At 40.4% G+C, this 72,089-nt stretch overlaps 3 protein-coding genes across 3 annotated transcripts; all 3 read left to right on the top strand.

Moving 5' to 3' along the window:
• The first annotated feature begins 8,945 nt into the window (after positions 1-8,945).
• On the top strand, positions 8,946-13,695 carry LOC115797581 (low affinity immunoglobulin gamma Fc region receptor III-like). Its single transcript, XM_030754182.1, has 10 exons — positions 8,946-8,991; positions 9,180-9,224; positions 9,450-9,698; positions 9,780-10,025; positions 10,288-10,434; positions 10,913-10,969; positions 11,281-11,343; positions 11,832-11,897; positions 12,046-12,130; positions 13,497-13,695. The coding sequence occupies exons 1-10, from the start codon at positions 8,961-8,963 to the stop codon at positions 13,507-13,509; spliced, it is 1,002 nt and encodes a 333-aa protein (XP_030610042.1). The 5' UTR covers positions 8,946-8,960; the 3' UTR covers positions 13,510-13,695.
• A 15,130-nt stretch (positions 13,696-28,825) lies between these two features.
• On the top strand, positions 28,826-35,435 carry LOC115797376 (L-amino-acid oxidase-like). Its single transcript, XM_030753941.1, has 7 exons — positions 28,826-28,904; positions 29,932-30,155; positions 30,730-30,842; positions 32,083-32,284; positions 33,020-33,088; positions 33,392-33,528; positions 34,627-35,435. The coding sequence occupies exons 1-7, from the start codon at positions 28,880-28,882 to the stop codon at positions 35,429-35,431; spliced, it is 1,575 nt and encodes a 524-aa protein (XP_030609801.1). The 5' UTR covers positions 28,826-28,879; the 3' UTR covers positions 35,432-35,435.
• Positions 35,436-38,140: 2,705 nt separating this feature from the next.
• LOC115797370 (L-amino-acid oxidase-like) lies at positions 38,141-42,843 on the top strand. Its single transcript, XM_030753935.1, has 7 exons — positions 38,141-38,200; positions 38,953-39,173; positions 40,103-40,215; positions 40,504-40,705; positions 40,792-40,860; positions 41,004-41,140; positions 41,655-42,843. Exons 1-7 carry the CDS (start codon positions 38,170-38,172, stop codon positions 42,454-42,456), a joined length of 1,575 nt encoding a protein of 524 aa, XP_030609795.1. The 5' UTR covers positions 38,141-38,169; the 3' UTR covers positions 42,457-42,843.
• Positions 42,844-72,089: the final 29,246 nt, after the last annotated feature.

The raw sequence follows: 72,089 nt of genomic DNA, 5'->3' as shown, positions 1-72,089 counted from the left end.
CTGAGCAAGCATGAGCTGCCTTAGTTATACATACAGATCCACTGTATCAAACACATCATTTGTGAAGCCCAGAGCATGTTCAGCCATCAGTTCTACACAGAGATGAAAGACATCCTCATCACATGGAAAGTCTTTGAACACACATTCTTCAAGGCAGGCTTCAACTTTCTCCATATTGACATGCTGGAGACAGTCTCTCGCTCCATAGATGTCTGGGAGGGCATACATAAAAGACGGTCGACCATGAGGACTGCGGGAGTTGTGGACTGGGCGTATTCTGTGGTCGTTCCAAGCCAAAGCAACTTCGTTTAATTCCTCCTTGATGACAAAAATACACACAAGTAACATTTTTAATTTAAACATGTACAAAAAACAACTAACTTCTGCATAAATTATGTTAGATTACGTGACACCATTATTGTACCTTTGTAATGCAAACTTTGTTCTAATTTCACTATTTTTAAGATTAAGATTAAGATAGTGTTTATTTGTCACATGCACAGTTATACACAGTACAATGCACAATATGTTAATGTATATACATAGGCACAGTTGTGGCTTAGATCATGATGTATGCATTTTAATTTATTTTTAGCTAAAACTGTATATGTATAATATGGGGATTTGAATTCTTATTTATTTATTAGTTTTGGCCCACTATAAATGATCAATTTCAGAGACACATATAAACCCACATAATGAATTTGTAATATGTGTACCTTGATATTCATTTTAATATATTTATCTGAAAAAAAGAGATCAGATTTAAAACTATAATTTTCATGTGTACTTTAATGTATACAGTATTTCAGCAATATGCCAAAGGCCATGTATGCTGCTAAAACAGTCAGTTACAACAGATATCAGTAGGTAAACTCACCTGTATAATGTGAAGAAAGCAGAACTGGACCAATGATTTGTCCAAGAACGAGTCTGAAAAGTGTCCATCCTCTCTTAGTTTGTCTGACAGGTCGATCCAGTACTGGACACACTGACTTCGTAAGATTAGCCACCATCTTTCAACACGCTGATTTCCTGTACTTGCTCCAAAAGTGACATGATCAGTTTCTGAATCACTGTCTGAAAAATGTAAAAACCTTTGCATCATGCAACATGGACGTTTTCTGTTCCTAAATCTAATCTCACTCGATCAGGGCATCCACCATGTTGAATCACGGCATCCATGTAGTAACCAGCAATCACTCTGGGGTCATTATTTGTCTTGTAAGCTTCAAGCCATATAACGCTCCTTGAGAAGCCGTCAATACATCCACTTATTGCAATTCCAAATGGCTTAAGCTTATCGTATCCGTCGATGTGCCACACATAGTTGGGGCCTCTGCTATGATACACTCGCCTCCGCAGTCATCTACGGGACCTTAAATCCACACCTTCACCGTCGAGTAAACGGAGCAGAAGACGAACTGTTTCTCTGTCAGTCACAATTCCATTCATCCAACACTTCTGGTGCATCCAGCGATATCCATGTGACTGACCTGAGTTTTCCAGTTGCGCTTGTATAAAAGCCGCCACCTCTTCCACCTCAGTTTTGTTCTTCTGCGCCAAAGTCTGTTCTTGTGTAAGATCCTTTCGAGGGTGCGTTTGCTGATAATGATGCCATGTGATTCAGCTAATAACGCAAGGATTTCATCGTTTGTAAATCCTCGCTGAAAGTACTTAGCAATTTGCTCATTCATGATCGGATCTGTACTGGTAGCTTAGCTGTAGCATTGATAACTGGTGTCTTCCGGGTTTTATTTCCGTAACAAGGAAATGACGTACCATCACCACGCATCTTGATTGGCTTTGCTAACTCGAAATTTCGAGTTATTAACTCAAAATTTCGAGTTATTAACTCGAAATTTTGAGTTATTTTCTTGAAATTTCGAGTTATTAACTCAAAATTTCGAGTTAATAACTCAAAATTTTGAGTTATGGATGGCGATTTTTTTTTTTTTAGTGGCGGAAACGAGCTTCCATAGATTAAAGAATCTAAAAACTAAAAAAAAAAAAAAAAAGAATGTAATATTTCTTAGCTGAACAAAGCATGACTGTGCAATTGTGTTAATTTGTAAGTCAAAACAAAGCTCAGTGTTAATGATCATGCCCACATTGTGAGTGGAATTACAGATCAAGCTTGGAGGTGCTCTTGATTCCTTCCCTATTGTCCAAGATGTCTCCTAGCTGTCCAAGATGGCAGCGCGCACAGACGCAGCGGCTCACGGCTGTTCCGTTCAGTGCTCTTTTTTGTACTTTTTGTACTTTTGTAATTTTTGTATTTCATATTTGTTAGTTTTGGTGCATTTGTCTCCGCAAACAACTGCTACACACGCCAGGATCTTGTGGACATTGGCTACCGGCACAAGATATCAGTATCGAGTGATTTTCACTACACTCATAACATCCCACACGACAGCGAGACCGCCGGGTGCTCCGCGGATTGTTATCGGGTCTGGAAGGCGCCGCCGACGGCGGAGGGAGAGGAAGCAGAAGCGGGGCTGCAGGTCCGGCTTTATGCTGAAGCTGAAATGCCAACCACACAGGCCTCCTCTGCCGAGCCTGTATCTCTCCAATGCCAGGTCCATGGTAAATAAAACGGACAACCTAGAGTTAGAGCTGGCTGGAAATGGCTATGTTCGTGACTGCTGTGTAATGATTATCACAGAGACCTGGCTAAACCCGCAGATTCCCGATGCTAGCGTGCAGCTAGCAGGCCGCACTCTGCTACGCGGAGATCGGACCAAGGACTCCGGTAAGAGCAGGGGAGGGGGTCTCTGTATTAACGTGCATGAGGACTGGTGTAACAACGGAACAATCATAGACAAACATTGTTCCCCAGACCTCGAGTACATGTCTGTAAGATGTCGGCCTTTTTTTCTACCCAGAGAGCTAACAGTAGTGATCATCACAGCTGTGTATATAGCTCCCGATGCTAACGTTAGCATGGCGCTGTCTCTCCTGCTGAACGCCATTAACGAACAGCAGCGGGTCCACCCCGACGGTGTTCTTATTATCGTGGGAGACTTTAACAAGGCCAACTTAAAGACTGTACTCCCGAAATTCCACCAACATGTCAAATGTTCTAAAGAGGGGAGAACACTCTTGATTATGTTTATTCCAACATTACGCACGCTTACAGAACCAAACCCCTCCCCCACCTCGGCCAGTCCAACCGTCTTTCCCTGTTGCTCACCCCAGCATACACCCCCCTCAGACGGAGATCCAGGCCTACTGTAAAAACCATTACAACCTGGCCTGAAAATGCACTCTCCGACCTACAGGACTGCTTTGCATACACAGACTGGGACTTATTCGAACACGAGGACCTAGAAACATTCACAGGGACGGTACTGGACTACATTAAGTTCTGTATCGGAAATGTGACTGTCAGCAAAAACATCCGGGTTTTCCCTAACCAGAAACCCTGGATGAACAGCCAGGTCCGTTCACTCCTCAAAACCCGTGATGCTGCCTTCAGGTCAGGCGACAGAGCTCTGTACAGTGCTGCTCGAGCTGACCTGAAAAGAGGAATTAAAAAAGCCAAAACGGACTACAGGAGGAGAATAGAGTCCCATCTGTCCAGCAATAACACACGGGAGGTGTGGCAGGGCATTCAGAACATCACAAACTTCGGAGGCTGTGATGTGACTGCAGGAGACCTGAGTGTGTCACTAGCAGAGGAATTTAACTGTTTTTTTGCTCGCTTTGAGACACCTCAGGACCACCCATCTGCTCCAGTCCTGCCCCCCACCAGGCTGCACCCCACTCACCTCAGGAGCATGAGGTACGGCGCGTGCTCCTGGCAGTGAACCCCAGGAAGGCTGCTGAACCAGACGGAGTACCTGGCAAGGTGATCAGAGCGCGTGCCCACCAGCTCACCCTGATTCTCACCAGGATTTTCAACCTCTCCCTGGCCCAAGCAGTCATCCCCCCCTGCCTAAAAACAGCCACAATCATCCCCGTGCCCAAAAGGTCATCTGTCACCAGCCTAAATGAGTACCGCCCTGTGGCCCTCACACCGGTAATCAGGAAGTGCTTTGAGAGGCTGGTTCTCCAGCACATCAAAGACCATCTGCCCCCCACCTTCGACACCCACCAGTTTCCATATCGTGCAAACAGATCCACAGAGGACGTCATCGCTGTAGCTCTCCACTCTGTGTTGAGCCACTTGGAGCAGCAACAGAGCTACACTCGCATGCTCTTTGTGGATTACAGCTCAGCGTTCAACACAATCATCCCGGACATTCTCACCACCAAACTGCACACCCTGGGCCTCCCCCCTCACAAGTTCCTGGATCAACGACTTCTTAACCAACCGGCCCCAGACTGTGAGACTTGGCCCCCATCTCTCCTCCACCCGCACACTGAGCACTGGCTCCCCACAGGGCTGTGTGCTGAGCCCCCTCCTGTACTGCCTCTACACCCATGACTGCAGTCTGGCCCACAATAACAACCTCATCGTCAAATTTGCTGACGACACCACAGTGGTCGGATTCATCTCAAAGGGAGATGAGGCAACTTACGGAGAGGAGGTCCTGAAGTTGACAGCCTGGTATTCAGAGAACAACCTGCACTGAACACCATGAAAACCAAAGAGATCATCATCGACTTCAGGAAGCACAGGACTGACTCAGCTCCCCTCTACATCAACGGCGAGCGTGTGGAGAGGGTCCATATCTTCAGGTTTCTTGGTGTCCTCATATCTGCTGATCTCTCTTGGTCAGATAACATCACAGCTGTTATCAAGAATGCTCAGCAGCGACTTCACTTCCTGAGGGTCCTCAGGAAGAACAACTTGGACTCAAACCTGCTGCTGACCTTCTACCGCTCATCCATTGAGAGCCTGCTGACCTACTGTATCACAGTATGGTACGGCAGCTGCACTGAGACAGACAGGGTCTGGCTTCAGAGGGTAGTCAAGACAGCAGAATCGTTGGCTGCCCTCTCCCCTCCCTGATGGACATCTACACCTCCCGCTGCATCAGCAGAGCCAGGAACATCATCAAGGACAGCTCACACCCTGGCTTTGACCTGTTTGACCTGCTGCCCTCTGGCAGGCGCTACAGGTATATCAAAGCCAGAACAAACAGACTCAAGAACAGTTTCTTCGCCAGAGCAATCACCACCCTGAACTCTCACACTCACCCACTCTAACTGTGCAACACCCACATCTCTGTACAATATTATATACTGAACAATATCTAACATTCCTATATTGTGTAATATCCAGTATTCATTCACTAGTGCAATATTCATTATCTTCATTATTATATGTATACACTTATTTACTTTTCTTACAATGTACAGATGCACCAATGTATGTATATATTTTTATACATTCTATTTCTTGTATATTTTATACATTGTTTATTTTCTCTATATTTCTTGATTATACTAGATTATAATATTTTTATTTTAGAGAGTTTAATTTTCTGTTGCATGGCACTGAACAGGAGTGGCCCTCCAAATCTCATTGTACATCCTGTATAATGACAATAAAGGCATTCTATTCTATTCTATTGGCCTCTGGATCACGGGGGCATGGTTGCAGCTTCTTGCCCCATTATTGAGTACATTCCATGACAGAGGCGCATACACACACACATTATTGCAAACAGCAAAATTGTGTGTATGTGTGTATATATGTATATGCATATGTATAGATGTGTAAATGTGTGTATATCTACTTTTCTTCGATTATTGTTTTTCCTTTCTCTCCTTTGTTTCTCCTTTCCCCCCTTCTCCCTCTCTCTCTCCATTTTTTTTTTTTTTGTCCCTCTTGTTTTTACCCCTTCCTTGTTACCTGTCAGGCCTTGCATAAATAACTAAATTAAAAAATTAATAAATAAAATAAAAATACAAACATTAAAAGGAATAGCCTATAGAAAGCTTATAGAGCTGTTCTTGTAAAAGCAAATATGTTTGGTACATCAGTGCATTCGGATCATCATTCCGATTGCGAAAACTGCCAGACATGAGAGGCTTTAAAAACAAAAAAACAACCAATAAATAATTTTTCACTCAAAGCAAATTGCTTTCTTTTGTTTATTTGTAAGTAAAGTTTTTTTTTTATAAAGCACAGACATAACATAGCAAAGTGCTGCACAGTATTATGATCATAGTGAATGTATGTATATATCTCTGTATATACAGTATCTCCTCCTTAACCCTTTAGAGGTCAAATGACTATTTTTAGTCATTTACGCACACTTTATATATGACAACCATTCTGCGCCTGAGGTGTTAAGAAGCCTGTGGTCTTGAAGAATGTGGTCATGAAGAATATGTGGTCATGGCCTAACATTAAAAGTTAAAATGAATCTGTTGTAATGTTCTAAAATACTTTCACCACATTTGTGATTTTCTTTTACCTTTCTTGGAATTTTTTTTTTAGCACTTATGGGCAAGGAACCAAATATGGAGCAGGACTGTTCATTTCTTTTTGAGTGAGGAAACCTAAAAATTCAGCATAGGGTCAAATAACTGTATGTACACAGGTCCTCATTTTATTTTTAACATAAGAACATAATTCAATAAGTATAACTAGATACATTATGTTACCTGCATGGTCACTTGCAATATAAATATTTGGCCAGATGATGGAGCTGTTAAATTGATGCTAAATCCATGGTGAGCTGATATTTCTTCAATTTATTTGATAATCAGGAGCAAACATTTTTTTTCTAAACAGGATGAAGGTGCATGAAAAACTGATGGAATGTCATGATCAGGTTTCTAGAAAATGCATTTCAGGTAGGTCGAGATAAGAATACTAGTACTACAACAAGTAGTAACAGCAGTACTGCTGTTTGCAACAGTGATAATTTCATTTTCGCTCTTTAACGCACAAGTTACAGAGCGCATTACAGAATACAATAAAATAGATCCCAATCAAATAGAAGAGTAAACATGACTAACACAAAAACAAATTATATAAACCCTAAGCAAACTGAATGACAGCAAAGATATGGAAGGTAGCTTGTGGTACAGTATCTGACCACATGATGGGACTGTTGTCACCTTCATCAACTCTGCACAACCAAAAACATCCAACTACTAAAATAAAGACTGCTGTTTGCCCGTTGCATCCTGTTTGGATCAAATTTGACCCTTTTGACATTCATGGTATTTGTGACAGCAGCAAAAAAATACCAGAATTGTTATTCTTGGTAGCTTTTTGTCTGAAATTTGATTTGTTTTCCTCAAGTGACCCAAAATTATGGGAACCCCAAAGCAGCCTAGGCCTATAGCAGCATAACTAAGGGATGGTTCAGGGTCACCTGATCCAGCCCTAACTATAAGCTTTATCATAAAGGAAAGTTTTAAGCCTAATCTTAAAAATAGAGAGGGTGTCTGTCTCCCGAATCCAAGCTGGGAGCTGGTTCCACAGAAGAGGGGCCTGAAAGCTGAAGGCTCTGCCTCCCATTCTACTCTTAAGTATCCTACGAACCACAAGTAAGCCAGCAGTCTGAGAGCGAAGTACTCTGTTGGGGTGATATGGGACTATGAGGTCTTTGAGATAAGATGGTGCCTGATTATTCAAGACCTTGTAGGTGAGGAGAAGGATTTTAAATTCCGTTCTAGATTTAACAGGGAGCCAATGAAGAGAAGCCAATATGGGAGAAATCTGCTCTCTCTTTCTAGTCCCTGTCAGTACTCTAGCTGCAGCATTTTGGATCAGCTGAAGGCATTTCAGGGAGCTTCAGCTAACAGCAGTGTTGCATTTGTTAGTGTTCAATATGCAAGTGTGATTTATTGATTCAGTTGTTCTGATCCTCTAGAAGTACAGGTGCTGGTCATAAAATTTGAATATCACGAAAAAGTTGATTTATTTCAGTAGTTCCATTCAAAAAGTGAAACTTATATATTATATTCATTACACACAGACTGATAGATTTCAAATGTTAATTTCTTTCAATTTTGAGGATTATAAATGACAGCTAATGAAAAATCCCCACACACCACTAACCCCTCCCCCACTCACAGATAACATAGCTGGAGCTGATTCGGCTTCAGCTTGAAGCTGACACTAGCATCTCTCTCTCTCTCTCTCTTCTATAGATTATAGATTTTATAGATTTCATAGATTTTTCAATTATCAGGGGAAAAACTCTCAATTTTCTAACTACGGAACCCTGCAAGGGACATGGAAAAAAAAAAAAAAAAAAGAGGCCCTTTTGCTAAATCTCACAAAACCATCCCAGGTCACTTGCAGGATTCTGTAAACCACAGAATATCTGTTATTATTTAAAATAAAGTCATCAGGGACTGTTGGCACTCTGACACTTTCACGGGATCAAATCTGACCCTGGTTTAACTGCTATGAAGATCTCAGCTGCAGTACTGGAAATGAAGGCGAGCTGTTTTGGTCTTGAAACAAAGTAAAAGACAAAATGTTGATTTATAGGCTCACACTGGTCAGAAACCAAAGCAGACACCTTTTCATTAATCTGAATGTGTTGGGTTTATGCCCATTAAACACCAATGACACAATAAACGAATGAATGGATAAAATAATTAATGCAATAATATAGAAATATGCACCACAATTATATGTTGCATTGATCCAAAAGGTAATTTAACGATGCCCACCACAAACCTCCCACAGCATATACAGCATGTGTTTAATTGGAATGTGTTTGAAAGTGTTCCTGCATGTTCTGAAACTTAAAAATTTTGTCTTCTGTTTGTACAAGTTGCATCAAACACATCATCAGTCTGAAGTAGTTCCTTGTTCCACCCACTGACACTGAACTGAAACTCTGAGCCGTAACTTGACCCCAAGATAACTCGGCTGCTCTCAAACTACTTCTATAAAATTAGATGGCTACATTTCATTAAATTGCACTGACGTGTAAAAATATTTTATTAGTATTCAAACTGTTTCAGCAGCAGCAGGAAGTCACACAGGAAGATACGCCTGCTCACAGTGTCCACACTTCAGTGTGCAGTAAGACATCATGGAGTTCAGAGCTCTCTGTGTCAGCATGTGTGAGTACTGCCTCACCTCCATATTAAACCTAAACTATAAAGAGTTTGTTGATGTGGTTCAAATATTTAAAGCATTTGAATGACTTCATGTAGAGGAAGCTTTTTTGCTAGCAGCTGTAGGAGTCAACAGTTATAACGATGCTACTAAAGGATCTTTGTAAAGTGCGGCTCTTTCATTGTCTCTTCAGTGACGGCTGTGATGATCCTGCTGTGTGCACATGATCAGAAAGCTGGTGAGTCCCAGCTACCTGCTCACTGATGTAACCATCAATTACAATGTTGTGATGAAGAAGGAGATGATTTAGAAAAAGTAGGAAGTGGGAAAATGTGTTCATTCCTCTGGGATGTTTGATGGAATTATTTCTATGATTTCTGTTATTTTGCTCTGTTGTTTTTTCATTCTTGGTTTTTCAACAATCAAATTCTAAAGTGAAGTTTTCTCCTTTTCTTTGTCTCAGATGCCGTTTCTCTTCATGTCGTTCCAAACAGATCACAGTTCTTTGAATATGAGTCGGTAACTTTTCACTGTAAAGAGGTCTCTGACTATAATGTTGTACATAAGTATAAATCATGTCGCAAAGGTTATGTGAAAACAGCAACAGGATCCTCCTGCACTATAAGAAATGTTTATCCAGAGGACAGTGGAGAGTACTGGTGTGAGACTGGAGGAGGGAAGAGAAGCAACAGCATCAACATCAGTGTCACTGGTATGTTTCCATTAAGACAGTAACATGCTGTCATAATCAAACACAAGTTTTAATAATACATTTATATCCACTGTTATTCAGCTGGTTCTGTGATCCTGGAGAGTCCTGCTGTTCCTGTGTTGGAGGGAGAAGCTGTGACTCTGCGCTGCAGAAACAAAACAACTTCCTCCAACTTCACAGCTGATTTCTATAAAGATGGACTCCACATCAGCAGCAGCTCCACAGGAAGCATGAGCATCCACAGAGCTTCCAGGCTTCATGAAGGAGTTTATAAATGCAACATTTCAGGAGCTGGAGAATCACCAGAGAGCTGGCTGAATGTTACAGGTGAGAAAAAAGCTAATTTTCACAATAAGTTGTATCTAGTTGTTTGATATAGATGTATGCTGTAGCTGCAGTTTATTGTCTGTAACTTTTTGAAATACTCTGAAATTCCCAAAGTGCAGTCTTAAATCCCTGATTGAAGCAACTGAAACAGGTGTACTAACCTGTGCCTCTTAGAAACTTTTAGTTTGATTTATGACATTCTGAATGTGTCACTTTGATGGAGCTAAAATTAACATTGTGATGTTTCACCTTTTTTCCAAAGTAGATTCAGTAACTGATTCAGGCAGTAATGAAGAGGAAAGTCATCCACCCTCTGATGCCACACCTTGGATTATTGTCACTGCTTTATTGAGTGCTGTGTTGGTGATTTGGGGACTGCATCATTTTGGCAAAGGCTACTGGGACAGAGGTACCTAAAATAACATAATAACACTGCCAATGCAATAAAAGCTTGAAAAAAAAAACACACAGTGGAACACAATCAACATTACTGAAGCACTGTGGGATCGTCTTGACTTAGACTGAAACAAAAGCAGCTACACACAAAAAAAGAGCTCCTTCAAGAAGAAGAGAGAACTATCCTAAAGACTACTTAAATAATCACAAGAAAGCTGCCTGAGAGAGTTCAGACTGTGCTGAAAAATAAATGCAGTCATACCAAATACTGACTTACAGGCTCTGTTTCTGCCTCACAAATAGAAGTGCAAGCATTTCCAGGTTTGCACATCTTTAAATAAATTGCTCCAACCATTTCCCAAACATTAAGGAGTGAAGAGTGGCTCAAAACCTTTGCACATTCCTGTTTGTTTATTTATTGTCTAATGCTCCAAAAAAATCTATTTTGTTGTTGTTCATTGGTGAAGTTCATTTTCCTCCATCCTCTGCAGCACTGCTCTGTCTGTCAGCAAAGATGCAAACTTCAGGATCAGCAGCTGATCAAACAGGTCAGAACACAAACATGTGCCAATATCAACATCAGCTACATTAAACTCACTTCCTCCTTTCTTCAGGAACAATAAAACTCCTTTAAAACCAAACAAGGATGTGACCACTGATGATTGTTATTCTAATATAATATAAAGTAGTTTCTAGTTAGTGATCATGAAACAGACATAAATATTTGGAAAAGTTCATGTAAATTTCTTTGATGTAATATTTATTCAAATATTGTTTGTTTTTTTGTTATTATTGAGAAAGAAAGAAGTTCAGTCTATTTTGCCTCAACACTGTTTTTCTCTGTTTACTGTCTTTATAGAGGCCAATGCAGCAGATGCAGGAAATGAAACACATGCTGCTGTAACAAAAAACAGGAAGACAGGTATTCTGATGTTTAATGTTTAAGTGGAAATGAGTTATTGTTTAGTTCAATCAGATAAAATGTAATCTATGAAGTCAAAAGCAACTGCTTGCACCACTTCTTGTTTGCCTGCTTGTCACGTCTGGCCCGACTCTTCAGTCGATGTGTTATTTATAAATCTGTAGGTGACAGCATGAGCTTCCTGGACTTGCGCTTCAACTAAAAACCACAGCGCTAAACATGAGTTGTAGACCTGTATCTATGGTGAGGGTTGTGAGTTTGCAGCTCAAACTTGTTACACATGGCATGTAGTAAAACGTGTACTGAGTGCAGAATAACCTTTAAGTTGAACCTGCAGTTCTCTCCTGTTTGCAGCGTCTTGAACATATAGTGGAATTTTCTAAAATGTCAATCTAGGCCTGATTAAGAAAAAAAGCAGATGCAGATTTTCATCATTGTTGCTGCTCTGATGAAATCCCCCTTTCACTCCTACTGTATCTCTCCTTTAGATGACGATGGATTGTCGTCTAAACCCATTTACTCCCTCTTAGGCCCGGGTGACACTCAAATAGAAGGTAAGACTCATTTTGACTTACAGCCATTCAAGCAATATGCTGTCCTGATATTAACCAACATCAGAAACATTGTAAACCAGTTTGTAATAATGTATTAAATGGAAATTGTGGCTACCAACCAATTTAATCCCACCTGCTGTTGAAGCAGACCTGGAAAGATCCACCAGCACTCGTGTATCTTCATCAGGTCTCTACCATCTTGTGGCAGAGGATCCCTTCTATTCTACAATACAGTAGGTAAGACTGGAAGCAGTGATGCTTTAGTTGCTCAGATAATATGTAATAGATAGTAAAGATGGACAGTTATTGCACAGTGATGGTACTGGCAGTCTGCTCTCTTCTCTCTGACCTTAAGTACTCCCAGCCTAATTGCTAAGTGAAGTCAGCAAAACCACTCCTGACTCTTTACCGTGGTACTGAAGCTGCATTGTCTACATACTGTAGCCCCAAGACTACATAGTCATGGTACGAGGCAGTGGGTCACAGAACAAAGTGGGAAACTGAAGCAAACTCAGTGCATCACCCTGCTGCTCATCAGAAAGGCCAGAAAAGGGGCAAACAGAGGGCAGCTCAGAGGTGCTCAGCCTGCTCACATTAGAGTGGTGTTTAGCCATCACTCTGATCACCTGATCATTAGGATTCTCTCTATAATAGGTATAATAGTTTTTTCACCTTGCTGCAGGAAGTGCTGACTAAAGCAGGCAATGCAAAGTGCTTTAAAGTGACTGTTGGGAACTATATACACAAAAAATAAATACAGTTAAACAGGAATGAATTTAATCCACAAAGTGTGACTGATTTTGACTGCACACATCATCAATTGTTTGACAACTATGACTCACTGTTTTTGTGAAGCCAAGTCCAAGGCAATGCTTGTTGCTTACATTTTATTTTCTTACAGTTAATGACTGTGAACAGCTTTGTGGCAAAAGAAACACAAAGGGAACTTGTGCAAGTGCTGTTTCACCAGCTCACAGGGGTGTATCAAAGTCAGAGAAGAGGCTGCACTTTGCATCTTTTATGTGGTGACTCAGGGCAGGCGCCTCTATCAGTGTGACATCCTGCTGCAAAGTGGACACCCAGTGCTCATTTAAATAAACTGCAGTACTCTCAGGAAGAGTGTTGGTAAGCTGCAGCAGCAATAACAGCTCCTGCACTGAGACCAAGTCAGTCGCCTTAGATGCTGATTACAGAGGCTTCCCTTCACTCTGGGAAAATCAGTGTTGTTGTGATTACGTGTTCTTTTGTTTGCATGTGTGTGTTACTTCTGAAGCACGGTGTGTAGGTCTCTGGTTCAAATCCATAAAACTAAATCACAGAATGCCCACCAGCTGTAAAAAAACATGCTGTAATAAGCCAGTGGACCTACAGCAGGGGTTTCTGATCGTGTGTTATCATTCTCATGTATGAAGTAATGCTGCAGTGTAATAAACTTGATTCACCAGAGACTCACTTGTCCAGGAACTGATGTATGAAGATCATATTTGTAGCTGTAACATGCACTACAGCAAACTGTTTCTATGCTTTTTAAAATAATAATAATAATAATGTTGTAGTGTTTTATTTATATTTGCTGTGTACTTCCTGTGTGTGTTGCAGGAGAGCTGAATGAAGACCTGCTCACATCTGAGTGAAAACAAGGATGTAACAGAGGTTACTTCAGATGGGTTTGGTGTGCATGAATATAAATTGTTACAGCTTTTGTAGACTCAGCCACCTACAGTTCTACCCACGTGTTTTCAAATGCTGCCACAAGCACATGTCTGTTATTTACAGCTTGAACTTAAACCAACTTGTTCCATCTGCTTTGTCCTTTTGTGTGTTAATTAACCCTGTTCATAAGAAAAGAGCTCATGTGGTTAGTAAAATAGCTCACTGTGGTCAACTGCTAACAAGAATGTCTCAACACCTTTTTTTCTGAAACCAACAACCTGCTGATTACAAACCTTTGGCAGTCACAAGTGAAATATACCTATAAACTGTTATACTGTCTCTAACTGAAATGTGGTCTAGTAGGCTGTAGTCAGACTATGCTGTAGTCAGAGGGAGACTATGCTGTAGTCACGCGAGACTTTGTGAATCTCGGCAGTATCGTATCAGCAAACATTTGCGTGATTAGCCTTTTTTTTTTTTTTTTTTTTCGCCAATTTATAACTAGACAGGCTTAAAACTAAAAAATATAGGAAGTTTCTTAGCCTAACTTAAATTATTTTCAACAATCTGGAGGACGGTGAAGAGGACCTGGATAGTTTGCTGCGGTACATCGACAGGTGTTTTGAGCGAGTTGTCATGGGGAAAACAGACAAGACGCCGACTCCCTCCACCAGCAAAGCAACGCCGTCCACAAAAAGAAGCCGCACAGAAGATTCCCCAGAGGCAACTTCGCCACCCACCACCAATATTGTGGACATTCTGGAGTCCATTAATAACAAATTGTCCAGCTTTGACGCCCGCTTGGCCCTGGTTGAAATCCTCCACAAGGAGTTTCAGGCCCTGCGGGAGTCAGTCGAGTTCAGCCAGCATCAGGTGGAAACACTGGCTGCTGAAAACGCTGTCCTCAGAGAGTCGGTGAATTCCCTCACCGAGGAAACGACCCGGCTCTCAGAAGAAAATAAGAAAATTAAAGAATCGATTATCGAGCTTCAGGCCCGCAGCATGAGAGAAAATCTTGTGTTTTCAGGTATCCCGGAGAAGGCAGAGGAGGACCCGGAGGCTACAGTGAAGGAATTTATCCAAACTCACCTGAAGCTCCCGGAGGACGCCGTGAAGACCATCGCCTTCCATAGAGTCCACCGCCTGGGAGGGAAGCGACCCGGAGCACGCAGACCCAGACCGATCGTGGCCAAATTCGAACACTTCAAAGAAAAAAAGCTGGTGAAGAGCCGCGGCCGGGAGCTGAGAGGGACGGACTTCAGCGTCAACGACCAGTTTCCAAAGGAGATTCTGGAGCGACGCAAGGCCCTATTCCCCATCCGGAAGAAGCTCATGCAGGAAGGCTCCCGGGCTGTCATCGCCGTGGACAAACTGTATGTGAACGGACAGCTTTACCGAGACAAAAACACCACGCCATGGCTCTGCTGATCGATCAGGTGATCTGTGTCCATATTAACGTTCTTTTTTGAGTTTTTTTTTCAACCATCTAAACAGTACCATTAAATAGTCTAAATCTGTCTAAGTAGTACCATTAACGCCGACGAGTCAGCATAGTACCGTGATCGTTTGTTTGTTTGTTTGTTCTGTTTTGTTTTCCCCTCATCTAATTTCATTCTTATGTCACTTAGGTCACTTTTTACACGTCTTTTTTCTTTCTGCACTCAGCAATATGTTTACGTCACTTACAATGCTACAGTTTACTACACTAACATACAGCGCAGATGCACACACACCAACATACAGCGCACATACACACGCACACATCAATATAAAGGGCACACACCAACATACAGAACATATGTACACACACACACACATCCTTAGTGAGCACACAACAGTCCATCAGTTAGTTTAAATATGAGCACACTCAGATTTGTCTCATGGAATGTGCACGGGGCTGGTTCGAGGGAAAAGAGACTAAAAATTTTTAATCGGTTAAAAGACTTAAAAGCAGATGTTGTTTTTCTACAGGAGACACATGTGTCCAAAACATCTGTGCTCACTCTTTCCTCTCCACAGTTCCCTCACACGTACTCAGCCTGCTATAACTCCAAACAAAGAGGTGTAGCTATATTGATTAACAAGAAGATAAACTTTAACATTAGCAACAGTACAATAGACCCTGAAGGTAGATTTATAATACTTAATTTATCTATACAGAATACAGATTTATGTATTGCTAGTATATATGGACCAAATGTTGATGACCCCTCCTTCTTTCATGCTTTGTTCACTTCACTCTCTGATCACTCTGACACCACACTTGTAATAGGAGGAGACTTCAACCTGGTACTTAATGCAGATATTGACAGGCTCAGTACAGCAGTGAATCAGAGGAACTGGCAGTCTGCAGACATTCTTAAACAGTACATGAAGGATTTTGGACTTTGCGATGCTTGGCGTTCACATCACCCTACTTTGAGAGATTATAGTTATTTCTCACCAGTACACAAATCTCATTCCCGCTTAGATTACTTTTTAGTTAGCAGCTCCATAATGATGGATATCACAGACACTCAGATTCACCCTATCACTATTAGCGATCATGCACCGGTGTCTATGTCTCTGACACAGAAAAGAGTCACACCACCAATCAGGAACTGGAGATTTAATACATCATTACTTAAAGAAGAAGATTTTATTAATTATTTCAAAAAGGAATGGTCAGCATACTTAGAATATAATGATATTCCAGGAATATCACCATGTGTTCTTTGGGAAGCAGGAAAGGCAGTAATGCGGGGCAAAATAATATCTTACTGCTCGCATAGGAAAAATAAAGAAAAAGCACTTGTGTTAGAATTAGAACAAAAAATTAAATCTTTAGAAACTGCCTATGCCGCTTCACCACAAGAACATACAATTATCAGCCTGAGGAAACTGAAACTGGAGCTAAATGAAATAATTGATAAAAGGACACAATTTATGTTGCAGAGGCTGCGTTTGGAAAACTTTGAGCATGGAAATAAATCTGGAAAATTCCTGGCCAAGCAATTAAAACTGAATAAAGAAAAAACAGCTATTTTTTCTATTAAAGACTCGACTGGTATTATTACTCATGACCCACAACAAATAAATAACTCTTTCAAAGACTTCTATGAAGCCTTATATTCACCACAGATTAACCCATCTGATACTGAAATTGAAGAATTTCTTAATAATATAAATCTACCAAAACTAAATGACAGCCAGGCTGCAGCTCTGGATTTACCTCTTTCATTGTCTGAACTTAGTGAAGCCCTACAGCATCTCCCAAATAATAAAGCCCCAGGCCCAGATGGTTTTCCAGCCGAGTTTTATAAAGAATTTTGGTCTGAGCTAGCTCCCATTTTTTTCAGAATGGTAACTCAGATTCAGAATGACCACATCTTATCTCCAACCTTAAACTCTGCTAACATTAGCCTGCTTCTTAAACCAGGCAAAGACCCCACATTCCCATCCAGCTACAGGCCAATCTCTCTCATTAATGTAGATCTTAAAATAATTTGCAAAGCCCTTGCCAAAAGATTAGAAAGTATTACTCCATTTATTGTACATCCAGATCAAACAGGCTTTATCAAGGGTCGGCACTCAGCCAATAATACACGTCGACTGATAAATATAATAGACTATTGTTCTATTAACAAATTAGAGACGACAATCGTGTCTTTACATGCAGAGAAGGCATTTGATCGGGTAAATTGGAAATTCTTACTAGCAGTTCTGCAAAAATTTGGATTCGGTTCATCCTTTATAAACTGGATCAGAACACTACACAGCTCTCCGAATGCGCGTGTTAGGACAAATGATCTCATTTCACAAAGTTTCAGTCTGCAGAGGGGCACTAGGCAGGGCTGCCCACTCTCTCCCTCTCTTTTTGTAATTTTCATTGAGCCACTAGCAGCAGCAATCCGTCAAAATGTAAATATTAGAGGGATTCAAACTGAAAATATGGACCATAAACTTAGCCTTTATGCTGATGATGTATTACTTTTCCTTGGGAATTCACAAGGCTTTCTTTTGAAGACTATCACACTGATAGATAAGTTCTCATCTATATCTGATTACTCTATCAATTGGAGTAAATCAACAGTTTTGCCTCTGAATTGTAGTTTCCAGAGAACCTCTAGGGCCCCACTAAAGTCAGGAAATATTAGATATTTAGGCATAAATTTTTCCGCCAGGCTCTCAGACTTGGTACGATTAAATCATATCCCCTTATTAAAAACAATAGAGGATGATCTCACACGTTGGAACAGTTTACCTATATCACTCATGGGGAGAGTTGCTGCCATTAAAATGATGGTTTTACCAAAAATTAATTATCTATTTTCATTGATCCCTAATAAACCTACTCTTCCTTGGTTTAAGTCACTAGATTCAAACATCTCAAAATTTTTATGGAAAAACAAACCGTCAAGAATAAGCTTAAAAACTTTACAAAAGCCAAAACACAGTGGAGGTCTAGAATTACCAAACTTTTATTACTATTTCTTAAGCAGTAGATTGCAGTATATTTCAAAGTGGATCAAATCCAATTCATTAGACAACCCATGGCTGGATCTAGAACAGGCGTTTTGTAGAAAAATAAAAATCTCAGATTTACCTTTCATTAGTTCCAGTATTAAACATCATAACTGCTATAAAGTCCTTAGTATAAATACCTCTCTGACAGCCTGGTGGGAATTTTTAAAAATAACTAAGTCTTCACTCATCCCCTGTAAACTAACACCCATTTGGAACAATCCAGATATTTGTCAGAAAAAGAAAATGCTGAATTTTCCGTTATGGCGTGATAAGGGTATAAATAACTTAGAACATATTATCCAAGATGGAAATTTTATCACGTTCCAAGAACTTATATCAAAATATAGAATTGGCAACGGTAGATTTCTGGAATATCAACAAGTTAAGTCCGTCTTACAGGGAAGATTTAACCTTAATCAATTGAATCTAGAAATGCGTACTTGGGTAACAGAATTTCTTAACCTCTGTACCCCAAAATTGTTATCAAAATTATATAAATTATTAATAAAAACTGATGATTCAGTTTCCCTCCCAATTACAAAATGGGAGCGTGATCTTTCTGTCAACCTGGATCAAAATTTATGGACAGAAATATGTTTAAATATCTTCAAAATGACTAAAAGACCCCAAATACAACTTGTACAATATAAGATTCTCCATAGAACATACTACACTGGACAAAGGATGTTCCAAATGGGCCTTACACACTCAAACATATGCACCCACTGTACAAGCAATTCAGAGGATAATCATCTACACGCTCTGTGGTCTTGTGTACCAGTTCAGAGATTTTGGCAGAGGATTTGTGAAGATCTATCCACATGGTTTAGCTGTCGTATCCCAACTTCCCCCAGACTATGCATCTTAGGTGATGTCAGTGAATTAATTATGGAGTTAAATATATCACACATAGTTCTTACTGCCTTGTGCATCGCTAAGAAGATGATCCTCATGAACTGGAAGACAAAAAATAAACTATGTATTACGCAGTACAGAAATTTATTAGTAGATCATGTTAGTTTAGAGAGAATGTCTGCTTCTTCTAAAAACAAATTGGAGGAATTTGACTCTCTTTGGTTCCCACTGCTCAGCTCCATTACTTAGTGGGGGTGGTGGGCTGCGGGCTCTGCTCCTGATGTGCTTTGTGGGGGGGTGGGGGGGGACTCCGGAGGCCTAGGTAGCTGGTAGCCTCCTGAGACTGGAGTCCTGGGGCGACCTTCTGGTGATGTCTGTGTGCCTGTCCTGGTTGATGGTGGTGGGGGCTTGGATGGTGCTGCCTTCGGTCCTGGGGTGTGGGCGGGGTGTTTGGGGGGGTGGTGCCGGCCCTCGGTCGGTTGGCTGGTCTTCCCTGTATGGCTTGGGGGCTGGGGTCTGGGGCCCCGGCACTGGGGCCGCGCCGGCTCCCGGTGGGCCCCCCCCGGCGCGGGGGGGGCCTCTGCTGTCCCGGCCGCGCCGCCGGGTGGGGTGGGTTGGCCTGACGTCGGGATGTCCGGTCTACGCTTTTGGGGCCCTGGGGTGCCTGCATTGCAGGGGGGTGGGGTGGGGGATGGGGCCACGGTGGGGTGGTTGGGGGGGACTGGGCACTGCATTTCCATGCCCAGGCCAGTATGTCCTGTCGCCTGTTTGTGTCTATTGTTGAGTGAATGGGCATCTAGGGGGAGCGGGCCGCCCTCTGCAGTGGGGGCGAGGGCGCCAACCTCGGGTGCTGCAGTGCTCCGGGATGCTGTCACCGCGGCCCCGGGCTCACCTCCCTCTGCCCTGTGCTGGGGTGTGGGAGGTTGGGGTGCCTATTGAGCCAGCAGACAGCTGCCTCTCTTCTTCCAGGATTCTTCCTGGTCATATGCCCCCCCCCCCCCCCTCCCCCTCCCCATACACAAACACACACACACACACACACACAGAATACACATCACTCACAGATGTAGGATGGAGAGGCCACGTGGAGAGCTGCACCACCACTTGCCTCTCCGTTTTAATTGCACTTTAGTCATTATAACTCACAACACATACACACTTACAACCTGATACACATAGGACCTTTGGGGCAGGCATGTTACTCAGAGGTTGATGAGGTGGGCCGCTGAGGTGGCCCCACTCGGATCCTCGTCACTGTCTGTCTCCAAATTTTATTTGCACTTTAGACATGGAGGGTTTTGGGGGGGCAGTGTGGGCAAGCACTGACGACCAACAGTTGGCTCTTGTGGCATAACTGTCCCCTCAATTTTAACTGCACCCTATACACCTCATTCACTCACAAACATTAACACATAGACCTACAAGTTGGGGAGGAGGAGGGGTGGATGGGTCATCTTACACCCCGATTTCTTGCGTCTCGCCCGGGGTGGGGGTCGGGTGGTTCCTCGGGGACCGGGCTGGTGGCGTCCTGGGGTCGCTGTTGGCCCTGGGGTGGTTTCCACTTGCCCCGCCTTCAGAGGGTGGGTAGCTATGGATGAATGTGTGTCTTGGTGTATTTGTCACCGTCTCCGTGAGTATGGGTGGGTGAGTGAATGTGTATGTATGGCATATCTGTGTGTGGGTAAGTATGTATGGGCATGTATGAGTATCTGTGTATAAATGTGTACACGGGTGTCTGGGTGTGTTTGTATGTATGGCTGGACCTGGGTCTGGGCCTTGTGCCTTGCCTCCTGGCCGCTCCTTGCTGGTTGCCTCCTCCCCCCTACCCCCCTGGGATGGGGGTGCCTTGGGGTTCCTGGGTGGGGCTGGGTGTTCTGGCGTGGGTGCTGGCCTGCCCCTCTTGGCGGTGCGGTGCGGGGCTGCGTTGGCTTCTTCGGCGTGGGGGGGGGCTCTGTGGAGGGTCGGGCGGTCCTTGGGTGCCGTGGGCCCGGGGGCCCTGCCGCCGGCCAGTGCAGGGGGCTGGCCGCTGGGGGGGGGCTGGCTTCTCATCGCCTTGGGTTCCCTGGAGCCCTTGCTCCTCGACTGGGGGGGCTCCGTCTGAGACCACCCTCTCCCGTCTGCTGGGGTAGGTGTGCGGTTGTCTTTGGACTGAGTGGCCGGGGGTCTTCCTGGCTCTTGGTGGGCTGCTGGTGGCCTGGGTTTCCGGGGGCTTTCCGTACCTGCCTCTGGCTTCTGATGGGTGGAGCTGCAGCGTTTTGCCCTCATTGGTAAGTACGTTCCATGACACAGACACAAACATGACACAGACACAAACGCCCACTCAATCACAACTCAACAAAATTGTTGGTGTGTGTAACATGCTTTGTTAGTTTTGTTTTTCACACACAAATTTATTTTTGCAAGTATTGATAGTATTTTTTTATATGTTAAAGTGATGAAGTATCTGATTAATAGACTTGTGCTCTTTCCCCTTTTTTTTTTTGCTCCCTTTCTCTCTCCCCTTTTCTTCTCTTTATTTTCCTCTTCTTCAGCCTGTCAGCTCTGGCTGTTACATAGTATGTGGAAAAATAACTCAGATAAATAAAATAAAGGGTTAAAACATCAACAAGAAGAGCCTATTGAGAACCTATAGAGCTCATCTTGAAATAGCAAATATGTTTGGCACAACAACGCATTCAGATCACAGTTCTGCTTGCAAGATCTACCAGACATGACAGGCTAAAAAAAAAAAAAAAAAAAAAAAAAAAAAGAAATGTGGTCTAGTACAGAGCTGTGATGGTTTCAGCTGTGAAATTAAATTTAAAAATTTTCATATAGTTCCAAATCACAAGAAACAGTCACCTTAAGGTGATTTATATTGTAAAGTAAAAAAAAACATACAACAATAGAGAGAAAACACAACAGTCAAAACGACCCCCTATGAGCAGCACTTGGTGACAGTGGGAAGGAAAAACTCCCTTTAAACAGGAAGAAACCTCCAGCAGAACCAGGCTCAGGGAGGGGGGGTCATCTGCTGTGAGCGGCTGAGGACAAGGGGAGACAGACAGGACAAAAGACATGCTGTGGAACAGAGCATCTCTCTATACATGATTAAATACAGAGTGGTGTATAAACACAGAGTGAAAATTGGAGATTGGCCTATAATTAGCTAAGACAGCTGGGTCAAGTGATGGCTTTTTAAGTAGAGGTTTAATAACAGCCACCTTGAAGGCCTGTGGTACATAACCAACTAATAAAGACAGATTGATTGTATTTAAAATTGAAGCATTAATTAATGGTAGGACTTCTTTGAGCTTTCTTCATATGAATGGTCCAACATTGATGGTTTGGAGGAAGTAAGAATTTAATTGGGAAGAGCAAGTCTAAACAAATACCAGCAGTGCTGAAAGCAGCACAACAGAAAGACCCGGAGTCTGGACCGTGCTGCCCGAGTTGTTCTTTTTTTTGTCAATTAGTGATGAATTTTAAGATGTCCTAGCTTTACGGAGGGCTTTTTTAATAGCGCAACAAACTCTTTTTCCAGGCTAAATGAGCATCTTTTATGTTAATGAGACACCATTCCCTCTCCAGGAGCCTTAGTATCTAATACGCAGTGAGGATGTGAAACTACTGGTGAGATGATCTATCGCTGAGGGAGCAGAGTTTAGGAAGTTGCTCTGCACCGTGTTGGCACTGAAGAGCATAATATTGGAGGCATAATATCCTTAAACTTAGTTACAGCACTTTCACAAAGACTTGTACTGTAATAAAAATCATTCCCCACTAAATAAAGTCAAAGAAAATGAGCTGACTTTCTACATTTGTTTGCTTAGTATCAGGCTGTGTCTGAAAGCAGAAGTCACAAGCTCGGTGCTGGTGAAAACAAAACAAGAGGAACTGAGAGTTAGGTGCTGGGAGGCAGTGGTGAAAAAAAAAAGAGAATACATTCTTAAAAGCTTAGAGCGGGGTTGTAATGAATGGGTGAGTGAAATCTTTGCAGTGGATGTGAAAGATGAGTACGGAACAACTTTTTAGGAAACAGTTCGATTTAAATTTTACCAAACTTCTTCCTAAAAATGAGGTTCAAAAGCCATTTTTTGATGTAGAGAAGGAAAGTAAACAATGTATTAAGTTTCTCTTCTCATCCTTATCTTAATCTGAAAATAGTTTATCTGTTCTACTACTGCCATGTAAGTGCAAGTCTGCTACAAAGAGAGAAATATGAACAGTCCTGCCATACATTCCCTTCTGAGGCCCTGAATACCACCATGAGGGCATACCTGAGGATGATGATGTAAAGATTGAACTGTCTGTTAATTTAAAGATGACTGTGATGCATTATCAGTGTACCAGGTTCCACTAAAGTACAACCACCAGGAGATTTGAGTCACACTTACTTCCAAATTACTTTAAGATTATAAATGTTTTATTACTACAGGAGTCAGTGCACTTTGTCCTGGATTTGCTGCACCTGAAATAAAATATGTCAAACAAATCTAGTGGGTGTAAAAATCTTTAAAGAAAGAGGCTTTACATTCAAATGTGTCTTTAAGGGTGAACTAATGAGAATAATAGCATTCTGTTGATGATCAAAGATCATACTATAGCTAAGGAGAAGCTTTTGTTGTGCTGCCACCTGGCGGTTCCTACCAGCATTGCCACATGAGATGAGCAGAAAAAAAACAAAACAGTGCAACAGGAAAATCTCACATCATCTGCAGACTTATCTTAGAAACTCCACTGTGTCTGGCTGACAAAGTCTCATTAGTCCACAGTTAGTTTTACAGCTGTTACAACAGATTGTCATCTGCAGTAGTTACAGTAAAGATAAGCAATGGGAGATCTGCCTTATAAGAAAAAATAACTTTGCTTTATGATCCATCGCTCAGTTTAAAGAAACCTTAGAACAATATTGGCATGTACTCTCATTCAAAAGCACTACCATAATTAGATTATGTAGAAAATTGTTGCTTGTCAAAATGTTAGGTTGTGTGCATTGAGTGGTGGAGCTTCGGTGGTCTTTTCTGGAGTGGGTTGTCATCAGGCAGAGTTTGTGTGTGAACACCTTGGACACTTTGGTGTGTTCCCTCAGGAAGTTTTGTATTGTAGCAGGGTGAGGCTGCTGCCATTGTGAACGCCATGAGAGCAGTCTGCAGTGTTGAGAAATAATAGGTAAGTTTCAAAGGAGTCACCTCAAAGTGTTTTATATTGTAAAGTAAACCCATAACCCAGCACAAAACTAAATACTGATTTAATGCAGAGTGGTGTATAAACACCGAGTGAGTCAAAGGAGGTGAGTGAAGAAGACACACTCAGTGCTTATGACAAACACCCCCAGCAGCCTAGGCTTATTGCGGCTTAACAAAGGGAGGGTTGACGGTCCCGTGATCTAGCCCTAACTATAAACTCAGTATATGAAATGAAAGTTTTAAGCCTACACTTAAAAATAGAGATGGTGTCTGCCTGCCGAATTCAAACTGAGAGCTGGTTCCACAGAAGCGGGGCCTGAAAGCTGAAGGCTCTGCCTCGCATTCGACTTTAAATACCCCAAAAACCACAAGCACGCCAGCAGCCAAACAGCGAAGTGGGTGATACTATGAGATCTTTAAGATAAGATGGGGCCTGATTGTTCAAGGCCTTGTATATAAGAAGGATTTTAAATTCATTACTGTATTTAACAGGGGGGCAGTGAAGAGACAGCACATTGGGAGAAATGTGCTCTCTCCTTCTAGAGAAAGAGAGCATACAGCTGTGCAGAGTGAGCCTGTAGTTGCTGGTTCTCATGTACCCTTGCAGATGAACGTTTTGTGTCAGCAAAGGTTGTTTTAGATCCTGTTTCTCAGACGCAGGAGACATGGAAATAGTCTGTCTTATGGTGAGATTGGTTCTGTGGTTTTGAGCAAAGACAGAAATTTGAGTTCCCATAAAGCATCTGCACATGACGCACCTAAATATGAAACTAAAAGAGAAAAATATATGAATTCACTACAGATCGGTGATTTTTATCGATCTTTTCTTTGGATAGATTTGTAGTGTATGATAGGAATGCCATAACCTAAAGTTTCCAGGTATGGTTAGTGTAACTCACTTACCTGTCTGTGGTTTCAGTGATGTGGATTACTTGGGTATATACACAGAAATGGACTATTGTTAAGAAAAACCTGGTTAAAGGAACAGGCTGACATTTTAGAGAGTACACTTGGTGTCATTTGCTCTCTACACAAAGAGAGATGAGAATCAAGATGTAGGTCTTTACCTGAAGCCCCAATTTGGGCAAGTCTGCATTGCATTACATGGTGCATTGTTGGTTCACATGTACCCTTACAGATTCAAGTTTCATGTCAGTATGTGGTTGTTTTATATCCTGTTTCTCAGACACGATGCACATACAAATGGCCATTCTCGTGGTGGGTTTTGTTCTGTGGTTTTCTGCAAAGACAGAAACTACTTGAGTTCCCATGAGGCATCTGCACATGACATGCCTGAATATGAATGAAATCTTCGTAGCTAAAGCTTAAAGCAAAAAAGACTGAAAAAATATATGACCCAATGCAGATCAGTGAGTTTTATTGATCTTTGTTGTATAGTTGTATAGTACACAACCATCACTTTATGATTTCCTACGCTAGGATGGACTGCAAGGTAAATCTGCCTTAGGGGTCGAAAACAGTGACACAAGATGGAAGCTCTGAAAGTTTTCTGCTGGGGTTAAAAATTACACTGATTGAAACTAACACATCTATTGATGAAGCCAGATGACACACATCAATTAGTTAAACTGCAGGAATGTCTTAAAGACATTAAGGCCTGGATGACCTCTAATTTCCTGCTTCTAAATTCAGATAAAACTAAAATTCTTGTTCTCGGCCCCACAAATCTTAGAAACATGGTGTCTAACCAGATACTTACTCTGGATGGCATTACTTTGGCCTCCAGTAACACCGTGAGAAATCTTGGAGTCATTTTGGACCAGGATTTGTCCTTCAATGCACATATTAAACAAATATGTAGGACCGCTTTCTTGCATTTACGCATCCATCCATCCATCCATTCGCTTCCGCACATCCTGTTAAGGGTCGCGGGGGGGCTGGAGCCTATCCCAGCTGTCATAGGGCGAGAGGCAGGGTACACCCTGAACAGGTCGCCAGCCTGTTGCAGGGCCAACACGGAGTGACAGACGACCTTTCACACTCACATTCACGCACTCAGTCACACCTATGGGCAATTTAGATTAGCCAATTAACCTAACCCCAGTAAGTGCATGTCTTTGGAATGTGGGAGGAAACCGGAGTACCCGGAGGAAACCCACGCAAGCACGGGGAGAACATGCAAACTCCACACAGAGAGAGGGAGAGGCCTGGGCCAAGGTGGAATTGAACCCAGGCCTTCCAGATGGTATTCTAACTGTGAGGCAGCAGTGCTAACCACTGCGCCACCGTGCTGCCCTGCATTTACGCAATATTTCTAAAATTAGGAACATCCTTTCTCAGAGTGATGCTGAAAAGCTAATTCATGCATTTATTACTTCTAGGGTGGACTATTGTAATTCATTATTATCAGGCTGTCCTAAAAGCTTCCTGAAAAGCCTTCAGCTGATCCAAAATGCTGCAGCTAGTGTACTGACAGGGACTAGAATAATCAGGCCCCATCTTATCTTATTGACCCAGAACCATCCCTTAGTTCATCATGGGGGGGGGGGTCCCCATGTCATTCATTCACCTCTGTTTATTCACCTTTGTTTATATTCCACTCTTCATTTAATCATGAGTTATTATTAATCTCGGGCTCTGTTTTTTCCTGTTTCTCTTTGCTGTTTACATAAAACTGAACTGACTTGAACTGAATTTTTCATCTTCGTAGCACAGTGGGCAGTCCAAGCTGTTGAATTCATTCAGAATTGAATCTGGAACTAAACCCAACCATAGTTTTAATGTCGCAGTCTAACCAAATAGAAACAGAAAGTTCAATGTGTAAAAGAGAAGTGAGGATGAGGGTCATGTGATTGTGCCATCCACAACAACCACACATCCCTCCTAAAGTGAACTTTCATAGGATTTGATTCTTCCTTGCAGAAGTAATTGAAACTTGTGCATTAAAGTATGATGAGAAGGATTTTCTTTGGTCATGTGGATGGATAGAAATCATTTAATCCTCTGTTACCAGTTTCTAAGAAACAAAAATATGTTAATATTGTTTTCATTTTTCTGTGAGTGCTGCTTGTATTTAGCTACTTTTTCATTGTTTCTCTTCATGAATATTCAATAATAATAAATATTCACTTGGCATTCACTTACAGCTTGGTATCATGAAATTGCATCTCAATGGCATGCTACTACCTTACGTTATCACAGTCCATGTTATTACAATTCACTAATTAGTTTTATACTTTCATCTAAGATACAAATACAATTGTTACTAGACGTGACCTCGGTTCTGTGAGAACATGTAAAACTGAGACAGGCTTTGATTGGGTTACTCCACCAATAAGTGACTCTCATACTAACCATAACTATAACCCCTTCTTCCAATGATGTGCTCTCCTGATCATTTAAGAGTTCTAATCTTTGCTTGCTGTGCGGCTCCTGTGAAGTGTGACAGTTGTAAAATATCTTGGTCAGGCTTTTATTGGGCCTGGGTGTCAAAAGTCCAAAACCCATTTCCCATTTCTTGAACACACTCATGTCATGTGTGTTCAAGAGCTCATACAGCTCAGAAAGCCCCAACATCACAATTAGTTAAGAAGAGGGTTTGAGATCCTGTTTGAATATGATATGTGTATGCAGTGGGGACATACTGTAAAACAGGTTACACAACCTCATTGTGGAGGCTAACTTTCTCCCAGGATTAAAAAGCATATCCCCATCAGGTAAATCATTACATTTTAGGGGTGATGCTTGATTAAAAACAACTGTGTTTGTTTGGCATTGGCCAGGTTTCCTTATATATGAGTAACTTTGTTACTGATTTATTCTTGTTGATGTTGAATTGTTCTTCCACTGGTGACCAAAAAAAACATAAGGCTGTCTTACAAACTCTATCTGAACATTAAGGTGAAATGTGCATATTACATAGTCTTGTTTAAGAGTTTAATATCTGAATCTGGCAATTTATATTCTGGCATGCATTATAATTCATGCATTGCCAGTATAATCAGCAGTGAATATAAAATTAAGTAATGATAATTCCTCTTTTTCATGCATCTCCTGTGTTTTGTCTATTGTATTGTCTATTATCTAATTTGGGTGAGATCTTCCCAATAAAGTTTATCTGAATATCAAATGTCATCTGAAAAAAAAAAAAAAAACCCTTTGAAAGTTTCAGTGGAAACTCCAAAACAGCACAGCAGTCAAAGTGAATACACTCACCACACCTTTATCTGGAAAACACAACAAATGTGACACAGTGAATCACAAGCATGTGTTAGCACATAAAATCCAAGATTGATCAGTAAAAGTCTATGGGTTTCTTTTTTTTTTTCCATTTCATTTTTAGTGAGGAAATTGTGACATGAGATGTTACGACCTTCTTGACTTGATGCCAAGTTTCACTTTTTTTTTTTTCTTTAACATCGAGACAGCCATCTGATTCGTGTGTGAATGCTTTTTCATGACAGTCACATGAGTAAACGGTCCTACATGAATGAAAGCATTTGAGAGCTCATCTAATTTCAAATGACTGCACATCTGACTTTTATGCTCCTAGAATGGTAAGAATTTATTATACTTGCATTTTAATCTTGCTGCTTTAGTACGACTGCAGAAGCATAACCACATCTGTGGTTCAGGTTCAGAAGCTCAGTTTCAGTTTCTCTAAATGAAATACATATATAGGTAGTTATCGGCTACAGTCACTCACACACACACACACACACACACACACACACACACACACACACAATATAGGGGACACACTCTTATACACACATATATAAGTGAAGAATATTCAGCTTTCTCGTCACGTATCACCACACAGGGTAATAACACACTGAGATGGATACAGTGCAATGGAAATTATGTGAGTATTAAATTAACCCCAAATTGATATTTGTTTCTCTTTCTTTTTTTTCTTTTTTTTTTTTTAATTGTTACTTCAAGTGTCATGAGATCACTTCATTGCTTCTATCACCCTGACCTAGACTGTGGTTGCACAGGCAGGAAACATGGTCTTGTGAGGCAATTGTGAATTTGGGTGTCTCGCAGAAGTACAGTCATGTTTGAAATTACAATACTCACTTGGCTGAAAGTACGCGCTCCCGTTCTTCAGTTCCTTAACTCAAATTCCTGTCTGTGGTAAAAGAAAACGATTGAACAATGTTCTGCTTCTGCTTTTTTGAGGGTTTACTTTAACATAATCACCGCGTTCTTATTTGAGCAGAGTTCAATATTTACTGGACTTTCCAGAAAATACATATGACACTGTATCAGGAGGAACCTAAATTTTATTGGGAAATAAGTCATTAGTCCATAGTGAGGTAATCTCTGTCAGTGTCATGCAAACAACTGACAGCTGCTCGACTACACTTTGACTCTGTAACACTCTATAATACTTTAGAGAGCAGAGCCTAAAATAAGCTCTGCTTGTGTTTTAAAAGAAATAAAATGGAGGGCATCGCAGTGGTGTAGTGGTTTGGACTGCTACCTCACAGCTAGAAGGTTTGGGTTCGAATCCACCTGGGCCTTTCTGTATGGAGTTTACATGTTCTCATAGTGTCTGTGTGGGTTTCCTTCCAAAGACATGCAGTTACCGGGGTTAGGTTAACTGGTGATTTTGCCCATAGGTGTAAATTCAACTCAATTGTATTTATATAGTGCCAAATCACAACAAACAGTCGCCTCAAGGCGCTTTGTATTGTGGGTAAAGACCCTACAAAATCCCTGTGTTAGTCCTGCGACAGGCTGGTGACCTATACAGGGTGCACAATCCCTCTTGCCCTATAGCAGCTGTGATAGGCTCCAGCTCCCTACTACACCACAAACAGGATAAGCAGGTGAGGATGGATGGAAATATAAGGTGTGTTTTTCTTCTTCCTCTGTGTTTCCAGGCACTATCACTGTGCTGCTGCTGACTCTATACCATAGCCGCGCTGCAGCTGCCACTCTGAAGGAGCATCTGGCTGATTGTCTGGAGGACAAAGACAATGCTGAGCTGCTGTACACAGCAAAGACTGGCCTTCCACACATAAAGACACATCATCATGTTGTTATTGTTGGAGCTGGTATGGCTGGGCTGACAGCTGCCAAGCTACTGCAAGATGCAGGACACAAGGTAAAATGCAGCTTGTTAAACATTTTATGGATTCATATAATTTATTTAATGTTATTCTAAATGCAATACTGGCAAATCAAAGAGATTTGGGCACAGAAGGTTTTTATGCAGATTCACAACCTGTAAAAAATGCTAATGCCACCCCAGGTGCTTACGAGTTCAGTTTATCAAACTCATGTAGCATAATTATATTATGAAAACATAGTCACCTCTTTCAGGGGCTTTTGGTATCCCCGATAGAGCAAGTTTCTCCCATTATCAAACATTAGATGATGCAGTGGTTATGGATATTTTAACTATTAAATATTAGAACACAATGGAGGACATGGGGATTCATACCAAGCAACCAAAAGTGCAAGAAGTTTAGAAAACATGCTCTTTTCCAACATCTGTAGCATCCTCTATATGAGAAAATATAAAAGAGTGAGCACTTCAGTGTTCTAAAACAATGACCTCAGGGTAACAGCTCAAACTCCATATGGAGTTCATGCATTACCCCTTCTGAGACCCTACCTATCAAACCATTTGAACCCCTGTGGTGCCACTTAATGATTTGTCTATGTGTCTGACCAAGGTTACCATAGTAGAAGCTAGTGGTCGCATTGGGGGACGAGTTGAAACCTACAGAAATGAAAAAGATGGATGGTATGCTGAATTGGGGGCCATGAGGATCCCAGGATTTCACAAGTGAGTTGAACCTTTAAATGTGTGTGAAATCTTCAGTATAGTATGCAATGTTGTTTCACTAAATAATCCTCTACTTTATTATCTAAAAAAAACTTAAAGATTAACAAAAAACGTGCTATACAGTTATTGTCAGAAACAGCTTACTATGTGTGCACCACACCACAAACACAGCTAGGTTACTGAAGCATACCTGGGAATTCCAAAATCCATCAGCATGTCCGCAGGGAAAACACTCTACCTCACTTACATTTGAGTTTCACTTTTCCTCACTCCTAATATGAAATAATCCACTCAGTGAGATAAGGTGAGGTAAGAATTTCTAAAGTAAAATAAAGAAATAAGTCCTCCAGAATGTATGGCTTCTCTTTCTTGAACCTCAATGAGCATATGTCAGGCACATAAGAGTCTCAACTATGAAGAGATGGACAGCACCAGGCCCTGATATGATTCATCCCTACTGGCTAAAGAAGCTAGCTGCACTCCATCAGCACAAATTAACCACCTGCTAGTGGATGAGACAAACCCAGAATGGCTGACTGAAGGCTGGACGGTCCTGATCCCCAAAGAGCCCCAGAAGGGATTCATCCTCTCCAAGTATCACCATTAAGCTGCCTCCAAACAACACGGAAGCTCCTGTCAGGAATCATAGCAGTAAAACTGCAACCGCCAAGTACCAGCAGAGAGTAAGGCAAGTCCTGAAGAGTCAGCTGAATGGGAAGAACAAGATCTGGGCAACCAACACCTGCACCTGACAGTAATCAGAAACCCTACTGAGATCAAAAGCAGGCCAAAAGACACAGAACCCACCAACATCAAGACATGAAAACGCATTACAGTGCATGGAGGGTTCACCCCAAATCCAGTGCTCTGAGGTTGAGACATAGTAGTGATGTACAAGCAGAGGAAGACGGCCATAGTGATAGATGTAGCAAATTTAAGTGATGGTGATATCAGGAAGAATGAACATGAGAAGCTCTAGAAATACCAAAGGCTGAGAGAAGAGCTAGAGAGAACAAGAGAGGTCTGATATCTCTGTCCAGAACAGGGCAGTCCTAGGAACAGCTAAGATACTGCCCAAAACCCTTGAGCTCACAGGCCTCATATGTCAACTGCATGCAGGTTGGCAATGTTTCACTGTCTTGATTATGTATCATAAGCAAATCCTAGAAATATGTCTTAGATGCAAATTATCTCACAACGTAAAGCTTACTCTGCCACCATTGACCTCCTCTGCTTACAGAATTGTCCAATGGTTTGCTACAGAGCTGGGGGTCAAGTTAAACCCATTCAAAATGGATGACCCCAACACCTTTTACTATGTTAATGAGCGGCGGATTAGGACTATTGTAGCAGAATCAAATCCCAGTCTCCTTGGGTACAAGGTGTGGCCAAGTGAGAAAAACAGGACACCGGATGAACTCCTACAACAAGCTTTACAGAAGGTAAGAAACAGGAAAGGGAGGCTGGATGAACTCAAAATTCATAGTATGAAAGAGTTTCATAAAATGGATGGAGCGACACAGCTAATTCCTCCACTGAGCGGATCTTGGAACTTTTCCAATGCTTTGGTTGCATTTTCTTAGAGGTCATTACTAACCACATTACTGGTAACTGATCACCAAAAAAGGGAAGCTCCATGTGATCATATGTACACTCCATAAGCAGATTCACTAGTCATATAATTTTGAATGTTCCTTTAGTTTTAAACTGCTCCTAACATAAAGACTGAATAAAAAATAATGAATACAAGATTACAATAAAACAAAAGAAACTAAACAACAAAGACAGCCAAGTGAACAAACGGAGCTGATTTTCTGCATATATACATTTACTACTAAGCAAGAAATTTATAGTTCTTTGACATATCATTGAATGGTAACATCATCTTAGGCACACTGCATAGGAAGTTAGATGCTTTGGTTGTAGATATTCTCTGTGAAATGTCACAGAAAGTGATGAAATTTGATTTCAGCAGACAAACTGCAACTGCTGCTTCGGTCAAATTTGCTATTTCACCAACCTCGATAAGCTTCTACTTTTTTGTGACAGGCTCGACTGTGCCATTGAGTTACATTTTTGGCTTATTGGAGACAAATAAGAGTGCAACAAAATCAATGCATTTATTGAGTTCCTGACTCTTTCCATATAAGCAGCTGTTGTTTTTCCTCTTTTGTTAGGTGAAGGATGAGGTGGAGAGGCATGGCTGCTGGGCTGCACTGAAAAAATATGACCATTACTCTGTGAAGGTATAAACCATAATGAGATCATGAAATGTAGAATGAGAGCACTTTGTGTTAAGTGGATCATGTGAATAACTGCAGATGAATCAGTTTTCTGTGTGTTATATTATTACCATAACGTATTGCACCATAAAACCAAGAGTGCTGAAACTTTCTACAAACAACAAAATGTCCATCACTATTTGGATCTCGATATCTGAAAGTCTGACAAGCAAAAACATTTCACCAAATCATCAAATGGTTTTATATCTACAAGCCTTTTTATTGGTTGCCCTGATTGCACAACATGTATCTTTTGTATGCCAATAGGAATACCTTAAAGAAGAAGGCGGTCTGAGTCCAGAAGCATTGAGAATGATTGGAGAACTGCTCAACGAACAGAGTCTTATGTACACAGCGCTGACTGAGATGATCTATGACCAAACTGACATCAGTGACAGCGTGTAGTAAGGCCCAACAACTCCTCAAAGCTCTCCTTTTATGTGTTTGGCACAACAGAGTGTTCAGATCATAGTTCTACTTGCTAAAGGTGCCGGACAGGGCAGGAGAAAAAAAAAATCCTCTTTTACAGAAAATTCAAAACTATACAATCCAGAAGAAAAGAATGGGCTCGATTAGGTGTCAAGAAAATTTCAGGAAAACCTTTTTTTTTCTTTTGCAGGTAAAACTGTTTCATATGTTTCTATTTACAGCTTTATGTTTCAAATCAGAATGCCTTTATTTTCAGTGAAGCAGAGCTCACAACGTAATTATGGTTCAGCTCCATCATCTGGTGCAGAGACACCTCATTCACACAGCATAAACAGATAATAATATAAAATACTTTTACTGTTCTTTTTAATCCCTTGAACTAAAGAACACAAGTAAAGTGTGGAAAATTAAAACTGAAAGCATTTGTTTGCAATTAACAGCAGCAGCTCTGACTTGTAACATGCCAGTGGGGCTACCGTCAGTGGGGCGTGATGGTAGTAACACTGGTATGCAGTATGCCAAGAAAAAACAAATGTGTGCCAAGTAGATCTTATTCTACTTTAATGTTGCTATTGCAAGCATATCATTAAACAATGCAAACATCAAACTGCTAAAAGAAATGAGTGGCACCAATATTTATTCAGCATTTTAACATTTCCATATGCCAACATATCTTTAGCCCTAGTTTGTTCTCACCAACTTATTAAGATTAGTATCGAATTCTTCTCATATAAATCTTCCACTGTGTTTATCACCAAGGGACTAACTTTGACAAAAGGTATGCAGTTTCATCTACACATAAAATGAAGCCATAGCATTGGCATGACTGAACCTGTTAGACCAAAATGGTGCAATATAGAAAGGAATGCATGCTTTTGATATTATCTCTCTCACATACACACATAAATGACTGGAGGTGCTTAAAGTCTTCATGCCCTGGACAGTTCATTATAAACTAAACATTTAATTATACAAGTAATCAATGCATTCATCATTGTTTTCTACAGAAAACAGTTTCATTAAGAATCCATCCATCCATTCTAATACAAATATATTTGTCTTTTTTTTTTAAGTTACTTTGAAGTGGATGGTGGGTCTGACCGTCTCCCCAAAGCTTTTCTTACTGTCCTCGATGTCCCCATTCTCCTAAACTCCAGAGTCAAGCGTATCAGCCAGTCCCATAAAGGGGTCATTGTATCATACCAAGCAGATCAACAGTCTTCTCTTACCGATCTTCATGCTGATGCTGTCCTTGTAACAACCACAACAAAAGCAGCTCTTTTCATGGATTTCAATCCACTTCTGCCCCAAAAAAAGATGGAGGCCCTGAGCGCTGTCCATTATGACAGCTCCACTAAAATCCTGCTCATCTTCAAGAGAAAATTCTGGGAGGATGACGGCATCCGAGGAGGAAAGAGCATCACGGATGGGCCCTCTCGTTTCATCTACTACCCCAGCCACAGTTTCCCCAAAAATAAGACCATCGGTGTCCTCCTGGCGTCCTACACCTGGTCTGATGACTCACTACTCTTCCTAGGTGCAAGTGACGAAGACCTTAAAGAGCTGGCTTTGAGAGATTTGGCAAAGATTCATGGTGACCACATCAAGGCTCTCTGCACAGGGGTCTTGGTGAAGAAGTGGAGCATGGATCCTTACAGCTTGGGTGCCTTTGCTCTCTTCACGCCCTACCAGCACTTAGAATATGCTAAGGAGCTCTTTAAAAGTGAAGGCAGGGTGCACTTTGCTGGTGAGCACACAGCCTTTCCTCATGCCTGGATTGAGACATCTATGAAATCTGCAATCAGGGCAGCAAAAAACATTAACAGAGCTGCACGGCTGCATTCAGATTCTAAATGTCAACCACGAGATGAACTCTAGGCTCTGACCAATCCAGTACAATCCAGTCTACTACAGTTTTCAAACATTTATCTACTTTCTGCAACCAATCTTGTTTATGCATTACATTTACTAATTAATGAAACAAAATATGCATTATTTTAAAAATGTTGACTTGTTTTTCCCTTTGCCAATTATTTCATCACATTTTAGACTGCTAAACTATTATTCTTTACAAGCTTATAAATTATTCTTCTTTCATTGTAATTGAAAACACAAGCATCACACCACACAGTTTGTGTTCCTGTTTAGATGGCTATTTTCCCCATAACTACAAATACATTTAAGTAAATCATAATTTATACAAACTCCACAATGTTTCCATGTGCCCCTGGAAACATCAATGAGGGGATTCAGTAATCCAAACATAAATGGTGGCCAGGCCTTTGCTTCCAGACCCTCCAGCTCATTGTATTTTCTTTAATTATTTCTCTAGCTCATAAAAATCTGTTACTATTATATTCAGAGTGTTATGCAAATCAGTATCAAGGATAAATTGAAAAACTTTATTGGATGCATGCGATTTTTGTGTCAGTGCCATTAAAGAGTATATCTGTGTCGGGCACCTTTTGTGTTATAAAGTTTTCATGCAATAAATTTTTAATTTGATTTCTTGTGGTCAGTCTTAATCTTTAAAATCTTGTTTTTGTTTTCTTTCTAATAATCAAACATCATCAAAGTTATGGCTCCTGTGAGTGTTGCCACTGAAAATGTGACTTCTGTAAAGACAAACATTTGTTCATCAAATGAAAGAGTAATGGCAGATTTGAAGGGAGTCATATGCATGAGACCAAAACAGCTGTTGTAGAGCAGGTGACTGGAAGAACCAGGGGGAAAAAATTTGAAAAGAGAAACAAAAACAGAGGAGGGAATGTAGTCCCGCCTGTTTTGAGGGAAGAATTTGTTTGTTTTTGCTTATCAAAAGGGGGATAAAAATGACAAAAATTGCCAAGTCTAAATAAGATTAAACTGAAAAACAAAAAAAATGGGACAATAAATCTTTTCATAGTCATACAAATATAAGGCATGCTGACAGAAAGCTAAAATATGCTACACATTTCTATATTCTAATATTCTATATTAACAAATAAAGCCTGTGTGGATACCTACCTATACTATTGATACCTACTTAGAATTAAAGTTATTGTACACTCACAAGCTATAATTAAGTGTATTAATGTTGTGTGTTCATCCTTTATTCTAAAAAGGGTTTTATCAATAACTTCTGCATAAAAGATAAAATATTATTTGCATGGTTATCTCTTTCCTGGAAAGCAGTTACAGTCAGTTTCAATATCAGTTATTTTTTGTTTTGTTTTACTAGACTGCAATAAATAAATCCAATACAAATTCTTAGAGTACAGTGTACATGCATTGAAGAAAAACCTTGTCTCATTAAAACAATGTTTGAATGGTGCAGCAGAGCGCTGGGTTGTATGTAGGCAGTGAAAAACTAATGAAACCAAAAGTAAAACCTCAGAAAAAAAAGAGCAGTAGAGGGAGCCGTCCTGCCCTTTGGGTGACGCAATCGGCTGAGACTGTAAATTACAGCGAGCTCATGTATATATATGTAGATAAAACTCCCTCCACATCAAACCCAGTCAGATGTTGCAAGCTCCGTGAACGGTAAGATTGTTTTATTTCTTCTAGTTATGGCAGTCTATGGGTTTTCTGACCTCGTGCGTTTTTGTTGACTGTTTTTAGAAGATTTTAAAAAGTTTCTATATTCTTTACAGCAAAGCAAACTCTGTTGTGTATTTATTGTTTATTTGGGAATCCATATTTGATGTTATTGGCATTACTCAGGATTAAGAGAGCCTGTGTGGAAACCTATGTTATCTACCTAGTTATACATAAAGTTATTGTAAATCCAGTTTCTTTCAGTAAAGTTGTGTCTTTTCATCCTTTGTTCTAAAGCAAAGTCAAAGAATGTTTGAATAAATATACATCATTTGTGAGTGATTTCGTTATTGGTGATGGTAAAACACATCCTCTGTGTGTGACCTTTAGACATATGATAAACCTCACTGAAAATAAAAAGAATGAAAAATGAAAAAAAAAATAAAGGCTACAGAAGTGAGAGCACAGAAGTAAGAAAAGAATATAAAAGAATAAAAGACAAATATATCTCCAAAGTTGCCTTTTCGCTATAATTTTTGGTGATTTAACACATAAATTAAGTGTTTATTAAGTTAGATATATTTAAAAATTAAAAAATAAACATAAACCCATTCAAAATGCTATTCTGGTGTCACCGTCCTCCATACGTACTTTATGTTGCTGTTGACACATACATAAACTATGTATGCAATTATGAAAATATCTATTAAGTTTCTTATTATATGCATATGAGACACTCAAGGTTGTATTTACATATGGAATTTAAATTTTATTCTTCTGTTCTCAGAAAGAAAAGAAAAAAGAAAAGTATGTATCCCTCCAAAAATAGTCACAAACAATAATAAATGAGCATATAAATAGCATCAATACCAGTAGTAAGGTAATTGCCAGAAGGGAAAATGAAACAAGAGCTGCAGTGGTAAAATTTTTAGATGAAAGAATGTTTCCTCTTTTTGAAATGTACCAATCTGAATAAGATGCTGACTAGATAAATGTACTATATGAAGTTTCCAGCTTCTGTTTTTTTCTTATTATGACTCTGTTTCTCTTCTTCCTCATCGTGCCTCCAAAGAAAAAAGAAGACAAATGTGTGACGGGACATGGAGCCACAAATAAACAAGTGGACATTTTGTGAGTCATTTTGCTGCAATGTTATTTTCTTTTGTGCCTCCAAAGTCTTGAAAATGTAAGAAAAAATCTTCCCCTCTAAAATTTGGGCATTCCGTTTTTAAATGTGGAGAATTAGTTTAAAGCTTGTTGTACGTGCACACTTAGCTGTCCTTTCTCAGTCTGTGATTTTGACTAAAGAAATGGATGTTATGCCATAAGTGTAGTTCTGCTTTTGTGCACCATGATAGTCATGAGTTCATTTTTTTTAATCGCCATGTGAGAAGGCTTTTTAGGAATGTAACAACATGCACTTAAAGTCACGTACTATCAAGAAGTGACAAACTAACCTTTTTTACACTGTTCAGTTTGAAGAACTGAAAACCCTTGAATCACGTGACTCCTTTTAAATGATTATGTCACATTCACATTGCTCAGTCCAGATGTGTGATAAAATCAGCTGTTACAGATCATTGTTCATGCTCAAATACCAATATGGTGTCATCATTTAGTGTTTTTGTTATTATAAATAACCCTTTGGTGACCTGAAACTTAAAGATGGTGATCAAATGGATACCATTCTGCAAGCCTGGCAGTCACATTAATTTCTCAAATGTCTTATTAAGATAATTATTCAACTCAAAGGTAAATAAAGCAAAGAAAAATGATCCTGTACAGAATAACTGATTAATATTCTGAGGATGTAAGTTTAATTTAAATATTCCTTAGTCAAGGATGGTTAATAATCTATTTAATCTTCTATGTTTTTTTTTCAGTTGCCATCAGTGTGCTGCTGCTCACTCTGTACTCCACCACTGCTGCAGCCAATCTGAAGGAAGAGTTGGCTAATTGTCTGGAGGACAAAGACTACGAGGAGCTGCTGCTGACAGTACAGACTGGCCTTCCTCACATCCATAAGTCTCATCACGTTGTAATTGTTGGAGCTGGAATAGCTGGACTGACAGCTGCCAAGCTACTGGAAGATGCAGGACACAGGGTACATGCAAACTTTTGATACTTTAATGCTACTTTCATTGTTTGATTTGCATTCAGTAGGAAGTAATGATATCTACATTTTGCAGTACACGGCAATGTACTGAATGTACATTACTGAATGTAATGTAATGAATGTTTATGTGAGCAGCGCCATCTGCTGGTTCTCTCAAGAATGCTCCAAGAAACTTTGGTGTTTAATTTGAAAGGAGATATAGTTTTGAGCACCACACATTACATTTGTTATAATTATATCATTATATTTTTAGAAGTATTTTGAAAAATGCAATGCTCCCCTACTCTTAAGGAGATAAAGAAAATTTATTTTCAGCCCGAAAATGTACAAAATATAACTCCACGCCGTGCAAAAACTGAGATCCTGGAGGGTATCTGGATTTGTATTAGTTTGCAGTGTTTTCATAAATTCTCATTTTTTCTGTTTCAGTAGTTTGTAATTTTATCCACAGTGGTCCAAATGCCCAGGCCTGTTAAATACTTGCAAATGTCCAAAATCTAAAATTTGACTGTTGTTTTATATCTTCACAAATGAATGTAGAAAAGAATAGAATACCTTTATTGTCATTATACAGGATGTACAATGAGATTGGAGAAATTGTCAAGTTAATAAAAGAAAAAAAAGACAGAGAGAGACATTACATTGATGTTTATCACAGTTTAATTTGGATTAACGGGCTTAATTTATGCAGGGTGTGCCTCATAGTGCTCTTGCTTTGTTAATGCTACTTATGTCAAGTTTTATTTTGTCTTTAACTTTTTCAAGTTAGTCTTGATTGTTATGTTTCTATGAAAAACAAGACACACAATTATTAGTCAAATTTCATGAATGTGCCAGCTTTAAGTGATCAAATATTTAATAATCTATAGCCACAGTTTGTTTCTTTATTATTTTAATTCTTGAACTGTTTGATTAAGGTCACCATTATAGAGGCTAGTCATCGTGTGGGAGGACGGGTGGAGACCTACAGGGATCAAAACGATGGTTGGTATGCTGAACTGGGTGCAATGAGGATACCGGACAGTCACAAGTGAGTAAAAATAAGTTTTACATTTTCATGTTTTGCTTTACCAGAATTACTTAGCATGTCATAAATGTTACTTTTACTTAAAGAAACTGAAATGTATTTGTTAGAGTAACAAACGCATCATTTGAACAAGTTCATGTTTGCAGTAGTTAAATCAAATATTTAAGTACTGACATGTGTAGATAGTTCAAAGATTCAAACATTTAATTTTGTCCAATTTGAGGCAATTAATTCATTTTATTTTAAGAAAAACTGGAAAAGTAACAACCTACTGGCCTCATCTTTTAATAGAATCGTTCGCTGGTTTATCAAAAAAATGGGACTCAAGCTGAACCAGTTCAGAATGTACGACTCCAACACCTATTACCTGGTTCATGGACTGCGGAAGAGGACGTACGCAGTGACAGCAAACCCAGACATCTTGAAATATAAACTACCGGAAAGTGAGAGGGGGGTGTCAGCTGAGCAGCTGCTGCAGAAGGCTTTGCAGAAGGTGTGGAAGGATGAAGGAAGAAGTTTTGTCTTTGCATAAACAACCACTGGAAACAACTTGTAAATTAAATTTTTCTTTTTTACTAGGTGAAAGATGAAGTTAAGGCCCATGGATGTAGAGCTGCATTCAAGAAATATGACCATTATTCAGTGAAGGTAAAGTACAGTTTCATCTTGTGAGCTGCTTATGTTGTAAGCCATGAAATGTTGTCAGTCGTGTTCCTTATCGGAGACTTTTACTCAATTTAAGTTGTTCAGTTCATTAAAAGATCAAGCAAACTTTTATGTTTGTTTCACAGGAATATCTGATACAGGAAGGCGGCCTAAGTGAAGAGGCAGTGATTATGATTGGAGAACTGCTCAATGAACAGAGCCTTATGCATCTGGCTCTGACTGAGATGCTCTACATCGAGAGTGACGTCAATGACAACACTACGTAAGATTAGTGCATTTAACACGGATGTGAAGTTGTGTGTCAATCGATAGTTCTCGTCCTACTTCTACAAACCCGAACTCTCCTTTCCAAACACTCGCACAGGTTGTCGATAAAGGAATCCTCTGAGAGACATGATTAAACCCCTAAAAATTAAAACAACTTAAAATAATATGTGGCTGATGGGTGAAGCTGTTCTTAGTGTATAGAGGAAGTGTTGACAGGACTGCTGCAGTGTTTTGCTTCCTCAAAAACCCACAGGGACAAAAGGAAGTTTCTTGTATTCCTGAATGTTTATTACTAGCTCATTTCCTCTTAAGTACTGTACAACTACTTCCAATCCCCACTAGACCGGATGCTGATGCCAGTGTATATGCATTGGCTGTATACAACTCACAAATCAGCTTCATGAATTACCACATGCAGTTTCTATCATAGAATTCTTATAAATAAGCATGTGTGTTTAATTTAATAAGAATAAAGAAATGTCCTTTCTTTCTTGTCTTCTTTTTTTAAGGTATGATGAAATAACTGGTGGGACAGATCTCCTCACCACGGCTTTTCTCTCAGTTCTTGAAGGCCCCATCCTCCTCAGCTCCACAGTCAAACGCATTAGACAATCGCACAAGGGTGTAACTGTGTCATATCAGAGCAGTGATGAGTCCTTTTTAACAGATATTCATGCTGATGTCGTCCTGGTAACAACCACAGCCAAAGCGGCGCTCTTCCTGGATTTCAAACCACCTCTCTCCATGCAAAAAATGCACGCCTTGAGGGCTGTCCACTATGAAAGCTCCACTAAAGTCCTCCTCACCTTCAAGAGGAAGTTCTGGGAGGATGACGGCATCCACGGTGGAAAGAGCATCACAGACGGGCCCTCTCGTTACATCTACTACCCCAGCCACAGTTTCCCAAAAAATAAGACCATCGGCGTCCTCCTGGCTTCATACACTTGGGCCGACGACTCCCAATTCCTCCAAGCTGCAACTGACGAAGCCCTCAAAGAGCTGACTCTGAGAGATCTGGCGCAGATTCATGGTGAGCTAGTATGGGACCTCTGTACTGGCGTGGTGGTAAAAAGGTGGGGCATTGATCCATACAGCCTAGGTGCCTTTGCTCTCTTCACACCCTACCAACACATAGAGTACTCAAAGGAGCTCTTCAGAAGTGAAGGCAGGATCCACTTTGCCGGGGAACACACAGCTTTCCCTCACGCTTGGATCGAAACATCTATGAAATCAGCCATCAGAGCGGCTAGAAACATTAACAAAGCTGCACACAAAGACTCGGCAGGAAATCAGCATCACCATGAGCTCTGAGATCTTAAATATGTTCTCCATGGCAAAAAAAGAAACATGTCATTTCAAAAGTTTTTCTACATCTCTAATTGTTGCTGATTAATGAGTTCACTGTGACATATCTTCCACCATACAACTCTAATCTGAATTAAACTGGGCTATGTTGCATTATGTTAAACGCCTACAACACACTTTACCAATAAATGCCTCGATATAATGATTGGACATATTCCTAAAAACTCTATGTTGCTGTTAGTTATTTATATAATTAATCTGGTGCTCAGTGGAAACAATTATTTATTTTATTACTTTTTACTTTACTGTTTTTTCTGATCATGTCGGGTGCTGTTGAATTCTTAATAAAAACAATTTTATTACACAGAGTCAGAATGCCTTTATGGTCACTGGAGTAAAGCTCACAACAAAAGGATTGTTGAAGATTGGAGGAGTGTTGGTGCACCATCTGGTGTATAAAAGTGATACAATCACATCACTGACAAAAGCACAAACTGATATAATGATAAATAATACTTTACTATATTTTTTTAATCATTTGAACTAAGGTGTTGAAGTGTGCATGTAATCAAATGGAAAGTTTTTTTGCTTGTAACCAACATGTGAGGCTAACTTTTTTTTAGCTCACCATTGTTGGTTTGAAAGTATTAACACTGGTAGGCAGTAAACCAAGAAAAAAAAAGGAAAAAAAAAACTTGCATACCAATATTTTCTTTTTGTTTTTTCAGTTTAATGTTGTAATGGCAAGCATATCAATAAACATTGTAAATCAGGCAAGCACGGAGCAGTATTAACATTTATTTAGCATTTTAACGTTCACATATTTACACTCCTTGGCTCTATTTTGTTCTCATTGATCTAATAAGGTAGGTATGCAGCTCTTCTGATGTAAATCTTCCCCATCCAGACAGGAGCTTTCCCTGAGGGAATGAAGCACTCATCAACAAAGAGGATTAAATGATGGAATGAGCATGACTGAACCTGTTCATTTCTGGTCCAGGTTGCATCATTTTTGCTAGTAGCTGTATTTGGTTAGCAGTAGTGAGTCGTCCACCCTCACATCGACATTGTCAATACAACAAGAGACAATTGTTAAAATAACTAAATAAAAACATTTGTTAATAATGAACAAACAACCTGGAGAAACCAAAGGAAACACATGGAGAACATGCAAACTCCACACAGAAAGGCCTGGGCTGAAGTGAATCTGAACCTAAGACCTTCTTGCTGTGAGGGAGCAGTGCTAACCTCCACCTGGTAAAACAAAAAAAAAAGTTGTAATCACTTTTTTTTGAAAATTATATTTTGAATAATCTGATTTATATTGCACACGTTGATTTATCCAGTATTTTTGGAGACATCTATCTTTCCATCTGGATACAACTGTCCAGGAATAAACTTTAATCAATATTAAATGCTAAGTCCCCCCCGCCAAAAAAAAAAGTGAGCTTTTAAATAAATATTATAAATTTCTTTTTGAGAAGTGTTTTTTAACTTTGTTAAGAAATATACTATTAAAAAAAAATGTTTTTCATTATTGTTTTATTAGAAAGTCAGCCACATTCAGCACCTTGTTCTGTTTCCCCTGTAGCTCCAAGTTCAATGACTGCACTTTTTTTGCTTTGCTTTGTATATAGTCAAACAAATGAGGGACATGTGTGATGGTGTGATCCCATAATTCAAATGCAAGAGGAACATTTTCGTTTTGCATCTTTCTTGCAACAACCACTGTTTACTACATGCAGTGTACAGCTTTTTGGGACACTGAGACTTTGCGCCCTGTTCACAGTCAGATTAAAACCACAGAATGTATTTTAAAAGTACATCAAAGCAAATCAATTTATGTTGGTCATGAACAAAGGGTACTGTACAAACAAAAGGTTTAGTCATATTAAAATTTCTCATCAAGTCTGTTTTTCAGACATCTTCAGTCTTTTCAGCAAATTCAGTTAATATTTTACCTTTGTCAAAAAAAAAAGCCTAAATTAATCCTGGAGGACTAGCAGTCATCTCTCTGCTGTCTTATAGATGAACAATTCAGGCATGCAATGCTTCATTTCCTTGAACTTTTTAGCATCCACTAAGTCACTGATCACCTAGGGGTAGGATTCAGTTAGGCCCCAGTCACACAACCATAGACCCTCTGGCAACCACAGGTTTTGTATCCCCTGACTAGTTGACAAGTGGTTGCTGGATGTTGCTGACTGTTGCTAGGAGAAATTGGTCACGAAAAGGTGTATGGTACTATAACAAAAAAACCTCCTTGCACTGGCTTTGGTCACTCGCGGGTTGCCGAGGTCACCTGCAGGCTGTATAGAGGATGACAACTTGTCTGCAAACATTTGCCAAATACCCTCCTGAATGCAGGGAAAATGTTAATGTATAACACAAATATAAATCACAGGCTGATTGCAATCAAAGAAAAAGTTGGACTTTTAGAAAGTGTTGTCTTCAGCAGTGAAACACAATTTTTACTTTGAAGGAAATCATTCATACACTTCATCACACTTTTTCAAGACTTACTACCACTTATTATACACTGCCACTAATTATTGGCCTATACAGATGAGTCAGCATCTTGCATGCAAATTATGGATGATGACAGCAATCTGCTAGTAACTAAAGCAATCACAATGAGGTTTTTGGTGCAGCATCGTCTTTGCAACCAATTTTCCAAGAAACAGCCAGCAACCATTTACCAATTGGTCACATATTTTGCTAGCAACAATAGGCTGACAGGGGACTATAATTGGTGCCTTGGCCTGTGCAACTGGCGGTTAACTGGTGGTGTCAGCTTTCCACCCCCAACAAGTACTGACAACAAGTTGGAAGAAAGACAGAAAGAAAGAAAGAAAGAAAGAAAGACAGAAAGACAGAAAGAAAGAAAGACAGAAAGACAGAAAGAAAGAAAGAAAGAAAGAAAGAAAGAAAGAAAGAAAGAAAGAAAGAAAGAAAGAAAAAAAAGAAAAAAAAAAAGGTATTTTTGGCTACTTCCTTGATAAGGAGCGACCAAAGCAGAAAGGTCTGCATCTTTAGCTGATCTGGCAGATTTTACACTCAATGCCTTCCCTGGTGGACACAAAATTTAGGATAAATAAATAACAAATAACAACAACAATAATATCATCAGTGTATCAGTGTTTTATTGATAATATACAGTTATTGACCATTAGTAAATACACAGAAAAAAATGTAAGTGGCATTGTCAAATCACATAATGTCATTTAAGAGGTGTGTATCAAAAAATCAAAAAAGTGTTATGATGAATATAAAAATGTACATTTTATTATAGCCTAAAAAAACTGCTTTAAGTTTCTTAATGCACATTTTAATATATGCTTAAAGCAATAAATATAAATACAAGTCAATCTAAGTTCAGTATAGTTTTGTAATGGCACAGATATGTGTAGCTATAAGACAATCTTTCATACATGTAATTTTTGCATGGTAAATGCAGTCTTTTTCTAAATAATTCCCTCACTGAAATGCTAGATTTAACTGAAAATAGTAACAAGACAGCATATCTCATAACGACACATTTGATTTACAGAATGTATTTAAAATTTAATGGGATCAACCCTGTCCCTCTCAAGCTAAACCTGTTGTTGGCATAAAATTGAAAATTTGCACTTTCTAATTTTATTTATATTTTCCTCAGTTATCACACATAAGGAAAATCTTTCCCTGTGAATAATTTAATAGAAATGTGGGAAGACCAGTTCCATTTAAATTCAATCCCACTATTCTAATGCCATTAGTCTTTGAGAAAAGCGCCACATACCAAGTGATTTGGAGTAATAATACTTAGTGGTATTGCTCTCTGTGTAGATAATTTTGGGTTTTACAGCAGGAAAGAGACAGTAGCAAACTCACACTAAATGGAAAGATACAAGAAAAAAATAGTTAAACAGAGAACAATACTTAAAAACAATAACTAAAAAACTTTTTTTCTTCAGTGTCATCAACTCAACCATCTTTGCCAAAATTTGCAACACTGCATTTTCATTTATGTGTTGTACTCTGGAGAAATAAACTCTTCACTAATATAATAGAATTCTGTGTAAATCCAGTGTAGCTGGTTTTACTTTTTGCTGAAAAAGCAAAAGGACAGATTTCCTGCTCGTTGTAAAAATAACAGAGGTAGAACCAGGCTTGTGGGCAGACTGCACCAGTTTCCACTTAGTACAATGATACACCGGTCTAGTTCACTTAACAAATTTGAGTTATTCAAACTAAGTGTAAGAAGTGTTCCTAGAAATGACATCATGAGAACTACCATTATAGCTGTGATGGTGTGGAAAGCTTTCTGCTTTGATTGATCAACCCGCTGCCTGTCCCCTCCCTTTTCCCCTGGCCCTGGACGAATCAGAGTACAGAGAACAGAGAGGCTACAGAAAGAGGTGGTAACTAACGAGACTGTTGCCATGCAGAAATATGCAATATAGGAAGCATAAGGGGAACAGAAAGCCATTACACAAACCCATCCAAAACACAGCAACCAAACACAGCCAATGGAGATGTTTCTGATCCTGACCCCACCTGACCGTCTCAGCCCCAGGTAGGTGATGGGGTGAACTACAGCCAGGTAGCGCTCCACACATGTCACAATGTTAAAGAACATTTCTCCAGGATAACCAATAGAGGTTGCAAAAATCCCCATTAAAACTGCCACTGATTGATTAGTGTATTGGCCACATATGAAAAGAATGGTGCCCCATGCACATATCAGCTCCATGGCAGTCACATGATAGGTAAAAATGTCAGAGTGACTTGCTGCTGCAAAAGAGCGCTGCCGCCTCCATTGTTGACAACCCAGGTGGACGATGATGATGGAGAGAGGGAGGGTGAAAATCACCTTGGTGATGAAGAAGGTTCTGTTAATGGAAACTCCAGTTTCTGACCAGTAACAGTTGAAGTTAGAGGAAGAGTTGTCTGACATGTTTTATGTGGTCTGTGAGCTTTTGTGGAGAAAAGAAAGAAGCAAGAAGTGAGACCATCATTAATATTCACTTTTGTGTTTTTCTTTGTGTTTATAGTTACAGTTTACTGATGCCACTGTGATACAATCTGTAAACTTGCATCAAGTGTGTGTGTGTGTGTAAATAAAGAATAAATCATTAAGTATGTATAAACTAATAATAATGAGAAAAAGAAGAACTAAATGTGAACTTGTTGAGCACTTTTTATATTTACATTTTGAATAATCATCAAATTTCCCACAGTTTCATTCAGCAAAACCACAATCTGCAAACACTGATAAAGCTGACTTTTTATGGTGAATATATATCAAATTGAATTTGAACAATTCTGTGTGTAATTTGTGTAATCACATTCATAGTTCACAAAAAAAGGTGATTTCAGTTCAAACAAAAAATGCTCTAAATCAGAGGTAGGCATGTTTCAAACATTTTGCCATCACCAACTTCAGTTAATAACCATTGGAAAATTAACACATAGCTCAGTTACAATAATGGAAAAGCGCAAATATTAACTGAGATATTTAGATAGATAGTTAAATGACCCTCACCTTGCCATTTGGCGTATTTCTTTTAATCTTCTTTTCCTGCAGATGAAAATTCATTGACTGTACTTCACTAATACCCCAAAAAATGTAAATGCTTCTATGGCTAAATGTATCTTTCAATGTAGTAAACTCTTGCACTGCTGCACCACTGTTCCTTCTTGCATGCAGTCAAACAAATGATTGGCTTTGCATGATCCCATGTTGTTTAGTGTGGCATGAACATCGTAATTTGACATGATGATGATTGGTGTTTGACGGGATTCAAATGACCTGGAAACAAAGACTGGTATCCATTCAAATCAAAGCAAGCATTTGACCATTATTGTGCCTCCAAAAACAACAACCGTGTTCTGTAAATTAAGCAAATCTTGTTAATTTGACAAGTGTGTGCCCATCCAGGAATGACTGAGTCCCACACTTGTGTGTGACTGCACCTCCAAATATGCAACTGTCATAGAATTAATTAATTTTCAATATATATGCTAGCTAAAGTATGTTAGTCAGGCATTAAAGCAAAATTGTAGAGTATCAATGTATAAAGAACATTTATATTTATTGTTCTCACTGAAAACATGTGTCATGGTCCCTGGGTCTGGGACCCAGGGCTTTTAGTTTTGCAAGTGCATGGTTCCCTTTTTGTTTTGAGTATAATTCATTTTTGAGTTTTGTTCTCTATTTTTCTTGAAATTTAGACTTGCTCATACTTACTGATATCATCTACTTGTGTATAGTCTGCTCTTTTAGGTTTGAATTTTGGTCATCTTTTTCTCCTTGGGTTCCTAATGTGCTTAATTGTTGACTTTTATAGCTGTAACCTTGACCCTTTTAATTCTTGTTTTTGGAGTCTGAATCTTACTTAGTTTCTTGTAATGTGTTTGTCCCTAGTTTTTCTGTAGTTATCTCTAAAAAATATAGTGGGTACAGAAAGTATTCAGACCCCTTTAAATTTTTCACTCTTTGTTTCATTGCAGCCATTTGCTAAAATCAAAAAAGTTCATTTTATTTCTCATTAATGTTCACTCAGCACCACATTTTGACAAAAAAAACATAAATGTAGAAATTTTTGCAAATTTATTAAAAAAGAAAAACTGCAATAATACATGGTCATAAGTATTCAGACCCTTTGCTGTGACTCTCATATTTAACTCACATGGTGTCCATTTCTTCTGGTTGTCCTTGAGATGGTGCTACTCCTTGATTGGAGTCCAGCTGTGTTTAATTAAACTGACTGGACTTGATTAGGAAAGGCACACATCTGTCTATATAAGACCTCACAGCTCACAGTGCATGTCAGAGCAAATGAGAATCATGAGGTCGAAGGAACTGCCCAAGGAGCTCAGAGACAGAATTGTGGCAAGGCACAGATCTGGCCAAGGTCGCAACTAGAGATTGAGGAGATACAACACAAATGCTACAGCAAGGGGGAGCCAGGACGACAGGTCGGGGGGGAGACATCATCATCCCCAAACTCCCAGGTTGGGTACCAAGCCCCCATAAATAACTTGTATGCTGAATACCAGAGCAGCTGACCAGAAACATAAGATCACGGCTAAGCTAGAAACCTTGACCCCCTGAAGCCGATTACCAAGACTACATGAAGTACCCTCTGAAAGTCTACTAGAAGACTAGCACTATGGACAGACCCTACTTCAACCATCAGTTGATCTATACCTGCTTGGTTATAAGATGAACTGCCAAAAAATGGCGAAGCAAGAATTGTGTTAGTTTTCAGAAATTTTTGGACCAACTATGCATTCAAAGCTGACACACTGCAATCATCAGCACCAATGGTATGAAATGCTGTTAAATATTAAACTGGTATAGCAGGCATAATGCAGAGTTAATGGTACTTAAAAAAAAAACGATGTGGAATTTCTACAGATGTTAATGTACACAACGTCTTATTTTTGGAGAAGATTTGTTCCTGGGAAAGATTAGACAGACTTGACTTAAGGCTGCTTATGCTTTATGTCATCATTTGACAGGATTCAAATGACCCATAAACTACATCTACTGCTGATTCAAATCAGAACACCCGTGTTTCCTCAGTCTGACTGTATGCATGGATGGGGTCAATCAGGAGGCGTGAAATCATTGACCAAATACCATATGTATCTGCATCTGCATAAAAGCATCTTTGTGTGTGCATTTAATGAGGTTTGCCTTGGTATCACATTGTAATTATGGAAACAAACTAAAGAACTTGATGACAGCATGTACCTTAAATGCAAATGAGCAAAACACTTGAACCTTCAGTGCTACTATCCTCGGCTGACCCTGTCCCCATGTTAAATTGAAAGGTGCAAAAAGAAAATTTGCCTGCTGAATACAGCATGGAGTCATACAAAATCACAACAGGTGCAATATGCAAAAACCTTTCAATCCCCCTGTCATCTGTCATTTCAACATGTATTAAAAATACATTCACCCCCAACACACAATCATTACATATATATAGTATTGAAAAAATATCTGTAAAGAGCTTGAAGATGCATGCAGGACTCACTAAACTCCACTGATAAGGTGAGTGATATTTAATAACTTCAAATGTATGTGTTGTTCTTGTTGCAAATACAAATAAGCTTAACAGTGCTAAAGAATGTGTAAATGTAAGCCTTATGGTTAACTCTAGGGGTTAGTGTAGTCAAGGTACTTAGACCTCTTTTGTGTGTAAAATATTTGGTTTTCTAAAGGTTTCCATAAACTTTCCATAATTACAAAGGATTGGCATACAGCTACGGTAATAAGAAAGTACACAGAATACATACTCCGTACTTTACAACACAGAAAGGGATTTAAATTTTTTTATATATCAAAGCATGGCAATAATAAATAATCTGGTCCATAGCAGGTCTTAAAATTAGGTAAATACAGTACCAGTCAAAAGTTTGGACAAATGCACCCATTATGGGTTATAACTGAATGATTGAAATTTTGTTTTATATTCATTTCTTTAATTTCTTTCTGCTGGATGATTTTAAAACCTAATTTTTTCACGAGTTCACATATTTCACTATTTAGACATTGTAAAGATGTTTTACTTTGTTTAATGACCGGAGTGAATCCAATGCTGCAGATATGCATGAAGATCCCAGAATTTTTTTTTCTATTTGCATAGGTAACCCATATGACCATCATTTGCAATTCTCAAAACTATCTTCAAACTATCTTCAGTCAAATTCAAGAAATTCAAGATAATGAGGAGTAAAGGTGTTTTAGTACTCAGGTCTCCCAAAAACATGGATGTTGCTCACTCAGCACAGAATGGGTTAATCCAAAAATGAAGCATAGCATTTTCTTTTCCAATCACGTAACACCATTATCCTGTAATCAGGTTTGGAGATGGTGATTTCCCAGACTTGTGCTGATCTTATCTGGAGTTACTCTTAAAGTATTTCTCAAGGTTTTTTATTTATTTTTTTGGTTTGTTTATTTGGCTTGTTTTTGATCATAAGGAAGTTAACTATTAACATCCATAAATCTGTTATATTTAATGACAGTAAATGAAATTACAGTACCAGTCAAAAGTTTGGACACACTCACCCATTCACATTGTATGAATGGGTGAGTGTGTCCAAACTTTTGAAACACCTGCCTTGGTTTGGAGTTTTTACCTTAAAAAAATCTTCAAATATACTCAAAGTGAACAATTTTAGGTTTTATGAATGAGATACTTGGCAGCATTCTCAAATGCAAATGTTATTCACCTAAAAATAAATCAATAAAATGGAAGCAATAACTCACTGACCCAAATGTTACTGAATCAATTTTGAACACTTTTTTATGTAACAGATAACACATGATAAAGACTATATTCATTGTACTCCAAGCAGCCATGATTGGACAACTTCAAACAACAGAGCCAGATGCAGTTTTCTGTGACAAATACAGCTTGGACACTGGGCTGTACTGAGGTTAATAAACCCTCACTCAGGTGACTTCCCTACAGGAGCTTTGTGTAATAAAACTCAGTTAGTTCTTTGGGTGGAAAAATAGTGTTTTTTTCTTTATGGATAGCCAAACCTGAGAGAAAGTGTTGGGATTAGCCTTGCGGGCATGCATAAACAGTTCAGTAAGGACATTTTAAGATTAACAACCTCTGTTTATTCCTGAACCCTACACTGAATCTTACCCTCTTTCCTTGTTCTTCTTGATCTCAGTCCCTCCATTTATTCTTGTCTTTTTTTAGACTTCAAGACAATATGTCAGCCAACGTCTCCTTCAGCTCTGATTTCTCCTCTGATTCACTGAGCCACTGCTCAGAATCCAGAACTAGCTTTCTCATCTTCACGGCTTTCTCAGTGACCAACATGTTATTTCTCCCTCTCTTCATCCTCGTTGTCTACATGGGCTACCAGCGATGGAGAAAACAGCGTTCTGGTTTCACAGCAGTGATGACGAGTCACTCTGACGTCTTCACCTATAATGTGATTGCACTAGAGCTGATAACTATTCTGGGGACTCTTTTTTATTGTTGTGGTACATTGATAAGTGTTCCAAAGTTAAAACTCGTGGCGGATGTCATATTTGCTTTCAGTTCACCTGGCCAGAATTTATTTCATGTCCTCACCTGCATAGAGCGCTACCTGGCTGTTGTTCATCCCATTGCCTACTTGGGTCTGAGGCAGGATGGTGGGGTGAGGCTCAGAAACATCAGCACTGGGTGTGCCTGGCTACTTTGTTTTGTGTTTCTCAGTTTCAGTAAACTGCTCAACAAATTTTTGGCTTTCATCACACATTTCTGCCTTTTAGTTTTCTGCACAAGTCTTGCCACTTTTTGCACCCTCTCAGTTCTCTGCATTCTGATACGTCCAGGCCCAGGAAAGAGGGGTCAGGACAGAGAGCATGTGGACAAAACAAAGAAGAGAGCATTCCGCACAATCACTGCCATAATGGGAGCTCTTTGGTTGAGGTTTGCGGGAATCCTGGTTAATAGTCTGCTTGATAATTCAGTCCAGAACCCCACTGCATGTGCTGTGGGTGGGTCTGCAGTCTGGCTCACTCTGCCCTGCAGTCTGGTATTACCTCTGCTGTTTCTGCACAGAGCAGGAAAACTGCCAGGCTGCAAAAAGACCACCGAGGCAGGATGACTAAGGTCAAATTCAGGAAGGTCATTCAACAGAGGCAGAATGACCTTCCTGGGCATCGCAGGCTTAATTGATAAATATCTTCATTTAAAGCACTGTTCACAATCTATTTCTATTGGAAGTCTTTCCTTTAAATTAGCAATTGTTGCTGTAGTGTTTCATGTTTGGGTTTGTTTTTATGTTATTATTTCTATTTTTTTTCTTGATGTTGCACTTAATTCTAGCATGACTCATTTAAATTGATAAACCAACTGTCTTTAAAATGTCTCCTTAAAGTTTGAATATCTCCACATAATTGTACTTTATTTTGGTTTTATGGGTTTTCATAAAGCTTGTTGTAACCCTAGCTTTTACAAGTGCTATTCAAATTAGCTTTAGTAATATTTCTTTCTTTAGTATTAGTAATCATATCATAAATTGTAACCAGAGCCTAATTCTGGGTTGTATCCAAGCTTCCAAATGGACTTGTAAAATACAAATGAGTTTCTATACGTTTGGAGTGCTAAATGTTTGAAGGATTACAAATATTGTACTATGTAAAAATCTGTGCTCTTGCTGTTCTTTTGTAAAATGTGCTGCCTGTAATGAGCTGATGTACACAACAAAAAGATCATTATATTTTCATATATCATTTTTACACAGTGCAGGGCTAAGGGGTTGTTTGAACCAGCCAGTTACAGTGAAGTGTAACTGAGCATGGTTACAGTCCAAAAGGCACTAACACGAAACAATTCTGAATGCATGCCACCAAAAATAACAGCATTATTAATAGGATTTTTCTTTGACCTTTTTTTTTCCATCTCTAATACCATTTCCACCCCTTGAATATTTCCATATTTTGTCACATTACAACCACAAACATAAACATATTTCACTGGAATTTAATGTGAAAGACCAACACAAAGTGGTATACAATTGTGAAGTGGAAAGAAAATTATACGTGATCCAAAACATTTTTTACAAATATAAAACTGAAAAGTGCAATGTGGAAAAGTATCCAGCCCCCCTGAGTCAATACTTTGTGGAACCACCTTTTGCTGCAGTTACAGCTGCAAGTCTTTTAGGGTTTGTCTCCACCAGCTTTGCACATCTAGTGACTGAAATTTTTGCCCATTCTTCTTTGCAAAACAGCTCAAGCTCAGTCAGATTAGATGGAGAGCGTTTGTGAACAGCAGTTTTCAGATCTTGCCACAAATTCTCGATTGGGTTTAGGTCTGGACTTTGACTGGGCCGTTCTAACACATGAATATGTTTGGTTTTAAACCATTCCATTGTAGCCCTGGCTTTATGTTTAGGGTCGTTGTCCTACTGGATGGTGAACCTCCGCCCCAGTCTCAAGTCTTTTGCAGACTCCAACAGGTTTTCTTCCAAGATTGCCCTGTATTTGGCTCCATCCATCTTCCCATCAACTCTGACCAACTTCCCTGTCCCTGCTGAAGAGAAGCAGCCCCAGAGCATGATGCTGCCACCACCATATTTGACAGTGGGGATGGTGTGTTCAGAGTGATGTGCAGTGTTAATTCTCTGCCACAAATAGCGTTTTGCATTTTGGCCAAAAAGTTCAATTTTGGTCTCATCTGACCAAAGCACCTTGTTCCACATGTTTGCTGTGTCCCCAACATGGCTTCTGGCAAACTGCAAACGGGACTTTTTATGGTTTTCTTTTAACAATGGCTTTCTTCTTGCCACTCTTACATAAAGATCACATTTGTGCAGTGCACGACTAATAGTTGTCCCGTGGACAGATTCCCCCACCTGAGCTGTGGATCTCTGCATTTGGTCCAGAGTCACCATGGGCCTCTTGGCTGCATCTCTGATCAGTGCTCTCCTTGTTCGGCCTGTAAGTTTAGGTGGACGGCCTTGTCTTGGTAGGTTTACAGTTGTGCCATACGCTTTCCATTTCCGGATAATGGATTGAACAGTGCTCCGTGAGATGTTCAAAGCTTGGGAAATCTTTTTATAGCCTAAACCTGCTTTAAACTTCTCCACAACCTTATTCCTGACCTGTCTGGTTTATTCTTTGGACTTCGTGATGCTGTTTACTCCCCAATATTCTCTTAACCAACCTCTGAGGCCGTCACGGAGCAGCTGTATTTGTACTGAGATTAGATTACACACAGGTGGACTCTATTTAGTCATTAGCAGTCATCAGGTAATTTCTGAATGCAATTGGTTGCACTCAGAGAAAAGGGGGCTGAATACTTTTGCACACCGCAATTTTCAGGTTTTTTATTTGTAAAAAAATGTTTTGAATCATTATAATTTTCTTTCCACTTCACAACTGTATACCACTTTGTGTTGGTCTTTCACATTAAATTCCAGTGAAATATATTTATGTTTGTGGTTGTTATGTGACAAAATATGGAAAAGTTCAAAGGGTATGAATACTTTTGCAAGCCACTGTAACAGACAACTTGAACAAACTTTAAATTGTAATTGTTGCATTTTATTTCTAGCAGCCTGCTGCAAAAATATGTGGTTGGTTCCCATTTCTTCAGTTGAATCTACAAAAAATGCCAAAGAGGCTACAATTTTATAGGCATAAAATAATATTTTTGCACCGTGTCATTCCCAAAGAGCTATTAGCCAAAACCTTTGCACATCTCACTGAGGGCAACAGCAGTGAGAGGCTCCAGAAAGTCGATTCTTTTCATGTAAACAAAATATGTTAGTGGGACAAATGTTTTATCACTCATCCAAGTGACTTCTTCAGTCTCAGCTGACTGCAGGTTTCTCCAGCCTCATAAACAGTACAGTTAATGACCAAAACTAGGACCATTGCCTAACATTGAGGCATGAACTCAGTTTCACAATTATTCATATGCACTATCATGATCACTGATCAATGTCCATGAGTAGTATTTACAGAGAGTTGGAGATTGGATGCAGTCACAGCATTTTAAGATGGTGTAAGATGTACTTTTAACCCCCCTGCTAATGCAGTAAAAGCATACCTGGCCAGAAAATCACACTAATCAAATTTGGGAGTGTGTGATTGGCAACAGCTTCAGTTTTCATCGTGACATTTTTCAACACACTGTCAATGCAGTAAAAGCATACCTGGATAGAAAAGCACAATGGAACATTATCAGTCATGGCTTGGCCTCCCCAGAGCCCAGACCTCAAGAAAAACTTAACATTACAGAAGCAGAGTGGGATCATCCTGACAGAGAACAGAATGAAAGGCAGCCAAAATGAAAAATGAGCATTGTTGTTTTTGGCAACCATTTTAGTTTTAATTTTAGTCTCAATCTTTTGGACGAAAATGCTTTTTAGTTTTAGTCCAGTTTTAGTCAACAAAACCTCTTTGGATTGATGACCCGTCATTCAACGCTCTGGAGTCCACAGATACACCGGAGTCTGCCCTGAGTCTTAACATGAATCGAAAGTGCAGACTTCAAACTATGTACCAGTTTTCAGAGGTGGCAAAAGTACTGACATTCTGTACTTAAGTAGAAGTACAAGTACTTATGTTAAAAAATACTTTAGTAAAAGTCGAAGTACTGGTTCAACTTCTCTACTTAAGTAAAAGTAAAAAAGTACAGGCTCTGAAATGTACTCAAAGTAAGAAAGTAAAAGTAGTTCTTTGGAGGATGTTTCTACCTGCTATTTTTGTGTAAAACTAACCGAACCTCATTATATATTATTGTAATAATATAAAATAGTACATGAGAATACAAATGTTATTCCAATCTAAATTTTAATTCTAATGAATGCACTCAGCTTGAATCTGTTATGTAGGACACAAACTGTGAAAGGGAATTTAAACACAGCTCTGTTCTCTGTGTCCTCCATAGTAGAGGGTGACTGTGCCTCCACCTAAACTCCAACATGAGGATACTCAGGGGTTACAGTGGGATTCAGCAGGTGGAGGAACCCTAAGATCAGCTGTAGTGGCTCTGCATGGGGAGAAGAATCACAGCTTTCTATTGTGAGCTGCAGTAAATGATGTTGGTGTGCAGGCTGTGATCAGCTGACCTGCTGCTGCTGCTCTGAGGTTTACTGCTCTGTGTGGATGAACTGAATTCACAAAGATGTAACCCAGTATTTCACAGCTATCTGAGCTGATCTCCATCCCCTACACTGACAGCATACAGGCTGTAGAAATGTTGGATTCAGTGAACGAATCTCAGCATCAGCAGCTTTGATTCAAACTCATCTCTGCTGCACTGATGTAACCTGTAACTCTGACCATGAACACAAACACTGTGCTCCAGTCCAACACAGAGCTTTACTGTAAATACAGTACAACAAACTAACCTATTTATTAAACACTAAATTGCAGCATTTTCATAGAATCTTTGAATTACACAAAGTCAGCATACTTCAGTTTATTTTCCAGTCCTTACCTTTAAATCTAACCTCTCTTCTTCCTCTCCTGTCCTCTTTCTCCATCTCTGAGTGAACTTCTCTCTCTTTGCTCTCCCTGAAATACAGCAGCTCTTCTTTTAGCTAGCAGACACACTGTGTGACAAACTGCACACACTTTGTGTGTTTGCTGATATTTGTTGAGCATTTAGAAACGTTGCATTTACCTGCCACACGTTACTTCCTTCATGCTCGCTCCTCTTCAGTAGCGCTAGCTAAGCTGTTTATGTGCCGCAGCGCAACTTACGGACTCGGTCCGGCCCAACTATAGCGCTATAAATGATACATTAATTATATGGGTTTGCGTATTTAATCCCTTTGTACGAGATAAGCCCCGGTGATGGAGGATACGCAGTACGATTGTCTCTTATATGTTATTATTCCTCCGTTTAGGCTCAGATCGTTTTATGTTTAAAGGCGCACTGACCGGAAATGCAAACTTCTCTCTGACGTTAAAAAGTAACGAGTCTGTTTGAAAATGTAAGAAGTAGAAAGTACAGATACTTGCGTAAAAATGTAGGGAGTAAAAGTAAAAAGTAGTCAGAAAAATAAATACTTAAGTAAAGTACAGATACCTGAAAAATCTACTTGTTAGGTTCGGACCACCGTTGAATAAAGAAAGACACAGAAACCCGTAGTTGATTTTTTACCTGCAGGGAGAGTCTCAGTCAGCTAACACTCACGTGCCTCTGAAAGAGAGTCTGACTTTCTTCTTCCTGCCGGTGCTTTTATTTTAGCATCACGTAAGTGTGTGTGGGGGGTGTGTGTATGTGTGTGTGACGTCAGGAAACAGGCGTTACCTGCTTTCCTCACCTGGAGGGTCCGGGTGTGTGTGAGTATGTTTTGTGCTTACAATCTGATGGTCATGTGCATGTTTATGATGAACACATTGTGATACATAGAAAAACAGTTATTTGTTTATCTATTCTAACAATTCCTCCCTGTTTATCATGAACATAGCACATACAATCCTGAATGAGGTTGAGGTGAAAAACCTGTCATGCGGCTGTCTATCCTTCTTTTGACCCAAAGTCACTCTCTATTCTTTCAAGACAGGAAAATTCCTCAACGGCCCCGCCGCTCACGGCAGCCACTGCTAGTCAGTCTCACTCGGGGAAGCACCTACATACATTTGCAAATTTTAAACATTAGTTTGAAAACCAGTTTACATCCACCCCCATCACTTGGTCTCTCATTTTCAATGGGGGCTTCATATTTGGTCTTCTGTTTCACCCTCCTGCCCACCCTGCACAACGGTACACTGATAGAAAGCTGAAAGGAAAACATTCGTCATCATTTTCCTTAAACATGGAACAATACAACTGAAAAATAAACAAAACAGTAACAGATTGACCCCTGGTGGCCCTAAGACTTTCAGCAGGGCTTGCCACCAAGCTCCAGTAGTCAGCCAAGAGCCAGTCCTGACTCCCTCCAGGTGTCTGCTGTTCCATATACTGCTGCAGGGTGTATACTCCTCCTTGCGGGGCGGCCAGCAAGTCCAAAACCACTCTGTTCTGCATCACCATTGCACGCAAGGCGCTCAACTCCCGTGAAGTTCCTTTGCCTAACGTTCTTGTGGCGTTTATCAGACGGAGTAGGGCGTACCTGTTTATCTCGACATGGTCCCGAACCAGTCCGACTCCGACCCATGGAAACAGGCTCTGTCCTATCTTTTCCCCGGTTCCCCATATTCTCCATTCCTTGGGAACATCCTCGACCCGTTCAGTCACTTCACGGCGGTGCCTGCTGGTTGTGCTTGTTCTTTGCATAAAGAACACATGGTCTGATAATGATGCTATGGTGCACAGTCCATTCCAGTCAGGTGGTAAGGAGACATAGGCTTTGTGTCCACATACAAAATACCAGTCCGTCAGTACCCGGGTTCCTTTAGGCCCAGGGGCTATGCGGGAGCAGTAACTCTGACTTCCATCTTCCAGCGGTAACGAGCGGTTGGTCATCGCACATGCTGCCTCTTGGAGCGTACTGTTCTTTGCACACGTGGGATTCTGGAGGCAGTACATGCACTTCGTCTCGTTCTGTCATGGACAGTAGGAAAACGTACTGTTACACAACATGTGAGGCAGCTTCCCCACCTCTCGGGATCCATTGTTAACCACGCATGCTGGAAAAGCCTTTCTGGGAAGATGGGTTAGCATTAATACTTCTGGTAGTGCTACGGACAGCTGTGGCCATGCTACCAAATCTTCATTTGGGGTACATTCAGCTCTAGTGATCGGTGTTTTGGCCCAATTGATTTTTAATGGTTGACTGAAGTTAGAGTTCTGCCACAGTTTACCCCTTCCTGGGTGGGTTGACAGGCCGTACAGGCACCATGACTTTGTCCACCTGACATTATATGGCCTGAGGCCTGAATTATGGGCTGCTACTGGCATGTGGGAGCACACATAGCAATTGGTGTAGTTTCTATTATAAGCTGTTGCGTTCATCAGTCGCCACCATTCGTTGGTTGCGTAGGCATGTGGGTACTTGAGGTGGTTCAGTGGTGTTGCAGTTGCGATGGTCATCAATGCGCCCAGGGTGCAGATCCAGTTCCACGTGGTCATTGCATGTGAACGAGCCATCCCTATTTAGTGGGGGATTCAGTTGTTTTCTTCACGGGTTTGAGACGAAGGTGGCCTAGGGCTCACCCCCCCCTTTGTACCCCGACTTCCATCCCCTACTCAGCGTTGGTTGGCTCAATCCTTTTGCACTGGCTGAGGTGGATCCACGTGGATCTCTCTGCTATTTTGACTGCAGTTGGCGTGGTCAGTGGTACTTTGTAGGGTCCGTCCCACTGGGGTTGGTTCCAGCACTTCTTCTTGATCACTCTGACCAGGACCCAGTCTCTCACCGCTACCGGATGTTCCTGTGGAGAAGCAGAAGAGCCTTCCGGCAGTTTATTTGTATCAACAACATTTTTGCTTTGGAACAACTTTCTCATCCGATCACTCAAGTCTGTCTCTTCCTCTGCTTGTTGTTATTCTGTGTACACCAGGAATCTAAAAGGTCAGCCAAACAATGCCTAATAGGGGGTTATCCCTGTGTTGTTGGGGGTCACATGCATGTATGTTTTTACTAAGTCTATGCATTCTACCCAGGGCCTTCCCGTTTCTGCCATACATTTCCTTAGTCTATTTTTTACTGTACCATTCGTTCTTTCAACGAGTCCTACGCTCTTGCGGATGATAAAAACAGTGATTTTTTTAGCTGTACCCCTAGGTTTTACGACTAAGCAATACTTATAGGTCTTACTCACTATCCCCCCCTGTTGATACATGTGTTAAAGCATGTATCAATATGGCTGCTGTTTTGAATAGTGACCTAGGAAGTTGTTCCACTTCAATTTTGCTTGCTGCTGCATCTCATGGAGCACTTCGGGTCACAAGCGTTCCACAATTGTCGTGTAATTGCTGAGGTGCCATATTTACCACTTGCGGCCAGCTTTGCTGCTTTGTCAGGGTAGCTGTTTCCCAATACTATCAAGTCTGTGCCTGTTTTGTGTGCCGCGCATTTACAAATGGCCAGGGCTGATGGTAGTTTTATGGCCGTTAATAGGTTTTTTAAACAGTTCATCATGTTTTACTGGCTTCCCTGTAGAGGTCAGCATTCCCCTTCTTGCCCACTGTGCTGCAAACGAACATACGGCAGAAAAGGCATACTGGCTGTCGGTGTAAATCGTGACTGCTTTACCTGCATAATGCTTGCATGCTTCGGTTAATGCGATTAACTCGGCTGCTTGAGCAGAGAGGTGTGAGGGCAGTTTCTCAGCTTTGATTATGGTGGTATTGGTGACTATAGCGTAGCCCGTGTCTGTTTTGTTTCTATCATTTTTCCGGCTTGAGCTGTCCACAAACACAACGTGGCCTCTCGCCAGTGGTTCCTCTTGCAAGTCTAATCTGGGCTTACTGGTTTGTTCCGCCAGCACTTCGCAGTCATGAGGGTCGCCGTCATGTGGCGTTGGTAGTAGAGTGGCTGGGTTTAGAGTGGTGCAGCGCTCTATAGTTATGTGTGGTTGCGATAACAGGAGAGCTATGCAGCTCAAGTGTCTGGCTGGAGATAAGAATGTCATTTTGCTCTGTAAGAGCAAAACTGATACTGCATGTGGCACTTTAAGTGTAAGTGAGTGGAAAAGCACCAGTTCTCTGGAGGCCTCAACAGCGAGTGCTGCTGCACATACTGCTTGCACGCAATGTGGTAATGCTCGTGAGACTGCATCTAGGCATTTGGAGTAATAAGCGATTGGCCTTAATTTATCTCCAAAAGACTGTAACAGAGCTGAAGTCATAAAGCCATCCTTGCAATCTACAGTCTGGACAAAATCTTTTTTGTAATTTGGAAGAGGCAGCACTAGGTCTGTTACCAGTGCTTCTTTTACTCTTGTGAAAGCTTCTGCAGCGTCTGTTGTCCATTGTATGACATCTGTCATTGCCATGGGGTTGTCGTATATTAGGGAGAGCAATGGTTGCGTCAGTTGGGCATAATTAGGGATCCATGCTCTGCAATAATTACATAGTCCTAAAAAGGCCATCATTTGCTTCTTGGTTTTTGGTTTAGGTGTTTGTGCTAGTGATGATTTTCTTGTCTCTAGCAGTCTTGGGAGTCTGGATGCAGTGGGATTGAAAAGAAAGCATTGCTCAAGTCTATCACTGAGAACCATTTTTTATCTGGAGTGAGTTGATTCAACAATGTGTGGGGGTCTGGGACACATGGGGCTCTGGATTGCACAGCTTCATTGACAGCACGCAGGTCCTGTACTAGCCTCCACTTTTCTGTTCCTATTTTCTTAACAGGAAATATTGGAGTGTTACATTTAGCGTCTGGCATTTCTATTATTATTCCAGCTTTGATCATGTCAGTTATTACTGGCTCAATCCCTGCTTGGGCGTCTGGTTTCAGGGGGTATTGCCTCACAATTGGCCTGTAAGCAGTTTTGGGTTTGATGATTACTGGTCGCGCAGTCTTAAGAAGACCTACATCGGATGGCCCTTTGGACCACAGATGGTCTGGAACGTCTTTTAGTTCGGGATGGTCCTGTAAGCTGACAAAGGATCATGCCTGATCTACAACGCCTGTGTCCGGGAATGGCAAAGCTGGACTCCAGTAATAATGTTTTCCTTCTTCTTCTTCATTGTGATGTAGTTCACTAATAGTCTTGGCTTGCATGCCGGTGGGTGTTGGGATAACAGCTATTTTCAGTTTGGCCATCATATCTCTACCTAGTAGATTTACTGGACATTCTGGGCTTAAGACCACTGTCCCTCTGACCTCCGTGTCCAGTTCAGAATTGTAAATTTGTACTGGGCTGGATAGTGACAGAGTACTCAGGTGTCCATTAGCTGATTTCACGTATAATTTATCTCTTGTTGGTTTGCGGTTTGGGAACGGTTCTCTAATTACTGTTCGGTCTGCCCCTGTGTCACACAAAAACTCTAAGTCTTTGCCATTTACTGTGAGTATTATTGTGGGTTTTTCACCTGGCTTGGAAAGCATGGCCAGTATGCTTTGGAAATCCACAGTGATTTCCTGGCCATGTTCTCGTGGTTCCTGGTCTAGTCATGCTATGTTGTGGTCGCTGTCATAGTCAGGATTGTATGGGGGGTCTCTCCTGCCTTTCCTGTGACCTGTCCTTTGCCGTCTTCCATCCCTCCTTTCCCTCAGGCAGTCCCTGGCGAAGTGACCTCTCCGGCCACAATTGTAACATTCATCACTTTTGGCTTTCCCCTTCTGGTGTTGAAACCTTTTCCCTTGGCTGCTCTGAGAAGGGGCGACGAGAAACACTTGGGAGTCCTGTGGCATAGTGTCGGTCATGAACGCGCTACTGCCCCCCCCTGATTTAGATTTTTCGCCTTTTTTTCTCTGTATCACTCCCTCTGCGTGTGTTGCCCAGTTCATAATTTCATTTACATTAGCCGTTGAGTGATTTACAAAGTGTTTTCGAATAAAATCAGAATATTTGGGCTGAAATCCTGACATTAGTGCTAGTTTTAGGTGTTGTTGGTAGGGGTTGTTTGGTTCTGTACTTTCAGGAATGCCGCTGTGGGCTTTAAAAACTGCTTCCAGGCGACCTTGGTACTCGTACACATCTTCACCCTCCTTTTGTCTGCATTGGTTAATTTTGTCATAATTTGGGGGTGGCACTAGGGTCTGTTTTGTTCTCAAAATTACTCCTTCCATCCCTTGCCGTAAGATTTCTGAATTATGCCTTAAAATGTTGCCGCCCTCATCTCTTCCTGTGAAGGTGTCCCTTACTCTTCCCCACTCGTGTTTAAAATGGTTGCGGAACACACGAAACATTTCATCCCCATTCAGGTTAAACGAGGTTTGTAATCCCCTTATATCTGTCGCCCATTGCTCTATGTCAATTTTGTGTGGGGTTAAGCCTCTAACGGCCTCTTGCATTTCAGTTTCAGTCCAAGGTCGGTAAACCAAAATAGTGGGAGGTTGAGGGGTGCTCGCTGTCCCTATGTTTGGGTTCGCGACTTGGAGCATTGGGAAGGTTTGTGCCACTGGTTCCAGTGCGGGTGGGGGCCCTCCACAATTGAAACAATCCCTTTCATGCCCGTACTCTGATAAAATGGGATAACCTGCTGGTTTAGGTGTGGCATGCACATCTATGTGCGCCAGTGTTTTAAGTTCCCCATTTCTGGTGCGGCTGGCAATGGGAGAAAAAGCTGCGGGAGAAACAGCTGTTAAGCCTTCCCTTGCTTGGGTCTCATGTTGTTTTGTCCCACTAGCTCCTCCCCCCTGTAAACATGGCGCAGCTTGTTTTACCCCGTTAGCTCCTCCCCCCTCTAAACATGGCGCGGCTTGTTTTACGCCGTTAGCTCCTCCCCCCTCTAAACATGGCGCGGCTTGTTTTACCCCGTTAGCTCCTCCCCCCGCTAAACATGGCTCGGCTCCGGGTGCCGCAGGGTCAGGCCCACTACGGTCTTGCTGGGATCTACATACAATGTGAGTTTCCTCATCTGCCTTTATTACAGCTGCGTGCACGTGTGTGGGTGGTTTTGCTGCTGTGGCTTTTGCCTTCCGCTGTTCCTGTCGGCGTTTAGCTTGTAACAGCCACAACTTAGCACACTGCAGTTCCAACTGCGCCTTTTTGCAAAATGCTGCTTTTTGTTGCAGCTGTGTTACTAAGTTTTCACATTCTGTCACTACCAAGTTTCCCTTAAACCCATATTTTTTCTTCCATTTATTTATATTGAGTTGACCCTTGTTTATGCCATTCCATAAATTTTACATCGCCCTCTAATACGGCGGCCTCGCATTTCGACGAGGACTTACCCATTGTTCCCTACGTACAATCAGCCTGTGCTTTGTCTCGTACAGACCACGTGTCTTTATTGAGACCTAAACCCAAATCCGCCCTTCACTGTGTACTTCAACAGACCATGAAGTTGAAAACCGTTAGATTTTCTTCATGCTGCTGCTTCCACTTCAATGGCGGCTTTCACTCTCACTCACTTTCACACACACACATACGCGTATTTATGGCGCCTATTTTAAATCTTTGTTTACAGTGAGAACACCAAAATTCCAAATTAAGGCCAAATTAAAATTTCTCCGTTGGGCGGGAGTTACCAATTTACTTTCTCCTTTCGGCGAGAACACCTACGGTACCGTTTTATGCTTTATTTGCTTTCCCCTGAAAAGCTAACTTTCCCTGAAAGTTACTTCGGCCGGTGCCCCTCGTGAACCCTGTGCTGAGGGCGCTTTTCCCTGAAAAGCGAACTTTCCCTGAAAGTTACAACGGCCGGTTACCTCACGAACCCGGTTCGGAGGACGTATACTACAGTTTTCCCTGAAAAGCCAACTTTCCCTGAAAGTTATCCTGGCAATCGGACCCGGTCCGACTCAGTAGTGTACGATTTGTTTGTGCTTTTCCCTGAAAAGCTCCGGCCGGTTACCTCACGAACCCGGTTCGGAGGACGTAGACTACAGTTTTCCCTGAAAAGCCAACTTTCCCTTAAAGTTATAATGGCAATCGGACCCGGTCCGACTCAGTAGTCCACGTTTTGTCCTACCTGGTTTCTGTCGTCTTCACTTGGTGGATCGGGTCTCGAGGAAAGCGTTCCCAGCGACCGCGGAGAAACCTATGAAGCCGGGCCTGGCGACAAACGTCCTGCCCCAGGTCTTTTGTGCAGCGCCTCTATTGCAGCTGGCTGTCCGGACAGTCTGCCGGCGTCGCTCCGTAGTCGTTGGGAAAACCTCCTCACTGCCCGCCCGGCTCTCGAAGGACCAAAAAATGTTAGGTTCGGACCACCGTTGAATAAAGAAAGACACAGAAACCCGTAGTTGATTTTTTACCTGCAGGGAGAGTCTCAGTCAGCTAACACTCACGTGCCTCTGAAAGAGAGTCTGACTTTCTTCTTCCTGCCGGTGCTTTTATTTTAGCATCACGTAAGTGTGTGTGGGGGGTGTGTGTATGTGTGTGTGACGTCAGGAAACAGGCGTTACCTGCTTTCCTCACCTGGAGGGTCCGGGTGTGTGTGAGTATGTTTTGTGCTTACAATCTGATGGTCATGTGCATGTTTATGATGAACACATTGTGATACATAGAAAAACAGTTATTTGTTTATCTATTCTAACACTACTTAAGTACAGTAACGAAGTATTTGTACTTCGTTACTTCCCACCTCTGCCAGTTTTTAAATTACGTTGATAGGCCAAGTAAAACCAGAGTTATGCCCAATAATTTACGCCATGCTTTTTCCTGTATATTGTCCTCACCTTCGATGCGCATTTTGTGCAGAAATAAAAGGCACAAATGTGAGTTTCGCTAACAGGAAGTGCTTGCTAATAAAAACAAAACAAAATAATTCCTGACAACCCCTTTCCTATTGGTGGAAAAATGCACCATATCAACCAATCAGAAAATTATGCAGTAACACAATGCATTTGGGTGCATTTGGCTGCTGAGGAGCAGGTGAAAACGTGGTAGAGAAACATTATTGGCAAGTTTTCCCTGTGATGGGCCCCTCAGTCTTGTGGAGGACAGAAACTGTTTTTTGAGCTGGCATAAATAATTTGTCTAGCATCTTAATGTGAGTCCTGATTGCTCTGCAAATAGTTGTACAGAAAAATGTGGCCTTTCCCACATTTTAATATGAATAGTTGTATATAACTTTATTTATTATATTTTTACACAAGTTTTGCAAATTTCCAACTTATATTTGCATTTTAAGTTGTAAAAATAATTCGTTAAGCATGTTTGTGATTTTTACAGTAAAAAAAAAACTTTTTTCTACTCTGATTTTATGTTTTTATGTGATTATAAGTCCAATGTGTTAATACAGTATGTCAAAATGAAAGAATAACTATACAGTCACACACATGAGGTGGTGGTGAAAAAAATGATACCAAACAAGGCAAGGTAAACAGTTTCTAAGGTCAACTATAAAGTTAAAAACAACAGTTGTCAAAAATGGCCAAATATACCCCAGACCCCAGAGAGTTAAGCCGGTCATGGGGAATCATCGAGAGGCGTTTTGTAAAGTGTGCAGAAAAAAATATAAATTTGACCTGGACGTATAACAACAATCAAATCACACTGAGCCTCCACCATTCACCAGCAGCAGATTCGTGCACGCGGGGAGCAGATCCCTATTTTGTTTTTTGGTGCTACACAAAGCACTGCAACTGCAACCTCAAGGTCAGCTATGAGCGCAAGTATTGCCGTCACACCTCAGCAGCAAACCAGTATTCATATATTCTATTGGAAAGTAAATCATCGGCTTGTGAAAACTTGAATTTCATTGCATTTTGTTTATATTAAAAAACAAATTTCCTAAGTCTTCTTGAAATGTGTTTGGAATATTAATGTGTATGAGGTCTTAGTCAAGACAAAGTCACAGTTACACCTTCAAGTAAGTGGGATGACGTTTTGTCGTCGGTGAGAGATGGGCGATCATCTTACATCGCTTAGTGCTGTAAATCCACCGCCACCCCAAAAAAGGCTGCTGTTCGATTTTGTGCTGGTAGTAAAAATATTGTAGAGGTAGTAAAATAGGTAGTAATAGGTAGTAAATGGAACTCTAGGATTCCTGTATTAACCCTGTACATACATACCACAGTTGTAGTCAGCGGTTGATTGCCCGCCACGCTGAGGTCGTCTTGCGCCAGGCTGAGAATTTCACTGGTTTGCTATCTTTCTGAATTGTTCCATCACTGCAATTAGTAAGTGGTCGCGCACCCCGCACATGCCACCCTGTTGCTGATACCAGACTGACGACCCCCCCACCCCTACCCCACTACATTGCTGCACTGTTGTATGATTTCACATCAATTTGCAATCTACCACTGGGCACTGTGCAACGTGCGCAAGCAATCTTGCTAAGGTCCTGCTCACACTTGATTTTGTGGGACAAAATTGTGACCAGTGCGAAACCCGAAGGGGGAGTAGAAGATAAAGGGAGCTCAAGGGACAATTTTGGCACTTGTATTAAACATAAAATCCCAGGAGACTGTCTTGTTTCTTATCTTCGTACTCTTCGACTCACAAGCATAGCTGCAAGTAAAAGTGCATCTTATTTTCAGAGTATCGTAACACAGACTAGAACGATCCACACTCCGTATCATCAAATCACATGGAGCAATCAGATTCAGGTGCCATTGATGACCTGTAGGGCCATCAATGGCCCTACAGTTATATTACATACATAATATAATCCAGCTGTTCACCGTGACTGCATTAGCAAGCTGGCACAGCATTTAGCATTTATTATTAGCCCGCACCCCCCAACATGCATGGGCCTGGCTGAAATTTTCTTCTGGCTAGAACCCTGCATACATAAATCATACATAAATTCATACATATTTATGCTCTGCATCTTTTCAATAAACACACACACACACTATGCCCTGTGCTTTGTATACACAGTCTGAATGCCACTGCATAATTTGAGTCATTGAAGTCATTGAATCCTGTCAGATGGAATGGATGACTGACATGAAGAATAACCACAGGTATGGAAATATGTAAAAACAAATGGAATAACTTAGTATACATAATTCTACTCTCACCTTTTTTTAATTTACTTAAGTTTTGTACTACCTAAATCACTGTCACCAAGTATTTGCTCAAAGGGAGTTGTCTCTTACCTTACAATATAAAGGACCTTGAGGCACATTATATTGGTAAACACCCTACAAAAATTGAGTTGAGCTGACTTGAAATAACAACATTAATCTGCACGTGGTTAACTATTGTTCTAAGTACATATAGTGTTGGTTTGTTGTTTTATTTGGTTTAGTATTGATCTGAATACACATTTTTTACTGCATGAAGTCTGTAGTTGAAAATGCTCATATCCCCTGTAGCAATACTGCTCTCTAACACATGTTAAATGTGTTTGCTTAATATAATTTACTGTAATAGAGTCCCATAAAACCCATTATGCAAAAAACCCTCACGCACTCCTGCTGCTGTGACACATAACAGCTGTCAATCCAGGCAGAAACATCAGTGAACAGCAGTCACTGAGTTTGAAGACAGCATCAAAAACAAATCTATCAACAAGGTGAGTATTCTTTAATAATGTTATGATTTTCAGTTTGTGATATTTAACCTATGTTACAGTAGCTATAAATGTTATATTCTGTCTGCATCCTGTCTTTTTGATTGTTTGTTTTTGGTCATTAAAGTTATACAGGAAATGAACTAGTATTTTGGGTGAGAAGGAAAATTTAAAGAATCGTGGGCTTCAACAAAGTGATTCTGCAGATGCTCTTCTTTGATGAAAAAATATAAAACATTTTGGTTCGAATAACTTATTATTTTGTTTGTTGTTTTGTGTTTTTGTGAAAGAAAGAACAAACAAACAAAAAATAAGTCAGTAACAAATACTGTAAAATAATAAGTTTGAATTTAGAGTTGAAATTCAGGAAAAATACCTTCATAAGTTTTGGATTCACAGGCTCTCCACAAAAGGATGGTTTAAAATTTTGTGATTTTCAAGTCCCTTTGTTTATTCAAGTATTTTTGAGCCTTCCTAAGTTCATAGATACAAGAGGAAGCCAAATGAAAATTTCAGGGCTGCAATATGAGCACGAACACTCATAACATTATGTCAGACGTACATTTTGATATGAGGGTCATCTTCTAGACAGTTGAGATCAGAAATGATAAAAATTGAGCATGACAACAGTTACTGTACAGAAAAAAAATAAATCATGTAATTCTGAGGGGGTCAGGTTGAGACCATCAATGATTTGTCATGAAATGACCCACTGGTGTCTCCTGCCTTCCTCTACAATGGCAACTTGTCAAGGACTGTCTAAAAGCACAACTCATCAGCAGGTTTCAGCTAACTTACAGCAACGATGTTTCAGTCTCTTTCCTTCCCTTTTCCCTTTCTCTCCTCATATTCTCCATTTATTTCTTCTTCTTTTTTTTGTATTTTTCTGTACTCCAAAGGTCAAGATTATATACAGGAGAGATGTCAGTTAACTTCTCGTCCACCTCTGATGGTCTTCTGGACTACTTATGCTCCACAGTAAGCTCTGACATATACACTGCCCTTATTACATTGAGAGTGATGCTCCTCCTCCCTCTCTCCATCTTCATCCTCTACCTGGGTCACCAACAATGGAAGCAGCGGCGCTCCTTTAAATCAGCAGCCCACTCTGACATCTTCACCTACCACATGGCTGTCATGGAGCTGATCGGGGTCTTGGGTTTCATTGGCTATATTTGTGGCTTATACACTAATCAATCAGCAGTGCAAGGAAAAGGAGCATTAGTGTCTTTCATCCCTTTCTTTGGAGATACTTTTTTTCACATCCTGACCTGTGTAGAGCGTTACTTGGCTGTTGTTCACCCCATCACCTACAGAGGACTAAGAAATGAGCGCGGAGTTAAGATCAGAAACATCAGCACTGGCTGTGCTTGGCTGTTCTCCTTTGCACTGGTGATCCTCTACAGTACCATACCAAAGTACAGCAGCATCATTGTTTCATGCCTTTTGGGTTTCTCAATAGTACTCGTAACTTTCTGCAGCTTCTCTGTTCTCTGTGCTCTGACGCATCCAGGGCCAGGGGAAGCAGGCGTTGAAAAGGAGCAGGTTGACCAATTAAAGCTGAGAGCTTTTCATACAACCACAGCTATACTGGCTGTGGTGTGGTTGTGGTTTTCACTGCTTCTTGTTTCCAGTGTTGTGTCATCCCTGCTGAACAATACTGTCCAGTGTGTGATGGGAATGAGTGTATGCATCGCCAACCTGCCCTGCAGTTTTGTCTTACCTCTTCTGTATCTTCAAAGGGAAGGAAAACTTTCATGTTCCTTCTATAATTGAGTAAACAGGAGACTTGAGTTTGATTTACAACTGGTTATTTATATAAACCAGCACTTAAAACAACTGCACAACATTTTTAGTGTCTTGTGTAATTTACAATAACTATTTAACTACAGTACAGTGTTCAATCACCTCTAATTTCTTTAAATTTTGCTCAGAAAATACAAAATAGGTGTAGCAATGCATTGAAACATACAAACATAAATGGAAATACAGTATACATATAATTGAATCTTATAATTTAATTTAATTCACACTGTAAATCATAATAATGTTTAAAAATGACACCTTCCCCAACTCTCATGGTTGCCTCTAATGTTAGCTAATCACTAAGATAATGCAAACATCAGCCACTACACTTTTACATGTATTCTGTTCTGTTTTTGGGCCTTTTTTTAATATGCCCCTCACTAATGTCAATACTGATTTCAAAATTATAAATCTATGGACTTTATTGGCTCATCTGTTTTTGATCAAATGGTCATTTAAAAACAGTCTGAAAATTTATAAACATATCTGAGTATACATTTCACTGTGCATTGTACTGTGTATAACTGTGCATGTGACAAATAAAACACTATCTGATCTGATCTGAGTCAGTGGCGGTGCCAGGGGGGGCGCTAGGGGGTGCTATAGCTCCTGCTGGAAAAGTCATAGCACCCCGAAGAAAATAGCTTGTGTTGAGAACTGAAAGAACAAATGATCCTTCATAGAACCCTCAGTAACATGCTTAGCCCCCCCTTAGCACAGAAAAATATTTCTGGAGCCGCCACTGATCTGAGTTTTAGCAGTCATGTTCATTAATACATCACTGAAGCTGATTAAAAACTAGTACAAACATTACCATGTGATTAGTTAATGACAACACTTCTAAACTCAAGATACAGTTACCTAATGGATCACAGATTATTTAATTTTTAAGATAAAATACTCTAATAAAACTTCTAATAAAACCTTCTCTGTTCTGCCTCCTCCATAATTATTAATGTTAAAACAATTGTTGTTGTGCTAGTTATAGTAATCTTGCTGTATAGTTGTTATATGAACAGAAAAGTGTCTTAAATAAACCTTGTAATCTCAGAGTAAGCAGGAATCTGAACTACTGAACCTGGAGCACGGTGGTTTAAAGACAAGCATTACTGATAGTAAACAACCTTTAAGTTGTTCTGGTCTCCATCACCATTCCAGAGATTGAAATGTCAGGTACATAAATGTCACATTCCAATGCTGTGAGAAGTCATGGAGCCTGTTTTTCTGTCTTTATCTTGTTCTCAAGCTTGTCAGTTTCATGGTATGCATAAGGGTGGCTTGCAGGGGTTGCAGTGAGCATTTGCTGATTCCTGAGCTGAATATGACTGCTCCTTCTTGCAA

This window comes from Archocentrus centrarchus, chromosome 18 (assembly GCF_007364275.1).
Source record: "Archocentrus centrarchus isolate MPI-CPG fArcCen1 chromosome 18, fArcCen1, whole genome shotgun sequence".
NCBI lineage: Eukaryota > Metazoa > Chordata > Actinopteri > Cichliformes > Cichlidae > Archocentrus > Archocentrus centrarchus.
Note: the sequence above shows the minus strand (reverse complement) of the source record. Positions and strands in the feature narration are given on the sequence as shown.

Excerpts from the sequence above, each read along its gene's own strand:
- LOC115797581 (XM_030754182.1), top strand. The coding sequence starts at position 8,961 with ATGGAGTTCAGAGCTCTCTGTGTCAGCATGT. Across the intron at positions 9,225-9,449 it reads TGCACATGATCAGAAAGCTG|ATGCCGTTTCTCTTCATGTC; the intron begins GTGAGTCCCAGC and ends TCTTTGTCTCAG. Across the intron at positions 10,970-11,280 it reads ATCAGCAGCTGATCAAACAG|AGGCCAATGCAGCAGATGCA; the intron begins GTCAGAACACAA and ends CTGTCTTTATAG.
- LOC115797376 (XM_030753941.1), top strand. The coding sequence starts at position 28,880 with ATGGATACAGTGCAATGGAAATTAT. Across the intron at positions 32,285-33,019 it reads TACAACAAGCTTTACAGAAG|GTGAAGGATGAGGTGGAGAG; the intron begins GTAAGAAACAGG and ends CTCTTTTGTTAG. Across the intron at positions 33,529-34,626 it reads GACATCAGTGACAGCGTGTA|TTACTTTGAAGTGGATGGTG; the intron begins GTAAGGCCCAAC and ends TTTTTTTTTAAG.
- LOC115797370 (XM_030753935.1), top strand. The coding sequence starts at position 38,170 with ATGGAGCCACAAATAAACAAGTGGACATTTT. Across the intron at positions 38,201-38,952 it reads AATAAACAAGTGGACATTTT|TTGCCATCAGTGTGCTGCTG; the intron begins GTGAGTCATTTT and ends TTTTTTTTTCAG. Across the intron at positions 41,141-41,654 it reads GACGTCAATGACAACACTAC|GTATGATGAAATAACTGGTG; the intron begins GTAAGATTAGTG and ends TCTTTTTTTAAG.